We start from the raw sequence: 60948 nt of genomic DNA, 5'->3' as shown, positions 1-60948 counted from the left end.
CAGGTTTATACCAATTTAACAGTTTTTAGGTATTATCACTGATTATATGACCATGTGACAGATGTAGATTGGGGAAATAACGTTCAGTTACCATGTGCCCATACTGCATCACTCCTCCCCTATAGCCCAAATCCAGCATTCCCTGGTTATTTCACCAGTATTTATATAGCCCCTTTTTGGGGCTATATAATGTTTGCATACCAATTGCCCATACTGTGTCATTCTGTATAGCTTTACAGCCCATATCCAATATGAGCGTCTTAGCTTCAATCACACCATTATTCACGCCCACACCCTGTATCATACCAAGTATGGTACCCACTTCCAATATGGCCGACAGAGTCTCAGACCCCGTTCACATCCTCATAAATAGAGCCATCTGCTCTAGATCAGAGATGGGGAACCTTCAGCCCTCCAGCTGTTGTTGAATTACACATCCCTACATGCCCTGCAACAATTTTAGGATTTCCAAATAACAAAACTGTAGCAAGGCATGCTGCGATGTATAGTTCAACAACAGCTGGAGGGCTGAAGGTTCCCATCCCTGATCTAGATAGACATCACCACTCCCTGAAGAAGACTTTGAGCTGACACGCACTGGAGGATTACCTTACCACAGAGACAAAAGTCTCCCACCACACCTTATGGATGGGACATTGGAAGCCCACCATCAAATGATGACAGAACATTCGCCTGAGCAAGGTCGACGATCAAAAGGGGTTTTCAGTTTTTTGACTCGAATGCCAACACAGTTGACATGGACAATGAAACAATAGCACCACGCCCTAGTGGATGGCAGGGCATGAAATGCCGCCTGTCAGCACATGTCGGCTCAACAAACAGTGAAAAACCCCATGTCAGCCTTCTGACTGTCGACCTTGCCCATGTCGACCTAGACCCATGTCCACTTTTCTGCGTGTCGACCCAATGCTTGTCGACCTAATGACCGTATCGCCTCCAATGTCATTGAACTAATGTGGTAAAAGGCATGGGAGGCAGACAAAAAAAACCTCGGTACTTATGTAGTAACTGGGCTGCCGATTTTGAAATCGGGTCCATCGCATCGCACCCGACCATATCGCATGCGATGCGATGCGATGCGATGCGATGCGATGGACCCGATTTTTCCATAGGATTCAATGTTAAAATGGACTGAGTCCATTTTAACATGGAATTCAATGGGAAAAAGGGGTCCTTTTCATACCCCTACTATCCAAGTGGGCATGGAGTTGGATATAAACCTGTGGCGAGCGTAGCGAGCCACCGAGCCCGAAGCGTGGCGAGCGGACGCAGAATACCGTCCCCTCGCGGGGCTCGCTTCGCTCGCCACGCTTCGGGCTCGGTGGCTCGCTACGCTCGCCACAGGTTTATATCCAACTCCATGCCCACTTGGATAGTAGGGGTATGAAAAGGACCCCTTTTTCCCATTGAATTCCATGTTAAAATGGACTCAGTCCATTTTAACATTGAATCCTATGGAAAAATCGGGGCATCGCATCGCATCGTATGCGATGCGATGCGATATCGCATCGCATCTGATTGTATGCCTTAACTTAAGGCATACAATCAAAAAATCGGCAGCCCAGATACTACATAAGTACCAAAACCTCTAATTGATAGGTAAATGCCCCAAAAAACTTTTAATTTCTGTGTTTGGGCTCTTTTTTAGGTGCAATATTTAACTAAACTTCAATGAAGTGACTTGGCTGTATTTGTATTTATTTATACTAAAAGAACAGTTGCTGTGAGCAATGCTGGCATTTTTAGCTGATATTTTGAGGATTGCTCACAGCAAAGTTTGAACTCAAAGGGTTAAAGAACAAATTAGTCGGACCTATAAAAAGGCTTTTGTGTCACGGTTAAACCTAGAACTGCCAAAGATCAAAATAAGATAACAAAATAACCAGGTCCAAGTCTATCTATTGGAGGGGGGGGGGGGGGGGGTTAGGGAATACACCTGGAGATGTCTCAGGTAGGTGCCCACCTTTATATCATTCAAAGTCAGTCAGAAGTTTTCTCAACAGACAAATAAGTTACAAAAATGTACAAAGTTGAAATAGGAGACAGTCTTCTCGACTGTGATGTTATCATTGGAAGTTTTACAGTACCATGGGTTGGATTATCAATTGGAAACAAATCCCGGTTTATTTATGGTCAGCAGATTTTTTTTTTGTTTGGGGGGGGGGGGGGTTCTAAGATTCAAAAAAGTGGTCAAATTAGAAAAAAATATTCAGACACTGCCAGTGGCGGATTCAGGGGGGGGGGGCACCCGGGCACGTGCCCCCCTGTCATTTATTTTGTAGATGAGGACCAGAGCTTTCCAACGAGCCCAGCCCCATGTCTCTAGCCCCCCGGGAACCGGAGATATCGCCTGGCAAAGCTGTAACATTTTTTCCCCATAGGATAATATGGGACCCGTCAATTCCGACCCCCACCCGGTTCCGACGGCTGCCAGTTCCCCCCCTGGCATCACAGGAGCTTGTGAATGAAGTCATTAAATTCCAAATCGCTGGGCCTTCAATATGATACCAGGATGGTCCATATCGGTCAATCAGTTCCAGAGATATAGCATGTAAATCGATTTTTTTATTTTTTAAATATAATTTCATGGCTGTTCATGTTCTTTGAGGACAGATTACTCTGGAACCAAACGTTCCAGTTTCACTGGACCAAAATCATTCAAAGCCCACTCAAAAGTTCTTCAATATGATACTTGTCTCATGTAAATGGGTAAGTTAGTTCCGAAGATATAGCCGGTTAAATTAGATAACTGGTTAAAGGTGGTTTTCTCTCCCCCTCACACCAGAAAATGCAGGGACTAGGCTGGTGTAAAAGGGGCCAACCTGGGAACGCATTTTCTGGTGTGAAATGGGTATTATTTCAAATAGCTGGGACATGCAGTGCTCGGAATACAGCCAGGCTCTGCCACTGTCAGTGGCTATCACTTCTGCCTGGCGGTAGCTGTCCCCCATTTACCACGAGCATGTATTCCCCGTTGGCAATGAGCATGTAATCCCACATGGCAATGAGCATGGAACCTCTGGCAATGAGCATGGAACCCTTGGCAATGAGCATGTAGATAATCAGCACTTACTGTATGTAGCATAATTTTTAATAGGCATTATGGTGTTTGGCATAATACATAATGGACATCATGCCGTGTAACTTAACGTGCAATGGACATTATGGTGTAAATGTTTAATGCGTGCCTTTGGTGGACAATGTCCCTGTTTATGAAGCGTATTGTGAATTTTGTCTTAATCTGTGTGGCATTATGTGAATTCTGGCTCAATCCATGTGGCATTATGTGAATTTTGTCTCAATCCGTGTGGCATTATGTGAATTTTGGCTCAATCCATGTGGCATTATGTGAATTTTGGCTCAATCCATATGGCATCTTATGAATTTGGCTCAATCCGTGTGGCATTATGTGAATTTTGACACAATCCATGTGGCATTATGTGAATTTTGTCTCAATCCGTGTGGCATTATGTGAATTTTGGCTCAATCCGTGTGGCATTATGTGAATTTTGGCTCAATCCATGTGGCATTATGTGAATTTTGGCTCAATCCATATGGCATCTTATGAATTTGGCTCAATCCGTGTGGCATTATGTGAATTTTGACACAATCCATGTGGCATTATGTAAATTTTGGCTCAATCCATTTGGCATTATGTGAATTTTGGCTCAATACATTTGGCATTATGTGAATTTTGGCTCAATCCGTGTGTTATTATGTAAATTTTGGCTCAATCCATGTGGCATTATGTGAATTTTGACACAATCCATGTGGCATTGTTTGAATTTTGGCTCATTCCATTTGGCATCATGTGTAAGGGGCAAGTATAATGGGGTCTAGTATTTTGTTGCATAATGTGTAGAAGTTGTATATGGTGTTGTACACTACACTCAAGGACATGCCCCCTGTTGAGTGGCCACACCCCCTTTTCCAGAGCACAACTACATCCTCCACTTTTGTTGCCATGGTGGGCCTGCGTACTTTAAATGCCAGGGCCTATTTTTAATCCCATTGCCACCCTCTCTCTGCCGCTCTCTTAGCATGTACACTGGCACCACTAACACTGGCCCTCCCCCACCTAAACCCTCTTTTATCATGGTGCCCCCCCTGTCATTTTATCCTGGATCCGCCCCTGGACACTGGTCAAAAGAGTTCTAGGACTTGGAAGTGTGTCCATTGAACTTTGTATGAAACTACTAGGAAGGATTGTTTTATCTTGCACAAACTTATTCTAGTATGCAACAGTTAATATTTTTAAAGATTTGATCAAGATTCAGCCATCAATTGGTAAATTAGTTAATTGATATGGCACCAGAGACAAGACAGTCTTTCAGGTGGTATAGCAATGTAGAAAACCTAAGCAGGGGCAGAAGCCTTATCTTTCTGGACTGGACAACAATTACGACAGATGCAACACTCAGGGGCTGGGGGCTGTAACGGGAAATTACCGCTTTCAGAGGTTATTGGCTCAGGCAGAAGCAAAACTGTGTTGGAAAGAAGAGTAGGTTCTAAACACATTGATGGAGGAGGAGGAGGAGGACTGCCAATAATAAACCAGTCAAACCATGCTACAGCAGTACCATAAATCACCAAGGACGGAAGTCTCTTAGCCATGAAGAAAACTTTTCAATTCCTTTCCTGTGCAAAGTCAAATATTCCAGCAATATCAGCAGTCTTTATTGCAGTAATAGAGAAATGGGAGTGAGATCCACCAAACTATTCCTCCAGGGGAATGGTCTCCACACAAAACAATTTAGTCTGGTGAAGATACCAGATTTGCCAGAGATAGATTTGATGGTATGCGATGGGCGCCGTGATAATACACAAGTACCGATTTTTCTTTCATAGCCCTATAAAGTATACTTCAATTTAAAACAGAAAAGATAACTTCCCTGCCTAAAGATGCCCATACACTGTGCGATGATCTCTGTGCTTTTAGTACCAGATTGCATAGCATCTAGTACAAAAAGCATACAATGTGCTACTTTTTGTACTAGATATGATGCAATCTAGTACTAAAAGCACAGGCAGCACAGACTTTATATGCTGTGTGATGGGATATGCACGGGAGCGCGTATCTCATCGCGCTGCCCTGTCACACCATGTATGGCACTTTAGGTTGATACTGCCTATTGAAGTCACTTTCTTTTATGCACCCAAAAAATTATTGTGTGGCAAGTAAAGGATGTATAATGACTCTCAGAGTTTTTTTTTCCTGAAATTTCTGTGTTTTGAATGACAAAGGGTTTTAAAATCAAAGTGATATGTGAATTAGGGACAGAGATAGTTTCATTTTTACATACGGAGCAACAGGCGTGGAATTTCCAAGCAGTTTTTCAAAAGCTATGAGGCTTAGAGAAGTATTATTTTACATGTGTTAATAGCCATGTGGTAGTATCAAGGTGTAAAGAGTATCATAAAAATCTGGGTCAGTGAGTGTCATGCATGATTGAACCGACCTGGAAGGACCCTTTAGTAAGTTCTCCAACTTCCTGTCCGTTGGTTCCATAGTGTTAGTAAAGGTATGGTTGAGCTGAGAGCTCATAACAAGGCGAGCCACATGTGGGAGTGGGTAAAAGGTAGAAAAGTAATGACTGCTCCCAGTCTCTGCAGGGTGGGAGAAGGCGAGAACCTAGTCACTGGTGAATCTAGAAATATGGTAATGGGTGGTCCCAGATTCAACAACTCCTACAGTAGGGACCCTTGCACCCTTTCGGGTGTGACCTCATGGAAAAGGGGCATGGCTTAATGTGAGTGACGCTCCCGCAAGCCACTCCTCCCATTTCCGTTGCATTTTTGCTGCTGTGGGGGCATGCCCAGCGCTCTGTGGGCTTGCCCAGCGCTCTGTGGGCTTGCTGTCCATGCGCCCAGCCCCTCTCTCCTAGCAATAGACTGCTGTGCACATCAGTGGGGAGAGAAGGACTCCCACCAGCCCCCCACACTGCATACACACACAAAAAATAGGGACAGTGCGTGCTCCTTACACATTATGCCACACCACATAATGTCCATTACACATTATGCCTCCCACCGTAATGCCCATTACAAATTATGCCACACTCCGTAATGCCCATTACACATAATGCCTCACACTGTAATGCCCATTACACATTATGCCACACTGTAATGCCCATAACAAATTATGCCACACTCCGTAATGCCCATTACACTTATGCCTTGCACCGTAATGTAGACAGTAGGGCATGGTGGAGGGCGGAGCTGCTGCCTGTCTATCTTCCAGTATGACAACATAGGAACAGAGTAGAAGGTGCACCATACACCATTTACATATATATATGCATATATATATATATTAATTATATATATAAAACTAACACAGGCAGGAAAAGGTGCGCTGACACCTGTTAATTAGAATACCACAAATGCTAGGGATTTCAGTCCAAAAAGACACTTGTTCCAAAAATCTTTGAACCGCAACTCCCTTTTTCAGTCTCAGTCCCCGTGAGACAACGCCACTGCAGTCTACAACAAACAGGATGAAAAAGGTGCGCCCAATAGTGTATTGTCAAATCAACAATATATTTATTGCTTAAAAATGCGATATATCACTAGTACATTCAGCGTATCATAAAAGTCCTCAGTGGTGGACTTAAAACCACATGGTGTAAAACAATCCACACTGGCAATATTGCAGGAACAGTTTGTGCTTTTTAGCGGAACACTCACGGATACCACAGCAAGGTCTCCCCCGCTAGCGGCACTTCCAGAGGAATCCGGCGGTCAGCACAGCAGCTTTTTTTCCACTAGGACCCAGATCAAGATCTGGTCTACCTGGTATGTCTCAACAAAGTTTGTTGACTCTGACCCCAGGGGGGTGCTTTGTATACTAAAGTGTCAACGCTCTGGTGGTTGAATGACTAAATTGCTCAGCTTCAAAAGAAAGGTAAATTAGCCAGTCCCTGGGTATATCCTAAGGAAACCCCGTGACAGGGGGATTCCTGAGGTGGGGGCTGTGTTTGTGTGGGATTTGCAAATCTTAAAAGTGTGTGTCTCACAAGAAATTACGTTCATTTTCCTTGGAAAAAGAGAGGTCCGATACCTGTCTCTGAAATCCTGTCTCAGTATCCGGAGAGATTTCCACTCCAACCCCGTTTCAGGCTGTGTGTCCTTGAATCGGTTTGTTTCTTTATCCACATTTTGTTTTATTTTTAAACCGTTTTTTTACGTGTGACTTACCTATTAATCATATCTTGTAACTTATGTTTTCTGTAATATACTATAAGCCTTGTAGTGTTTTCACTTAAATTAAAAGTCATAATTTAGTTCCAGTCCAAGCCTCTGACGAATTCGCCAGAGTGCTACCATGTAACTCATAATTTGGTGTGTCGACAGAATCAAAGCTGTCGTGGACTAAGTCCAAAAAACGTACTTTGATGGTGGCAAGCGGAATCGTGGTGAAATACACACACGCTTGGGATACTCAGTAAAAGTGTCATGTGGCCGGGATTCTCAGATTGCCGTATCTGGGGAATGGCCGACTAGGGTCGTGACAATGTGGGTATCAATATGGGAACCGATGTTACACTTTCTGGATAGCAGAAGCTTCTGGCAGCAGATGAAATAACCAGGGAGCAGGTAAATAGCAGATCACAGGTATCAGGAATGCTGAAGACCAGCCTAGAGCCATGGGAGCTGACACTGGAATAACTCACAGAAGCAGACAATTGTTCAAAGCATTTGGGAAGCATCCTTATATTCCCCAAGCTAGTTGCCCATTGGCTACTGGCCACAGCAGCAACTTGAACAGAACCAAGAAGTGTCTTTACCTGGGTTTATCTGAGTCATGTCATCCTTGCTGAAGTCACTGGATAGGTATGCAAGAGTTATCTCACTAGAGGGGTCACCCATGTCCCTCAGGAACTGCAGGGAACACCAGTCGACACCGGCCACATGGGGAAATTTACACAGGAAAAGAAACAGGGACACCATGCCATACAGCAATGGCGGCCGTTCTGCAAGATACACCAGCGTGCCGGTAAGTGATGCAAATGAGCAATGAGATCACTGTGATTCCTGACAGTACCCCCCTCCCCCTTTAAGGGTGGGCAATGAACACCCATTAGACTTGGTGGAATTATCTTTATGAAAGGCTGCAACCAGCCAAGGGGCATGGACATTACTGGCAATTATCCAACTTTCTTCTGTAAAATAGCCTTTACAATCGATAGGGTACTGGAGACGACCATACCTCTGATGGGAATCCACAATGTTATTAACCCTTAAATTTCACTTCACGGTGGGTATATACTCTGGAGAGCACTCAGAAGAGGCTTGGAAATGACTGAGGACTAAGGCCGAAGTAAAGAAATGTGAAAAGAATTGGGAATTTCTAACATAATAGTTATCCCCAAACCCGACAGAGACCCCACAGAGTTGGGAAATTATCGTGCCATATCCTTGCTCAACTCAATCTAAAACTTTACGCCAAAGTTCTCGCTAATCGTCTTGATCCCCACCTTTCTACGCTAGTCCACCCAGACCAAGTTGGCTTTATCCCCAAGCCTCTGATAACACTAGACGCACAAAAAGAGAAAGACCCACACCCGCACCATACAGACAACACTAGACGCCTTATTGATCTTATACATGTGGCTAATAAGCGGGCAGAGGCAGCCCTGGTGGTGGCACTCGATGCCGAAAAGGCCTTCGACAGAGTGGCTTGGCCTTTTATTCGTAGCACACTCGAGCATATGGGATTTACTGGCCCTTTTCTAAACGGTATCCTAGCTCTCTACAACAACCCTTCAGCCTAAGTGCTGGTTAACGGCCTTAAATCATCCCAGTTTGAAATTAAAAATGGTACGCGTCAGGGCTCTCCATTCTCCCCCTTACTTTTTGCACTAATCATGGAATCATTGCCTCTCGTATACGCAACAACCCAAATATTAATGGCATCAATATAGGCTCCTCGAAGCATAAAATTGCTCTTTATGCCGATGACGTCATATTAACCCTCACTAATCCCCTTCCTTCACTGTCTTCTCTCTTCTCGGAAATCCAGTTATACAGTTCATTCTCAACTATAAAATTAATGCAACTAAATCTGAGGCCTTAGATATCAACATCGCTCCATCTGACCTCACCACCCTCCAGTCAATATTCCCGCTCCGGTGGCAATCAAACAAAATCAAATACCTTGGAATCTACCTAACCAAATCATACACAGATCTTTATGCGGCGAACGTTCCTAGAATATTTGCAGCTATTAGGTCTGACCTCTCCACCTGGAGACCGCAATTTATCTCCTGGGTGGGTCGGATGGCAGCGATAAAGATGATGATCTTACCCCGCCTGCTGTACCTCTGGCAAAATCTCCCCATTCATATTCCTACTACAATATTGAAACACCTCCAAAGGGACATTAGCACCTTCGTATGGGCGGGCAAAAAACCCAGAATTAAACTTCGCCTCTTGCAAAAATCTCACACTACAGGAGGTCTCAGTCTCCCTGACCTCCTCAAATATTACCGAGCCGTACATATTGCCCCTGTAATCCTCTGGCACACCCCCCCCTCTCAAAGAATTTGGACCCTCATTGAAGCCTCCTCCATCGCACACTACTCTCTATACTCTCTTCTGTGGATCCCGCCCTCGGCACGCCCCAATCTTTCATCCCTTCTTCCCTCTACCCGCCACTCACTTAAGATCTGGGACCTCTCCACTAATCTATACAAATTGCGCTCACACCACCCTTCACTCACTCCACTATGGATCAACCCTGCTTTCCCTCCAGGAACGAACAAAGATTTGTTCAAAGCCTAGACGAATCATAACATTATTTTTTCCATTGACATCACCCCTACGCCTCTCTTCCCGGACTTCAAATCCCTCAGATCTAAATTTTCTTTTCCAAACTCTATTTTCTATCAATACCTACAAATCCGCCACTTTTACAAATCTATTCCCCAGGCTCCTCCTTCACTTAAAAGATCGCCCCTCGAATCTCTTTGCAGACAATCCCAAAACATGAAAAAATTTATTTCAACGATTTACCAGATCCTCAATGCTGTCAACCATCCGCAAAAAGAGAAACATGAAATTGCATGGGAATCCGACATGGGAGAGGAACTCAGCATTAAAATGTGGTCCAATATCAGATTAGCTATCGCTAAAAGCTCTATATCGACACGAATCAAAGAAAATGCGTATAAAATCTATTTCCGCTGGTATTTGGTACCAACCAAGCTTCATGCTATCTATCCCTCTGCCTCTTCCCAGTGTTGGAGAGCTTGCTCTCAAGAAGGCAACCACCTTCACATATGGTGGAGCTGCCCAATTTTACAGCCCTTTTGGCTGGAAACCCATGAACTAATCAAAGAGAACCTAAACACTCAGATGCCCTCCTCCCTATCTTTCTCCCAGTCCTGCACGTCCAATCGGCTTCACAAAAATTAATTAACCATATCCCTAACACAGCCAAGTGTCTAATCGCTAGAGATTGGAAGAGCCTCTCCCCACCTTCCAAACCTACCTTGGTCAATGCTATCTGGTCCACCTACAAAGTTGAGAAGATCACAACGCTCTTAAATGATTCCACTCCCTCCTTCATAAAAACTTGGTCCCCTTGGACCTCCCACTTTCAAACCGAGGCCCCCTTGACTTATGTCTAAGTACTTGTTGTGTAACTAAAGCTGCCTGCCCTCCCGGCTCCACCCCACCCCCTATCAAAAGTCTCTCTCACACTTTCGGAGGTACACCTCTTCTATCTTTATCCCCATACCCACCTCCCCAAGTACTCTCACTCCCACCTGTTGCCATCTCACTTTCCCTTTTTACTCCTACTCCTTTCCTTCCGTTTATTATGTTCCGTACTGGTCCATTTACATTTCGCTGTAGTTACACCATTGCTCTATCCTGCTTATAACTGGACCCTTCTTCAATGAACAAAACACACTCAATCTGTTTGTTCCAAGTTAAATGCTTTATTGGTTTTGTTTATACTGTAAAATTTACTTGAAAAACTCAATAAAATTTCTAAAAAAAAAAAAGAATTGGGAATTTCTACGTAAGATGGTAATTACAATTTGTATGCCACAGTGTTGATCACCAGGAAATGGACTGATGAACCAAGGGGAAAACTTCATTGATGGCACTCGCAAACGTAGATTGCGGGTAGAAAGCCAGACTGTCCCCTGGTTTCAAAAGTGGGACAGCCTGCCATTTGCGATCAGCAAAAAACGTATAGCATCTCGAAGCCTTCCTTAGGCATACATGGCCATTTTTCCACACTCAAGAAGGCAGGTGCCTTTAAGGCGGGAAACTCCTCAAAGTTGGGAGGACAACGATGTTGGCCGTCACGGGTCCTTATTCAGATCATCGCAGTACAAATTTGTTCTCAAATGGGCAAAACCATGTGCATTGCAGGTGAGGCAGATGTAACGTGCACAGATAGTTACATTTGGGTGGGTTGTGTTGAAACTGAAATCTAAATTGCAGTACAAAAATTATGCAGCCAGTATTTACCCTGCACAGAAACAAAATAACTCACACAAATTTAACTCTCTCTATACATGTTACATCTGCCCCACCTGCAGTGCACATGGTTTTGGCCATTTTGAGAACAAATTTGGGTATTTGTGTAGTTTCATGGCAGCAGGCTACACTACATTTTTTAGGGTAGGCTACGCTACGTTGTCAGCGTAGTGACTCTGCGGCAGCCCTGCGTAGTCAGCTTAGTGTCCCCGTCAGGCAGCTTGTCACCGTAGTGTGCCCGGGAGCTGCAGCTCTGTCCCCAGCGTCCCTGGCAAGCCTAGTGAGCGACTCTTACACAGCCCCGGTAACCGCCAGATCCCCTGCGTTGGCGGACACTGGCGGAGAGGGGATCATGCGGGTGCCGTTGAGAGGCGATCAATCTTTCTCAGATGCTTGTGTGTCTCAGTAATTATTGCGGCAGGGTACGACAACCCTGCCTGTGTCCGCTTCAGGGAGATGGACAGGATTATGGGTTCGTAGCGCGTTCTACCCCCACTATCCACGCCAGCCCGAACCATGGCGAGCGGATGCTATACGCGTCCTCCCGACCTGTTCATACCCCCACTATCCATTTTGGCGTGGAGTTTATTTTATAAAGTGTGGCAAGCGCAGCGAGCCACCGTTCCCAAAGCGTGGTGAGCACAGCGGGCCCCGCGAGGGGAGGCTGATTACTGGACGTGTGTTCTGCATCTGCTCACCACACTTTATAAAATCAACTCCACACAAACATGGAAAGTGGGGGTATGAACAGGTCGGGAGGACGCGTACCACGTCCACTCGCCACACTTCTGGATGGCGTGGATAGTGGGGGTGTTTCAGGAACACATTCACACCTGTCATGTCTGGCAGGTTAAAATGGTTAATGGTTCCCACACAATGTACTGTAATAAGCACTGACTGACTATGCTAACTGCGTAATGCTGACTGACTACGCTAACTACGTAAGCTCCAGCTAGCATCGAACAGGCGGGAACACTACGAGGATACTGACAGGGACGCTGACTATGCTGCCTATGCTGGCCGCGGGAACACTACGCTGCTTCTGACAGGGACTCTACGCTAACTACGTAACTGCCGCCGTGAAACTACACAAGTACCCAAATTTGTACTACGATCAAATCTGAATAATGGCCACGGTGTTGAAGTGTAAATATCCAGATGCAGTATGGTATCTAAAGTTGTGGGCAAATTTTGCCCAGGGTAACCCAAACATCCTGTGAGAATGACACATACAACCTGAGGAATGCTTCAAGGTCTTTATTAACCCTCTCCTTTTGCCCATTGGACTGGGGATGGTACGCTGTAGATGAAGGTAAACGCTGGCTGCTTGAAAATAGAGCAGATTCTGATGATCCATGAAGATAGCGATATGAAATTTGGCACCTTCCAATAAATACCTCCACGCTAATTTAATAGCCAATAATTCTTGGTCACCAATTGAATAAATTTCTCGGTAGGGAGAAATATATGGGAAAAGATCCTGCATGGATGTTGCTTGTCATCTTCATTAGTTGGAGACAGACTGCCACCACACCTCCTTTCCTTGAGAACGATGAGACTGAATGTCTTGAGAAAAAATCAGAAGGTCATCTAGATAAACCACAAGAAACTTATATAAAACATCTTTGAATATCTTGTTGACAATGTTGGAAAAAAGCAGAAGCATTATATAACCCAAAGGTTATTACCAGATCATTATGCCCATCTCTGGTGTTGAAAGATGTCTTCCATTCAGCTCCCTGGTGCATTCTGATCAAATTATAGGCCCAAATGTCAAACTTGCGCCTTCACAGGCCATGGCAAGTCCTTGATGCTTTTGCATCCCAACTCATAAGACTGACAACACCGGAATATAGTGGACCATGCAAGGCACTGCTTTCCGTAAGCCACCTTCAGCCTGTGATATAGGGCCTTATTCTAGTTTACTCTGACAAAATCCTTCTTAGATGGACAAAACCATGTGCATGCCCGGGGGGCAGATGTAAAATGTGCAGAGAGAATTAGATTTGGGTGAGTTATTTTGGTTCTGTGCAGGGTAAATACCGGCAAAATGCTTTATTTTTACACTGCAATATAGATCTCACTTTGAAGTAAATCCCCTCCCAAATCATATTCTCTCTGCACAAGTAACATCTGCCCCACCTGCAGTGCACATGGTTTTGTCCATCTAAGAAAGATTTTGTCAGAATAAGTGAACTATAATAACCCCCATATTTCTGAAGCATTCTCATCTTTTGCATGAAGAAATTGATAACAGCTCTTAACATTGATCTGGAGGAATCCACCATGCATCTGACCAGGCAAAACAACTTTACAGGAATGAAGAAACTGAGACGAAGAAGTTCACTACACATGAACTGGGAAAAACACCAAACCAATCACGAAACACATTAACCCACTCAGATTAGATACAGCGCTGCTACAGCAAAAGTCTTCTTTTCATTTGGGCATCCTTTATACTTTTCCCCCATAGGAAATTCACCACCTAATTTTTTTGAAAATGGGCCATGGCTACATTGGCACTTTTAGGGGGTGTGGTATATTAGCCCGACAGTCATTAGTCAGATGTCGGAATCACGTGCGCTCACCACCTATTTTATTCTCCCTCTATGGGGGTCGTGGACCCCCACGAGGGAGCAGTCGGGATTCCGACGTCGGAGGAATAACTGTCGGAATCCCGACTGTCGGGGAGACGTCCGGCACCCCTTTTAGGTGCTAATCAGAATCAACTGCAAAATGATGAGAATGGTGACCTGCCTAAATTCATCACATTCCTGACCTCCAATGAGGTCAACAAATTGGCCTCCCCGATGTGGATCATTGATCAAAAAGATTATATTAAAATAAATCTACTAACCACCTGGTGTTGAAGGCACAAAGATCTAAGATTGATCATAATGATCCGTTAAACTTCTGAAAAAGGAATAATGCCATCCAGGCATGTGAAGCCAACTACATTTCGCAGTCATTGAACTGCCCTTCATCTTGCAACAGGACTAGGTGGAAAGGGACCTCTTAGGGACTAGGCTTCTGCCGAGTTCTGGCCCTCCGAGTGCTGAGTGGCAACAGAAAAACCTACATGTAGAAACTGAACTCCTTGTAATGGTGGTAGATGCTTAATCCTGGAAAGAGAACCCCCCCCCAAAAAATTGAAAGTGGCTTTTTTTGAGCCCCCAGAACAGTATGGTTTCCCATGGTAGCCAGGCCACTAATGCCATCCAGTTATGACCTCAATTTACCTGCACTATGAAGGTGTTTTACCAATTCCAGTAGGGAATTCTAAAGCTGGGTACAAACCTACAGATTTATTTGTCCAATCTGTCTGGTGAGAAAAAAAATCTGGTAATGTGTGGGAGCATATGGCAATCAGCCATTCGCTCCTAAATGCAGAGATATGGATACAAACTATTGTTTGTATACATTTGCTAAATAAAATGGATTTAACCAATTTATCTGCCTATTGTTGGGTTTTCAGTGTTTGGGAGTAAATGGTTAAGTCTCATATGCTCCCATACATTTCCAGACTTTTATTCTCACCAGATAAATCTGTAGGTGTGTACCCAGCTTTAGACCTGTGAAGACACTGAAGGGGTTTGTTTCCCAATATTATATAGCTCAAGCCATCCATGGTGAGGTTATTGAAGCCATATGACAGGAGCCTATAAAATGTTTTTAATTTAGTGGAGTGTTTTTAATGTAGTGGATAAATAGCTAAATACGCTACTGTAGCATCAACTGAGGGAGGCAGGATACCTACTCTAAACATAGTTTTTAATACTGTGCCTTCCAGACTTCCTAGATTAGAAAGACCTGAAGAAGGGAAAGGAAAACTTGTCATGTGGCGATACAAATGGACTCGGAGCATCGTAGACTGCTGCATGTGGATTCATGAGTGGCACACCACAGAAATGAAGTCTATCCAAGACTGGAGGTTTTGGGTCCTTAAGCTTCAGGATGACGCCAGTGTCCATAAATTTATCCTACTCATTTTTTAATTTGTCCGACAGAGTCCTGGGAGGACTCCCTATAAGAATTAATTTTAGAACCCTCACGGTGTACACTTAATGGTCTGGAGCATGGGCAGACATTGCCGTTTTGCAGCCTTTTGCCTAACACCACTCAGACTTCACCTCTCCGCATGCCAAGGAAAGATTACAGTGGTCACAATTGAAATCGCACATAGAGCTTTCTTTCCTCCCCCCCCCCCCCCCTCTCTCTTAAACATGGCTGGATTGTCCTAGATCCCATACAGCAAATGCCAGGCAGACAAAATGCTGGACAGCTAATAACACTACAGAATACTGAGCAAATTACACCTGTCCCTGTGAAATTACACAGAACAGTAGAGGCAATAATAGAATAATAATGATAATAAAGGTCAAATATTTAAGTCTTCTTGTAGTAAGCAGAGGCGGTTTATGGTATAAAACATCTACAGTAGGCATGTCCAACCTGCAGCCCTCCAGATGTTGTGAAACTACACATCCCATCATGCCTTGCCATAGTATTGCTATTAGGGAATGCCAAAAGTATTGCAAGGCATGCTGGGATGTGCAGTTTCACAACAGCTGGAGGGCCGCAGGTTGCACATGCCTGATCTACAGTGTCTAGGTCATTGATGGCTAACCTTGACACCCCAGCTGTTGTTGAACTACACATCCCAGCATGTCCTGCTACAGGTTTATTATTTGGCCATGCGAAAACTGATGCAGGGCATGCTGGGATGTGTAGTTCAACAACAGTGTCAAGGTTAGCCATCACTGGTTTAGGTCTACAATCATATGGTCAACAGTCAAAGGGCCGACATTGGAAAGGTCGACAACATGTTTTTAGGGTGTCTATGTCAACATAGGGTAATATGGACACTGTCAAGTATACCGCGTCCCTTCACATGGCTCGCTGAGCTTGCCATGCTTTGGGCTCGGTGCCTCGCTGCGCTATGCACACTATTTTATTCTCCCTCCACAACCTAGTGGATGGTAGGGCATGAAAAACCGGCTGACGGTACATGTCGGCTGAAAATTTTGTACAAAAAAAAAATGCATATCGACTTTTTGACCATGTCAACCTATTGTCTGTCAACCTTTAAACCCCGTCGACCTATTGTCTTTCAACCTTTTGACTGTCGAGCATTAGTGGTGGACCATATGACTGTCTATCTTGAGTCATTCTATGACCAGTCTGGATACCGCTGAGGAGAAAAGTCACACCCATGAACACAGTTTGCAGTGTAGAAAAGCCAATTTCACTGTCCCCAGTCAGTGTTGCTTTCATACCTTTGAAGGAAGAGCAGGGAGACCGGCAGCAGTAGGTCCTGTCCTCCGACTGCATGGCTAAAGTGTAGTTTTGTGCTACTGTGCCGAGGGAAAAGATGACCCAAAAGCTGACTGCCTGTGTTTGTGGCACTGGTATGGAACCATCTTGAGGTTGACCAGCAAGAAGACTAATCAGGGGAACTTAAAAAAGGAGAAGAATGCACAGTTTCTTTCACCCTCCCGCTAGCCTTGCAGATTAAGAAATCTGCTTAAGGACTGGCATTCTGTGGGAGGTATCTGCTACACCTCACCTACTACAGACTATTGTACTTCCCCCTACTACCAGGAAAAACACTCTTTGCCCAATACAGGACTCTAGTGTACACTCTCCCTAGGGAAAGCTGGCATACAACCCACCAGCATCATAGAAGGGACAGTACTGCACTCTTTAAAAGTAGAGATGGGCAAAGCGACTCACTAAAAAGAGAATTACTCATTTGATCACTCAGTGAGCAGTTCACTAGCTCACTTATTTCTGTTTTGAGCGTAGAATCTGTTATGAATCTGATGCTGTAAAATGAAAGTTAAAAGTAGTGTGTGTGTGTGAGTGTGAGAGTGTGTGCATGTGTGCTCATAGGGCTCACCTTTCTGTGATACTATCACATTGCTATAAGTCCAGGTGTCCAAACACTTGCTGCTTCTGGTACTGGGTCCTGACCAGTCTCTGCAGATATGAAGTCTGATAACTCGAGTCCTTGTAAGTAGTTCACTGACACAGCCTAATGATTCCGTACAGTTCCTCTAAGCTACCATGTGTGACACTGCTGTGCTCAGGCAAATACATAGTATGAAACCAAAACAGAACATATCACAATAGGCCTCCAAAAATAACTACTTTTCAATAGCACTGTTTAAACGAACTAGTTCACTCGTGAATGACACATCTCTATTTAAAAGAGGTTAGATAGCGTAACAGGCTCCAGGTCCTCTGAGGAGGCCAGAGGGGTGTTATGTTAATGGAAAGCAACACTGTATCTAAAGTATGCTTTACTCCTTAAGGCACCTAAAGAACACTGGATTTATTTGGTTGCAGGGTGGAGAAGCTCAGATTTTAAAGTTACAGTAGTTTAAATGCTAAGCTCCAACCCAAACTGCAATCCCATGGTCCAGTGTCCAAGGCCCTGCTGCAAGAGATGTGAGGAACTAAATCAAACTTCAAATACAACAAATAAGTTATTGTTGTGGAGTAAATTTTAACGAGCTGCATCAACATTAGAGAAACATGGGGAACAAACATGGAAAACTTTTTTGCTTATTTCTCCTTAGGAAACACTGAATGAGTACAGCTTTTCTCTATTTGCAATGCATTTGTAAGACAGCTGTACTATCCAAAGTAAACAGAACACTGTTTATTAGATGTCTTTATTCATTGTCTATTTACAAAGTGAGAGGAAGGGTGAGGTGGGAGTGTAGATAGAGTGGTGTAAGAACACCTTAATACATTCAAGATGCAGAATATAGAGCTTGGTGTTTGTAATAGACAGGTGTAAAAGTAATTCAAGACAGAAGAGGGCAGCAATTCAAACATATTTACATTCAAGAATAATGATAAAGAATATGAAAAAGTAGTAGAAGCTCTATTTTCTTTAAAAAAAAATAATAATAATTTTGGCATGGAGATTTCATTATTGCAGAAGCCCTAATGGAATTTGAGGTATAGCAGAGAAGGTTGTAAATAAAGCGTGATAATTCTAAAGAAGTGCTCCTCTATGTGCAATAATGTCAGGTGTCCAGCTACCAAAATCTGAACACAAGCCACTGACTGACCAGAGGTCATTGTACAGGACAAGTTGTATACTGCCAGATGTATAGATTAAATGTAAGCATGGGCCACATTCTTTCTGTTCTTCTAATATAATAATGCCATTATTTGTACCCTAACTCTTGAAGGAAAATGCAATACAAAAGCAGAAAATTCTGTAGTGGTTTGGTTAGCCCAACTATTGGCTACCTAGTAAGGTCTGCAATGCATTCTGTGTCTGCTGCCAACATATTGTTGATAGAAGAAAGTGATCATGGAGACACACACAAAACAAACGTAGCCGCAGTATTGAGGGAAAAAAGCCACATGCCTCGCTGGTCCTCCCCAACGCCTTCCTACCTGTTTTTTCTCATTAGAGAGGCAATACAATTTCAAGAATAGGATACACTTAGGATATGGAAATATTATTTATGGTTACAGGATATCTCAACTTAAAAACAATAAAAGGACGAAGACAGAGATGTGAGACTACAGGCAGAATCCAATTACAAGCGAATGGTGCAGTGTGCCATTGCTGCAGCACTTCTCGCCTGAACCGCCAGACCAGATGGCACAAAATTACTTGAAGCCATATGTGGCAGCAAGCATTTGTGTGAGAGTTCAGGCAGCCTGCATCACCTGCATGATCAAAGCATATAACTGGATTGAGCCCGACGTGTGAAAGACCCTTATGAACTTACAATAAGGTCCTCTCTAACAATTGGCATGGGTTGCCCCACTATACAATGTCCTGATCGTACAATGGTCTCCTTAGCAACCTATTTAATTTGAAATAACAGCACTTTCTTAAAAGGTGCATATACACAGGGCGATTTTGCCCATTTTGTATGAACAGGGATGATGGGGAAAATTGCTCAATGCATACACACACTGAATGATTTTTGCCCATTTAAGTGATTTTCCCCAGAGCTGGATAACTTTCCATAGCAGGATGCTATGTGAAGCTGTCCACCCAGTCGTTAATCTGCTGGTAATACCAGCAAATGAGTGGCTGGGCTAGCGATGATGCGGGAGCACACATCAGCCCTCATCACTGCCCCGTACACACTGGGCAGATTCCGAGCTGAAAGCAGCTCAAACAGCAAACTGAGCTGCTTTCAACTCAGTCGCACAGTGTGTATGGGCCTTAACTTTGCCAAATCAATTCCTATTTCCTAAAAATAGCTGGTCAGTTTCATACTTAAGCAAATAGAAAAAAAAAAAAAAAGAGACATGAGAACCCAAATAGAGACCCTAAAGCTCAAATGTGGAACATGTGTAAAAATGGATAGCTTGAAGTGGTGTGCTCTGCTGCTTTACCAATACAAACCTATACAATACTTTTATTTTTTGTATGGAACAAACAGACAGAAATCACTGTAGGAGACAGCATGTGACCGCTGCACTCATAAGAATTTTAAACACAAAGTGACCAAAGTGCTGATTTATAAGTAACTGAAATGTTGATGACAATTTAAGAAAAGGTCAGTCACAGATGCAGGAAAGGACAGATTAATAAAACCATTTTGAGAATATTTACATTGGTATATAGTGGAATGCATCCTGCTGCAAGGCCAGACGGAGAAAGAAACGTGAAACAATTATTGGTGGCAAAGTGCTTAGTGCTATACAGCACGAAATATGCTGAGTTGGTGAAAGTGAAAATGGGTGATGCAATTGTAAAATGTGTAAGCAATAAAGATGATAAATTATTAGTGGGTAAATGAAATGATAGGTGGAAAAGGACCAGTTGAGAAAATGGCTGACTGGCATATGCAGCATTAGCAGAGCAGGAAGAATGAGGGGGAAGAGTAAATGTAACAACTGCTGATGATGCAGCAACAATAAATTAGCAGTAGTGACCATTATAACTGCAAGCTACATTGGAAGTCTGTTGTCTCTTGCTGAAGGGAGAGACGCCTAAGTGCATAAAATTGTAGATTGTCCCAATTTAAACAAAAATGGCTTCTATATCCCAGGGGGCCTGTAACACTGCCTCTTATGTGATATGGCCACAAGGTGGAGCAATATGGATGGAGAGCAAACCCCCCCCCTCCACACACACACACACACACACACACACACACACTGCCTTGCCAAAATGTACCCCAAGTCATCCATCTCTTCGTAAGATTGCATGGGCCATCAGGAACATTGTCAAAAAGACCAACTGCCCAATCAGAGCACTACACCATAATCAATTATAGACAGAAAAATATTCTATATTTATATATATATATTTTTTGTATTGATATTTTCTATTTTTCTCCAAATAAACAACAATTTTAAAGACAATTGTTTACTCACCCCCTGCCTCTCCTCCTAACATGTAAAGGCTAGATACAACACTAGCACTGATGGCTGCAGGATTACTACTTACATGGAGCATCATTGACTCAGGTGGAACAGAAGGCTTAAGATCAGTTTTTTGGCTTTGTACAGGTCCCTGACTGAGATTAGGAACAGGCAAATGGTAATGTTTAGTAGCCATGCCAAAAAGCTGATGACTTGCTAAGTGTGGGATAGATGGCAGCACTAGAGGGGCGCAGTACCCAATGAAAATGTTATGCCAGTTCTCCCCATCCCCACTGAAAAGTGCCCTATACTAGGCACATTAATCGGCCTCCTGAAACCAGCCAAATCTTTTCCCTCTGCTGTAGTCACAGGGAAGGACAGCAGGCCTTCGGTCATTTCCATAGAAGCTTCTATCCAGCCTATGTATAGAAGATTATCTCAGGAATCTGTCCATCCTCAACTGAGGTTCCATTGTTATTGCCTGCAGCGTAACAAAATGTGAAGCAAGTCTTGGCGCCAGTAGTTGGAGATTCGTGTATAACTTTGCGCAGTCCTTTAGTACCATAGTGAGAATCCGGACCCTGAAATACAGAAGCAGCAAGTAGTTTACTAAAGCCCAAAACTGAACTGAGGGGTAAATGTACTAAGATGGGAGTTCTATTGAAAATGGGATGTTGCCCATAGCAACCAATCAGATTCTACTTCTTTAGCACTTTCAGGAAGAGAAGACAGAATCTGATTGGTTGCTATGGACAACATCCCATCTTCAATAGAACTCCAATCTTAGTATATTTAGTATGCTATGCATGTAAAATATATACACATGCAGTATGTTATGCTAATTCCTTTGATTCTGGCAACACTTAACAACTAGCTCAGTGATTTTCAACTTGCGGCACACTAAATAATATTTAAAAAGTTGCCAAGGCACACCATGAGATCCCCACAGGAAAAAAAAAAAAACCTATTGGCTCCCATATAAAAAACAATCACACTGGTCCTCACAGGTAACAAAAATAGAATACTCTTTACATGAAAAGAAGAGCTCTCGAGGACTGGAGTTGGCAACCCCAGGTCTAGAAGATAATAGAAAGTGTGTCTGAGAGGTTGCCCATAGCAACATCCCATGTGAAATAGAACTTCCATCTTAGTAAATTTCCCCTGAAGAAATTGAAAATAACTTATAATAATATAGGCCTTTCACAGTGGCTAAAGTAAAGAGCACAATTTTATCTAGACAATGTATTTTGTTCCAACTGCTTCTCTGAGGGAACAGTTAAGGGGATGTCAAAATATTCTGGGAATTAATATTTTGTACATACAGTCCTACCATACCCTCATCTTCACCTCTGTTTAGAGTGGCAATTTTCTTTGATCTTTTTCAGTTCCTGGTTATTTTCTCTTTAATCATATTTTATTTATGCCACAATCAGATCTATTGTCTGCAACTGTACTGCAAACTGTTTACTTGACAAGTATACATCACTTCCACCAACTCTTTTGCCTTTAAATTAGTATGCCTAGTACTGCTTTGGGACAGCTGAAGTGGCCCTTACCTTTAGTGTGGCACAAGCAGTGTAGTTAACGTTGGGAAGTATTTCCACCGGTTCTTTAAACATCACCCTAAATGTGCTGGAAGAGCCATCACAGCTGAAACCGGTGTCATTCTGGCCTAAGACAGTGTTACTGTCCGTGTGAATAATCTTGGAGAAAGAAGAGACAGATTGATGCAGTGGAAAGAACAATTATGGGAACAGAAAGACTGGTGTGGGTACGGGAACTGAATTTATTCTTTACACATGCAGGCAAAATTGCATCACAGTATGTATATTACAAAGGTCGACAATGTGTAGGTCAACCCCATAATGTCAAGTGGGAAAAGGTCAACAGACAAAATGTCAACACAAAAAGGTGGACATGAGTTTTTCATGGTTTTTTTTGGTGTGAATTTGTAGATTTCATGACATGGACACCAAATTAATGAACTCTGCACACTTTACTATCCACTCGGACTCCGATTGGGAATGGTAAAATATGACATTTTAAAAAAAAACTTTGGGCAAGTAATGTGGAGCGGATGTAATGCGGAGTGAATCCGGCAGCCTTGCAGGAAGCAGGCCATACTTGGAAGTTGTTTAAAGGTGCAGTCATTTACAAGGCATGGTTTTGACTTGTAAATGACTGCCCCTTTAATAAAACCTGTATGTGAACACCGGCATCCTGCACGTACACTGTACTCACACTGTATTACATGGGTCCTCAAACTGCGGCCCTCCAGATGTTGTGAAACTACAAATCCCAGCATGCCTTGCCACAGTTTTAACACTCCCTTTTAGCAAAACGGTGGCAAGGCATGCTGGGATTTGTAGTTTCACAACATCTGGAGGGCCGCAGTTTGAGGACCCATGCTGTATTACATCTGGCCCTTCATGTTTCATGTCAACCTTTTGAACATGTCAACCATCTGGTATCAACCGGATTTAAAAAAAAAAAAATACATTTACACACACCATCTAATAAATGCTTTTAGCCTTTTTAGTTCCATTTCAATTAATCTATTTATTATTGTTTTACTGCTCAAAGTCGCATTATAATTTAGAATTAGAAGTCATTTTAAAAATATTGTAGTTACACATGTTTTGAAAACTGGGCAAACTAATTAGTCCTACCAATCAAGTTATTTCAGGAGATTGCTAGCAAAAAAAAAAGGGGTGGGGGGGGGGGGGGGAAACATTAAAAAGGTGCCAATACACAGTACAATTATTGTATGCAATTTGGACTAGATTGCATCGCATATGTTTTGCAATGCAATCTAGGACAAAGTATGTGCACCGCATACTTTTTGAGCGGTGAGATGGGATGTGTGCGGGAGCGTGCATCTCATCGCACCTGCCAATTGTACCTTGTGTGGGCACCTTTAGAGGGCAATGCACACACGCATTTCAGTAGAAGACTTGTGGTTGGCTGCATATCTGGATATGGGGCTGAACTTTAAACATTTGTGCTCATACCTCAGTGATTTATTGCTTCAAAAAGTGGTTCAGGTTTTAAAAGTGTTGTTTCACTACAGCTGTTCAAGCTCAGCGTTTGATATGGCTAGAAGTTCCATTATATCCACGTTTTACAGAAATAAAAAAAAAAATTCTTCATTGGCTTTTTTTTTTTAAATCTCCTTGCCAAACTATAGGTGCATACCCTCCAACATGACCCATTGCATTCGGTACACAATGCTCGGTTCCTGGACTTCCCTCTTAATGTATGATTGCCATCACCTGTGTGGAACTAGGTAATTGACGAGAAGGGTGTTTCAACTCCGGTGACGGCACTCATACATTAAGAGGGAAGCAGCCCATACACGCTGCTTTGTGGGCGTGCTGTACTAGCACGGATCACATTGCATTGCATGTGCGTCCGTTGTGCATGCAATGCGATGCAATGTGATGAAACCCAAGTACAAAAAGTATGTGCAAGCACATACTTTTTGTACTAAGGTTTCATCACATTGCATCGCATTGCATGCACAACGGATGCACATGCAATGCAATGTGATCCGTGCTAGTACAGCACGGAAAGCACGCCCTCATAGCAGCGTGTATGGGCTGCTGAAGTCCAGGAGCAGAGCATTGTGTACCGAATGCAATGGGTCATGTTGGAGGGTATGTAGGTGCACACTAAACTAAGGAATTTATTTTTAAATTACTGTAATTGAACAGTCTATTAAAAAAGACAAAAGCAATTTTTAGGTTTTTTTTTTTTTTAAGTATTTTTCCATAAAAGTGTTGTAAAAAGCTAGAATCTTGAGTGAAGTTCCTGACCAGTACCAAAAATACACATAATCGGAATAAATACAAAATCCATACCTGTATGTTTACTTGATAATCTGTGGGACCATGTATTGACCCATACAGTGCAAAGCCCACAACAAATATTCTCCTATTAACTGAAAATCTGAAAGGTATACAAAGAGACATATTAGCAAAATAATAACATGGAGTCTGAGTGAAGCAAGTAGACTTTTCATGATGTGCACAAAAACAAAATATAAATTACATTTAAAAATAGGAATTTAATACCTACCGGTAATTCCTTTTCACGTAGTCCTTATGGGATACTGGGAATGGTCTTAAGACATTGGGTATTAGAGGGTATCCGCAGGAGACAGGCACATCTATAACTTTGAAGCTGGGTGCGCTGGCTCCTCCCCTCTGATTCCCCACCCAGGAACCAGTTAATGAAAAACTGTGCCCGAAGGAGAATGTACATATGAGAGGAATAACTTGTGTCACCTATGTAAACATAAGTGTGAATAGTGTGGTGAGATTTATGCCAGCACACCCGCATTCATACAAAATAAAAAACAACTATAATACCACCAACTGGATGGATTTTCTTTAACAAGGTCACTGAACTAGACCTTAGAACCAGAAGACCCTAGGTTAACTTCTGAACTTTATAAGCAGAATAAAGCTGCAGCCAGACCCCCGCACAGGGCGGGCGCCCAGTATCCCATAAGGACTACGTGAAAAGGAATTACCGGTAGGTATTAAATTCCTATTTTCACTAACGTCCTTGATGGGATACTGGGAATGGTCTTAAGACATTGGGGATGTCCCAAAGCTTCCAGAACGGGAGGGTACGTGCGGAGACTGCTGCAGTACTGCCTGCCCAAACTGGGTATCTTCTTTGGCTAAGGCATCAAACTTGTAAAATTTTACAAAGGTGTGTTGCCCTGACCATGTAGCAGCTCTACAAAGCTGCAGAGCTGACACACCCCGAGCAGCCGCCCAGGATGCGCCCACCGATCTGGTGGAATGAGCCTTTAAAACCGGAGGTGTCGGCATGCCTGCCGTCACATAGGCTTGTTGGATTGTGGTCCTAATCCATCTAGCAATGGATTGCTTAGATGCAGGGTGTCCTTTCTTTTGTGCGTCATACAGAATGAATAGACAATCTGTCTTCCTGATTCTTGACGTCCTCTGGACATACACACGCAAGACACGCACAACATCCAGGGATACCGGAATATCCGGTGAACTAGATGCAGACGGGACTACAATTGGCTGATTAAGGTGAAAGGAAGAGATCACCTTAGGAAGAAATCGCGGGTTAGTTCTCAACTCCGCTCTGTCTGAGTGAAAAATTAGATAGGGGCTCTTACAGGAGAGAGCTCCCAATTCGGACACTCTTCTAGCCGAGGCTAGGGCCAAAAGGACCACCGCCTTCCAGGTGATATACCGCAATTCTATCGACTCCAACGGTTCAAACCAGGAGGATTGAAGAAAATTAAGAACAACATCCAAACTCCAAGGAGGTGTAGGAGGTACAAAAGGGAGGCTGGATGTGAAGCACTCCCTGAAGGAATGTTTGTACTTCCGGGATGGTAGCCAATTTCTTTTGGAAGAATATGGACAGGGCCGAGATCTGGACTTTTAGTGAGCCCAGACGGAGACCCAAATCCAATCCCGCTTGTAAGAAGCACAATAACCTGTTTAGGTTAAACTTCGCTGGGGGGACCTTCAGCTCCTCGCACCAACCCACGTACTTCCTCCAGATCTTGTAGTAGTGGGTGTTTGTTACCGGCTTTCTGGCCTGAATCATCGTGGTGAGAACTGATGAATGCAGACCCTTCTGAGCTAAGATTTTCCGCTCAGCCTCCACGCCGACAAACGTAGCCGCCCTAAATCTTGGAAGACGCAAGGGCCTTGTGTGAGATCTCTCCTTAGAGGCAGGGGCCAAGGATCCTCGATCAGCAGGCTCTGTAGATCCGAGAACCAAGCCCTTCTTGGCCAGTCCGGAGCCACCAGAATGGCTTCCACTCCCTGACTTCGAACCCTTTTTAGAACTCTTGTCAGAAGCGGTATGGGTGGAAACAGATACACCAAGGGAAACACCCATGGAATTGTCAGGGCGTCTATTGCCACTGCGCAGGGATCCCTGGTCCTTGTGCAATACATGGGGACCTTGTGGTTTAACCGGGATGCCATCAGATCTATCGATGGCTGGCCCCAACGGTCCACAATTGGCTGCAAACACCTGTGAATTCAGGCTCCATTCCCCGGGGTGGAGGGCGTGACGACTTAGGAAGTCCGCCTCCCAATTGTCCACACCCGGGATAAAGATGGCCGACAGAGCCACCACGTACGTTTCCGCCCAGGTCAGGATCTTGGAAGCTTCTTTCATGCAAGTCCTGCTTTTTGTGCCTCCCTGGCGATTTATGTAGGCCACAGTTGTGGCATTGTCGGACTGTATCTGGAGCGCCCGACCTTGGAGGAGATCCTGGGCTTGTAATACTGCATAGTATACAGCTCTCAGCTCCAGGATATTGATGTGGAGTCTCGCTTCCCACCGAGTCCACTGACCTTGAAAGGTTCTGTCCATGGTCACAGCACCCCATCCCTGCAGGCTCGCATCTGTCGTGAGTCGCACCCAATCCTGGATGCCAAATCTCCGACCTGCAAGCAGGTTCGACTCCTGAGTCCACCATAGAAGGGACTGCCGGGACTGATGCGACAGAGAAATCCTCTTGTACATCAAGAGATGAGAGCCCGACCATTTTGCCAACAGATCCAGTTGGAACACCCTGGTGTGAAAACGTCCGAACTGAATGGCCTCGAATGTGGCCACCATCCTGCCCAATAGCTGGATGCATTGGTGAACCGACACCTGAGGCTTTGCCAAAATCACCATCACTAGGGATTGTATGGCTTCCATCTTCTCCCGAGGGAGGAAAATCCTTTTCAACTCTGTATCCAGGAACATTCCTAGAAAGAGGATACGACGTGATGGCGTCAGGGAGGACTTGGGGATATTTAGGATCCACCCATGCTCGGATAAAATCTGCCTGGTCTTTGCTATATCCTGCAGCAGGACCTGTTCCGACCTTGCTTTGATCAGCAAGTCGTCCAGGTAAGGGATAATGTTGACACCCGACCTCCTGAGCAGTACCATCATTTCTGCCATCACCTTCGTGAACACACGCGGCGCTGATGACAGGCCGAATGGCAGCGCTCTGAATTGAAAGTGCAGATCTTTCAGCGCAAACCTCAGGAAAGCCTGATGTGGACCCCAAATTGGTATGTGGAGGTAGGCGTCCTTTACATCCAGCGATGCTAAGAACTCTCCCTCCTCCAGGGTTGCTATTACTGCCCGGAGGGACTCCATCTTGAATTTGTAAACCCTTAAAAAAGGGTTTAGTGACTTTAAGTTTAAAATGGGGCGCACCGAGCCGTCCGGCTTCGGCACGAGGAACAGATTGGAGTAGTAACCCCTTCCTTGTTCCTGCAATGGGACAGGTGTGATTACCTGTGACGTCAGCAGGCGTTGTATTGCCTGCTGCAGGTTCACTCGGTCTGCTTGTAGAGCCGGCAGACCTGATTTGAAGAACCTGTGAGGGGGAGGCTTTTCGAATTCCAACCTGTAGCCGTTGGTAATAAGATCTCTCACCCAGGAATCCAGGTGAGAGACTGACCATACTTGGCTGAAAGCTGACAGGCGACCCCCCACCTCGCAAGCGACTCCAGGGTCGGAACCCGAGTCATGCTGCCGGCTTAGAGGCGGAGGCATTAGCGGCACGATCCTGAGATCCTGTGCTGGCGGGCTTCCTGAACCTGCCACGGCCCCCTCTGGTGGCCGAGCTGGAGCCTCTCGCCCTCTGCCTGGGCCTGGAAGGCCGAAAGGACTGAGAAGCCTGAAAGGACTGGGACGTATGGCCCTGAAAGGGACGTTTAGCGTGAGTGGAAGCCGTCGGCAGAAAAGTCGACTTGCCGGCTGTAGCCTTGGATATAAGGTCGTCAAGTTCGCTACCAAATAACTTTTCTCCCTTAAAAGGCAAACTTTCCACGCTACGTTTGGACTCTGGATCAGCTACCCACTGTCTTAACCAGAGGGCCCTGCGGCCTGAAACCGCCATTGCGGAAGAGCGAGCATTTATAGCTCCAAGCTCCTTCTGCGTGTCACACAGGATCTTTGCAGTATCCTGGATATGGCGAAGTCTCTCTCCGACCTGCGCCATTGACATATCGGCCAGCATGCCTTCCTGGATTTGAGAAGCCTATGTATAAATGGACTTAGCCATCCAACAACTGGCGAGGACAGGTCTCTGAGACGCCCCACTCGCAGTGTACATGGACTTAAGGGTAGTATCCAGTTTTTTGTCTGTACTATCCTTGAGTGTTGCTGCCCCTGGGACGGGGAGAACCACCTTCTTGGACAGTCTGGACACTGATGCATCCACAACCGGAGGCTCTTCCCACACCGCTCTAGTGGCGGGATCAAAGGGAAAATTGGACTTAAACCTTTTAGACAGTTGGAAACGCTTTTCAGGTTGTTTCCAAGCCTCCTTAAACGTCTCATCCAGGTCAACTTGCTCAGGATAAACAATTTGCTGTTTCCTTTGGGACCCAAAGAACGGGTCACCTTCCTGCATGTCTGCTAAAGGAAGGTCTAACACTTCTCTTATTGCTGTAATAAGAGGTTCTGGGCCTCTAAGAGATGACTGTGAATCAGGGATCAGAGCCCCGTCGTCCACATTATCATCTGTGTCGTCACCCGCCTGCAGATCATCATCTGAATCAGGCAACATGGCGGTCGCAGCACGCTTCCGTGACTGGCCCGTGGTGGTGCTTATATTATCCACCCGTGCGGCTAAAACTGTTAAGTCCTGCTGCACCTGTTTGGTCTGCATTGTATTTGCAGCCAATTGTGTTGACACTGCCTGCAGCATGGTTTTAATGCCTGCCGCCCATTCAGGCTCCTGTGAGTCTGATTGAGGAGTAATCTGGGATGAACCCCCTGTCCCACTCGTTTGAGTGGACATGCATTCCTCACAAGTAATCTGTGAGGTGGATTTAGGCACAAACTTGCTGCTGCAAATGAGACAGGTTAACTTCCTCACCATGTTGAAGGAATAAGAAACCTTTCTTCCACAAACACACCAAAATCACAATGAAATAAATATATATATATATTCAGTGTGCAGTGTATAGCAGCTATATATGTGTGAGCTCTATCACTGGAAGTGTGTAGCTTAACAAGCACGTGGGGGAGCGCTCAGATTACACTGAGGAGACCAGCACACCCTGTACAACCTTAACTCCTATTTAGGAGTTGGTAACACGCATAAACACAGAACAGTGTGATCAATTAAGCGATCTTAGCGCTAAATACACTTGCTGTTTTCTGCAGATTTCCTCTGTCCAACACCTCACCGCTGAGGAGTGTATCTGGAGACAGTAATGGCGCCCAGGGAGAAGCAGGAAGTAGTGTATGCGCGCTCAGAGCTCTGGCCTCGCTCCGCTGAAGCCCCGCCCCCCTGTGATGGCGCAGGGGCTTCACTGATCTTTATACTGGCGCTGGCTGTCAGTTTTAATGGCGCCCTCACACTGAACAGCGTTTTATAGTGGGATCTGCCCTGGTAGCCCAGGGACTGTCACCCGCAGCCAGTTTGTGACAGGGGGTCTGCGCAGCCCCTGTGCAGGGTACCGCGTCTGCCGCCGCCGCCATCTTGCCGCACAATGAGCCGGGGTACCCCACTGTGGGGACCCCGGTTTCTACTCACCACAGACGTCTTCGGACTGTGTCAGGAGTGTGCGGCATGCTGGGGGTGAGTATCACTGCAGCGCAATGCCCGTGAGTACAAACACCCTCTCAGGACAGTGGTCCTGCAGCAGGGACAGCTCGGTACCTTAAGAGGCCTGCAGCTGAACCCTCCTCAACTGACTCCCTCGAAGCAGGGATACTGTGAAGTCCAACACAGTAACCCCAAAATAATAAAAGAAAATAAACTGAAGACAAACTCTCTGGAGCTCCAGCAGTGTGCATCCTCTCCTGAGGGCACATTTTTCTAAACTGGTTCCTGGGTGGGGAATCAGAGGGGAGGAGCCAGCGCACCCAGCTTCAAAGTTATAGATGTGCCTGTCTCCTGCGGATACCCTCTAATACCCAATGTCTTAAGACCATTCCCAGTATCCCATCAAGGACGTTAGTGAAAAGGGAGTCTTTTTGCTTGCTTTCTTTAAATCAACCTCAGGTTCAACCTAATTTCCCACAATTCCTATATTCTCCCAACATCATGAGGATGAGAATCTAAAGAGATGCTACATCTTTAAAAAGGTGTATAGGGCAATGAACGCTTATTCAATCAGGTCCCTGTTTGCACATGGGAATTTTCCGTCCAATTGCCAACATTTTATCATTTAATCCAATTGTAAAGCGCAACTGAATATGATGCGCTATATAGGAAACTGTAATTAAATAATAAAATAAATCATAGCCAAAAAGTCTTTCTTTTAATGGACACGATCATACAGGTATACACCAAGTAAATAATGGTTTAGGGGGTATGCAATGTGCCGCCGCTATTTCCGTTATGGGAAATAGCGGCGGCTCCCTATTCAATGCTGTCATTAACGACAGCATTGATGCAGGATCACGGCAGAACGGGCCCAACTTCAGAAGCTGTTGGGCCGGTTCTGCTGATAATGGCCATGGATTGTCGTTATTCGGGCCGCAGATGGACAATCCACTGCCGTTTACGCGGCCACGCCCCCTTTGCGCGCATCGGCAGGTGAGACATTGAATCCTGTCTGTTGTTATGCTGTCGATCTGACCGCAAGCGGGCCAGGATCACGGCTGTCAGCGGGGAACGACAGCCGTGATCCCAGATTGCATATCCCTCATAGTATTATACATTATACCTTATTCGGTCACTGGTTCCGCTGTAACCCCAACGGCTTTCCACTTGCTGAAAACGATTAATATTACACTCTTTTCCCCGCAGGCAACACCTTGGCCTATCTATGAACTCCACTCGAGGTTTTGGGTTCACTGTGAAGTGCAGGAACAGGCTCACTACCTCCCGATCCGTAAGAATGCCCGACTGAGCAGGGCCTGGGGAGGAACATACAAAAACAAAACAACACATTTATAGTAGACTATACTTCAAATAAAACAATGTGTCTTCAAAATGGAAAATAACTGCTTACATGATACAGCCTATAGAGCATTATACTAACTGGGCTAAAATCTGTACAGTTTGTAGTTAAAAACAGACTCCTTTAAGGATACCTGCAGCAAACTCTTCAATAGTCATAAGTGGGAAACGGATAAGAGACAATGCCTTGCCAAGTGATTTCCGTTTGTTTTCGGAGGTAATTGGTTGTTGCTGCCTCTGGCACTCAGCCTCAGACCAGCGTACCACTGCATTAAACAGTCTAATCTCACGGATCCCCAATGTGTCCCGTTCCAACACTGCAACCAAGGTATCTGTAAGAAAATCAGGGGGCAGTGCTGCAGACAATTAAACAGAAATTAACCAAAGCAAAGCAATCTATGCTATTATGTATATTGAAATATATGTGTAACTGAAGACATTAATATTTTAAAGTTTTTTTTTAATAAATGCCCACAACTAGTCCTGGTTCATGTCCTCACCAGGCCATGTAGCATCCCCAAATACAGATACACCAATTTTCCACACTCTGACTGATCAGATGCCCCCCAATCATTCCTTCTCCCAAAATGATGGCTTATTTGCGAGAAGGCACTGGCAGAAGCAGCAACATTGTTTTTGCTTTGCCAGGATTCAGGGATGCTACATGGACCATCTGTTGTTAAAATAAGACAATTTCATGTTGTGCGTGTTTTGTTTAACATTTTTTGCACAGGTGGATTGCAAGAGCCAGTTGTCTGGGCAGCCTCTGAAGTCCATCTGCAAAGAACAGAATTGAACCACTTATTTACATTATTACCTCCGCACACATAGCCCAGGGGGTGCAGAGATGGCCATTTTTTGGGGTGTCCCTGCTTCCCTAGAGATTGCAACCCAGGGCTGACCATTTGGGAGTTTGTTGTGGTTATGGGAGGAAAACCCACCGTTTGTCCTCCTGCTATTGCATCAGCTGACCCGGCTGGTTTAGCCTAGTGCAGGTTATTGGTGAATAAAACAATGATGCAGTATTCTCCAATACCAGCCTAGGTTCAGGGGCTGATTAATTATTTGGAGAAGGGGCCTTCATATTTTATTTACACCTTTTAAAGCTTAATAAGCCTGTTAATAGTTAATAATAAATAGGTCTATTTAGAAGGGTTTACATTTGGCTTTGCAGCAGTTTACAAACCCAGCGCTTCATAAAGCCAGGGATTATATTATTCAAACAAACCAAACACGGATGGTCCAATGTTCTATGGCTATCGAAGTTGGAATTTCAATCAGATTTTTCTTTAGTAAATATGGGATATCCAAAATCGGATGGTAACACACAACGCTTTGTAGATTTATCTTCAAAACTAATCTATTCAATCCACTGCTAGCATAAAAAAATGTATGTTAATTGTCCCTATTACAAACAATACTTAAATGGCCTCAGCGGCTATCGGTGTACAAGCAAAATGGGATGCATCTTAATAGGATTTAACAGAGAATTCATAATAATAATTAAGGAGGAAAGAATAACTACTTGAGAATATTCTAGAAAAAGTACACTGCTTTAAGGTGCCCCATAACACAGGAATATTCCCACCACAATACTGGAAAAACATAGAAAAAGCAGCCTCTACCAAGACAAACATCTTATATTGTGAAAACATATTCCCAGAATAATATGTCAATGCTGGACATGTTTTATATAAGATGCATTAATTCACCATGTCCCAGCAATCAACTTTAAATGCACTGTGAGAACAACTCAGATAATAAGGAGATCGTAGTCACATAGTGAATGGAAACATCTTCTATAGAAGGGATTGCGTTGAAATCCCGGTGGTCAAAATTCCTACAGCTGAAATCCCGACGAGTGTGTGTGTGTGTGGGGGGGCAGGCTCGCTGCGCTTACCCGGTGCCTCGCTACACAAAGTGCTAGGATTCCCCCCCCAGGGATTTCAACTGCATCCCCTATAGAAACAGCAGCCAGCTTTGACATAGTATTCTGGGAACTCCCACTATGATGAAAATCCTCCATCTGAAGTATTGATTTACACTTATGTACCTGTACAAAAGGAAAATGTATGGCTAGTCTGGTAAACTACAAGCATATTACCCAAATCAATGTCAGTGAATCCTTCTGCATTTAGGGCATCAGAAGTGTTTTTATCTATATTTTCCAAGCAGAGACTGGCAAGCTGAGGTTCATCAAAGAGGCGAGCCTGGATAAAGCGTGAAAGACAAGTATTAGGAGTAAAAATAAATAAATATGATAAATGGTGGGTTGGAATCTAGAATAAAGAAATTACAAATTTGTACGTAGGAAGTACACTTTTCCATTTTAGAGTAACTTTCTGACACCAGTGGTTAGAGATTCTCCACTGAACTCATATGTCTTCAGGGTTGTCAATGAGGAATTCCATTAAAATAAGCATGCACAGACTCAAACATCTCATTGTTAACCAATGCACTGCATTCCACATACCTGAGTAAGTAACATGAATGCATTATCAGCCCTTAGGTTCTTCTTAAGAAACTCCACACAATGTGCTTCCAAGGCTGGCACTGCATACTTCTTCGCTGTGTACAGAGTAGTCATGACTGTCTCTGGTCCAATCTGTACCTCGTCAGAATACAGGAACCTCAAATAATATTAATACTAATTAGTTTGGATTCAAACTTATTTAATCACACACCAAACCAAGTGATATTGAAGTTATACAACATTATATTAATAATAAATTACATAAAATGTAAATTTACAACATAAAAAATTCTATCATTAGAATTAATGAAACTACCAAACAGAGAATGCATCCAATTTGTATTATGCCTCAGAATAATGTAAACATGAAAAATATTGTTGGACCCCAAAAAAATAGAGTAACCACACATAAAAGTCAGACAATCAAACTGTATCACAAGCCAGACCAGCTCTGGCGGTGGATAAAATCAGATCCACAATATTCGTGTTAGGACTGGTGATTAATAATTGGGAAAAAAAATTACAAATTGGAAGACAGTCACTCAAGAAGTGATATTGCTCTGCCAATGAGGAGCCTTAAAATGTGACCATTTTAGATTACTTGTCAGGCATCCTTATTGGAGGAAAGAAACAAAAAGAAGAATCCTTAAGACTCACTTCCTGTTAAAACACTTCCAGGACCTGTTAGCTAACTAGTTTGGATCAAAGACTGGATTCTTAAAAAGGAGACAATGACAGTATGTAAGAAAAGACATAATGAGCTCAGTCTGTTGCTTTCTTTTATACATTGATGTCTACCCAATGGAATTACTTAGATCTTCTGTTACAAATAGGTTACCAATAGTGAAAGAATGTCCTCACTCTAATACAGAGGCCATATTTAGAGAAATTGCAAAAGAAAGCACTGAGCAGATCATAGGGTGTCAAAAGTGTCAATGGTGTGCCAATGGAGGAGTGGCCAAAATCACTCAAATACAACAAGGGTGAGTATAGTGGTCAAGTGGCGCAATTCAAGAGCTGCCGAGTGGTACTAGTTTCTATGGGTCCCTCATAAACCCTTCACCATCACCAAAAAAACATGAATATTGAAACATAACCTCTCAGGCGCTCCACCTCAGGATGCTACAGGACTTTCTCCCATAGGTTAATCACATGAAAGAAAGAGAATAAGGATACAATAGTGAAGCAAGTTTTCCAAATCTCTCCCTATGGACTATTCAAAGGACGAAACGCGTTGGTGAACTTTGGCAAAGTATGCACGGGGAGCATATGCCAGGAGGAGCAAAGCACTTTGTTTTTAATCGATGTATCATTGAACTAAGTTGTTTATTAAAAGGGGAGGGAGAGATTTGGAAAACTTGCTTCACTATTGTATCCTTATTCTCTGTCTTTCATGTGATTAACCTATGGGTGAAAGTCCTGTAGCATCCTGAGGTGGAGCGCCTGAGAGGTTATGTTTCAATATTTGTGTTTTTGAAAATCACTCAGTTGCGCTGTTCACAGAAAATGAAAGTTGATGTTTCAGCACTTGCTGTCGCATGCTGGCGGGGAAGGCTAACATTAGAATTTGCATATTTTTCTGTTCCGATGGCAACCATAGTTGTGGACGCAGCTGCATCCACCTCTTAATTAGGCCCACAAATAACAATATGGAATCCATAAGGCGGAGAGTGTTTTTAGTGCACTGTAAATGCTCAGAAAATTAGGGTTCATTACATTCTTGAACAAGCGCAGGTAGAGGCTTAAGATGCAAAATGTAACACTGCATTTAGAAGTATTATGTGTTGCAGCAATCTTAATATATCCAAATTAACAACAATTTGCACAGTACCACATCCTTAAGGTGCCCATACACGCTGCGATTATCGCATGAGTTTTGTACTTTTAAAGTACAAAACGCATTGCATGTGCGAAAATCGCACCGTGTACCTGCGGGGATGCAATGCACGTCCCCGCAGGTACAATATTGTAAAGCACAAAAAGTATCTGCCGGCAGTACTTTTTGTGCTTCATTAAATCACATCAGTACAGGAGTACATGCAGTGCGATGTCCATTAGGACCTATTAACTTAAAAAAAAAGGCTAAAATCGCATCCACAAAGTACAGAACATCGCATCCACTTCAAGTGCCAAAATTGCATGGCAGCTTGGAGTACAAAACGCACAGCACACAAAATCTGTGCATGTATGGGCACCTTTACATATATCCATTGTTGTAATTATTACCATGTCATTTTTAAAATAATTAGATTAATTTGGTACAGTGGATTTTCACTACCAGCTGAGTGCCTGGCAGCTATTCAAATGAATTCCGCGACCAGCACCGAGGCTGTAGGTTTCTGGGGCTGGTTGCTGTAACAGTTTTGAATCCAGCAGTTAGCACAGAAGCGGCTTTACATTGCTATTCTGGAAATGGAAATCAGAACTCAACACCACTTACTATACTTTAACCTTTATGTACGTACGGTTTTATATTTGTGAACACCGTTTTTTCCTAAAGGTGGTTTTCATTATTTTCCCTTTATACAATACACTTATTAAGTTCATAGTGCAATCAAAGTTATATGAGGAAGTATACAAAGAATACAGCAATAACAAGAAGTGACTTTTGTTGGCAGTAGGTAAAGCACGCTTGATGCCGCAAGCCTTCCCGTTAGAGCAAAACTTAGAGCAGCCCCCCCCCCCCCCTTATGGCCCATACACACTAGGCAATTTTGAGCTGAAAGCAACTCAGTTTAGCAGTTTGAGCTGCTTTCAGGTTGAAAGTGAATGGCTAAGTGCTGCCCCAAAACGAGATGGCACCTTGCAGCCAGTAATATATATAAATATATATATATCCAGCGGTGGATGTCACTCAGATAGAAAGGAATGAAACAGACAACTGTCTTAAAGCCAACGTTTCAGGGCTGTGGCCCTTTTATCCCTTATTAGTCTTGATAAAAGGGCCACAGCCCTGAAATGTTGGCTTTAAGACAGTTGTCTGTTTCATTCCTTTCTATCTATCTGAGTGACATCCACCGCTGGATATATATGTTAATCTTTTGGATGAGCTCCAGAACAGTTGTGAACCTTATAGCAGAGTGCCGGTCGTTTGGGAATATATATATATATATATATATATATATATATATATATATATATATATATATATATTTGGAGAGATACACTGCACAAACAGACAAGTTCAGCCACTGAGTGCCCGGCTCAGATAAAAATGTTGTATAGAGAGATAAGACTGATAGCCAGCAACATCAGATTTTTTTCAAGAAAAACGTTTTTATGGCATATTTTGTTTAAAGTGCAAAGTGACAAGTACAAAAAGAGGAGTCCAGCTGAAAGCATATAAGATACTTAACGGTAACAGCATGATGTAAATAAGAGCCAGTCCTCCTCCACCAAAGACCTTAACACTCGTGTATACACATACATACATACATACATACATACATACATACATACATACATAATGTCTTAAATATAAAATTACTTTTGAAAAATGTACAAAAAAAAAAGAAATACTTACTTTAGCAAAGCAAGAAAAGCAGCAGGTTCAACATCTGGCAATTCAATTTCTGTGGAGGTTGTGGCCATGCCACCATTAAACATGGCATCGAAGACTGCACTTCCAACTGCCAAAACAAACCTAGCAAACACAAACAGGAATATTTAAAACACATTCAAATCAAACCAAGAATTAGAAGACAAACTTGTATGATCAAAATATAGCCCTCAAACCACACATTTAATATGCATCCCAAATATACTTGTACCAAATAATGTCAGAGACAAAACAGGCAACAAAGGCAAAAGTTTCAAATGGTCAGCAATAACCATATATAATTTAATAAAAACCCTGATGCACAAAATGGCCTGTGGGATGCCTAAAAGATATTGGGAGACCAAGAATTAAAGGTATTCTTTCACAAGTCCAACTGTATCTGTCCTACATGGTATCAGGACAACCCCACAGGCATCTGATCATTCCTCAATGAGCGTCAACTCTAATTTGATAGCAGACTCTCAGTAATACTGTGACAAATGCAGTGCTCATTCTCCTCTTGCTTCCTAGACAAAGTGGTACTGCACTTAATACACAAATGGGGGGTGGGGGGGTCAGATATGTTCCTGTATTAATTTATTTTTTCAAAAAAAAAAAAAAAAAAAGAGGGGGGGGGGGGGGTGTTAGATTACACATGTGAAGTAGGCCAAATGGGTTACAAAGGAACATCTGTAAGTTGGACAAATATACATTTTGTGTTAAAATTCTAAGCATACATACAGAATAAATTTAGAGATTATCCAGGCATGCTGCAAATAGATATATTACCATCAAGGGATGGGTTAACACAGAGGCATTGAAGTAAAGTTCTGCATATATTCTAATGGTCCCTTCAGTGTGGCGTATTTCATTGTTGCAATTATGAACAACATATTCTTCATAGCAATGAGACAACTTACATCACATTTTCAAACAAAGAGCTTGGCTATTCCAGCCGAGATATTAAATCCTTATTAAAAGAATTATTAATACTTCTTAAACCTATACTGCTCCATATCACAGCTTTCCAAGTGGCTCCACTATTCCTCTAATGCCCCTTTCAGACCGCACTTTGTAAACAGTATATTGCCGTTTTTTTACCGTTTTAAAAACGGTAATCTGTGCGGTCTGAAAGGTGCAGGACCACTTAACCGGTTAGAAAATGCAGGGTCCTACCCGTTTCAGAACCGGTATTTTAGGCTCAAAATCGGGTCTGAAACGGTATTTAGGACCCAGCCAATGAGCTGGGTCCTAAATTCAGCGCAGTGAATATTTAATGAGCGCTCATTAAATATTCACAGCACTGGAGCCGCCCCGCGCGCGTCGACACCCCTCCCCCCGCGCGTGTATAAGAAAAGTGACTTTTGGAAAATGGCTGCCCCCATACGAAAGACAGTTTTTTTAAACAGGTTTTCCTATGGGGCAGCCATTTTCTGAAAGACACTTTTTTTCATAAGTGCTTCCGACCATACTGAACTGCAGTGCCGGGATCCACAACGGAGGTACCGGCTGCACGGGGGGGGGGGGGGTAGGTCGACACGGGGGCGCGGGGGGGAGCTGCACGGAGGGGAGGGCTGAAGGCTGCACTGGCTTTGACCCTGTATTTGGAAAGTTTCCAAAAACGGGTCTGCCAGTGTCAATAATACACCGTTTAAGAGCTGCGGTGTGAAAGGGGTTTTATCTGGCAGACCCGTTTTTGGAAACGTTTTCAAATACAGGGTCAAAGCCAGTTATGCGGTCTGAAAGCAGCATTACACATGGGCTTTAAGTAGCTTCCCAACTCACTGACCTCTACAAAATGAGCTTTTTCTTTCGTGGTGCCTAAACCTACTACTCCGTCCAGCACCCTAACCCTTTGTTCCAGCACCTGGGTAAATAGCTGGATGTAGCAAGCCCCTAGCAAACTATGGACTTTAAACCCATTTAGTTCTTGCACCTCTGGAGACAAATGTGACTGCCAAAGTGCAACTGACCAGAGCAACAACTGAATGGCTCCAACAGAAGCATAGAACTAAAAAGGCCAGCAGGGCGTAAGGAGTGATTGAATCAGACCCTTAGATCTGTATGGAGCGTTTAAGCGAACATGTACACAGCCACGCACACAGGGGGCAAATCATTCACCATCAAATGTTTTTCCCCCTGCTCGCAGCACTAATACCCCTTTCACACCAGAAATGCAGAGACAAACCCAGGAATTACATTCCCGGGACAAGCAGGGACATTCCCGGGTTGGGACCCATTCACACATGCTTTTGAAGCAGGGACAACCCGGGTCGGCACCTTTCACACTGAACCCGGGATGACCCTGCATTTCTATGAGAATAGCATTGAAAATGGACTTTAGGCTCACATTAGATTTTTGATTATTAATAATTAAGACACAAAACATTTGTAGTGTTTCAGCCTTTGTTTACTTGTATAAAACAAATTAAGAAGGCATATGAAAGCATCTTCCCCTCTAATGATTAATAGCTCTCTCACCTCATTTGTCCAAGACATGGCACACATTGCAGGCTTTCAGGGGTTAAAACACACTTCTGGGGTCTGTGGTGCTACAGAACACGGACACTGTCTCCCTGCACACTGTATGCTGTCTCTGGGCGTGTCTGTGAGTGTCTACCACAACAGGAAGTTGCCCTGCTAGCAAATCAGCACTAGCAGAGGCAACACGGGAAGCAGGGACATGTTCACACCAGTCAGTAACCCTGGAAGGACCTGGGATCAACCCTGCTATCTAGCAGGGTTGAATTGCCGGCAAATTAACCCGGGAATTTGTCCCTGGAACCTTTCACACCAGAGCTAGTCCCGGGTTGTTCCCGGACTCAACCCGGGAATTTAGGCTGGTGTGAAAGGGGTATAAGTAAGACTAGACTCACTTGGTGCTGCAAAGGCCATGGGGAGGAGGCCGCTGATGACCTCAGCAGCCCTCCCTCCCAACAGCAAGGGAACACCCTCAAAGCGCCAGTGGTATGCCTCCAAACGCCCGCTGAGCATCAACCTCCCTGCAAGCAGCGAGCAAAGGCTAGCTTCACTCAATGCTCATGCATACATAGTCGTTCGATAATTGCTCGGGCTGTGAACTTGTAGCCCGACGAGTGGGTCTGAAACCCACCTACTGTGGAATGCGTCACCCTTGACTTTCCTGAAACTGGTCTTCAAACAAGCTTTTTCTACTTTCTGAACGGGTATGGGTTATAGGGACGACAGTAATTAGGTGAACAGTCAATAGGTTAAAACATGAAAAAGGTCAACATGGGCAAAAGGTCGACATGAAAAATGTCCATGAGTTTTTATGTTTTTTGTTGTCTGTTGACATTACGCTTCCAGCACATTATTATTTCCTCAGAGGGCACTGGTCACAGTATGTATGTATGTATGTATGTATGTATGTATGTATGTATGTATGTATGTATGTATGTATGTATGTATGACCTTTGGTATTAAATGTTCCGACTGTTGAAAAGTCTGTGGATCAGGGAAAATGGATGCAGATTGGACATTTCAAGGCCGTTTCCGAGAAATTTATCACCCCCCCCCCCCCCTAACCTCAACTAGGTCAACAAGCATTGGGTCAACACCACTAGGTCAACAGGAAGCAAGGTCGACATGTGGCAATGTCGACACAAACATTATGTCCACATGGGCAAGGTCAAAAGGTTGACATGGGTTTTTTTAGTTTTTTGACCCGAGTGTCACAGTCGACATGGACACAGTTTGAAGTGCACCTCTTTGCTCGCTATGCTATGCTCGGCACACTATTATATTCTCCCACCACGCCCTAGTGGATGGTAGGGCATGAAATACCGCCTGTCGGCACATTTCGGCTAAAAAAACAGGGAAAACCCGTTATCGACCTTTTGACAGTTGACTTTGGCCATGTTGACCTAATTCTTGTGTCAACCTAATGACCTGTCGACCTAGTTGCTGTAGACCTAATGACCGTATCCCACCTCATGTATCAAACTCCTACTTCTTTACAGACTGTAAGCTTGCAAGCAAGGCCCTCTAACGTCTGACTATGCAGGGTTACCTAACCAGTCTCTATTTGTTAATAAATAATACTGCTTACTATATGTAGCTGGGGCTTACACTTAAATATAGCTGCAACCTCTGCCGATTGCTCATTGCTTACTACCCTCCACAGCTTTGGTGATCTGACAGAGCTACTCCAATAATTTTAGGCCTTAGGAGGTGCCCATACACGTTACAATTATTGTATACAATATTGCATCTCATCGCATCTCGGTTTTGCGATGAGATCAGATGGGATGAGATCTAGTACAAAAAGTATGTGCTGCACATACTTTTTTTTACTAGATCTCATCTTATTGCAAAACCAAGATGCGATGATATGCAATATTGTATACAATAATTGTAACGTGTATGGCCACCTTAAGGGATACTTTGTCATAAATCTCAAACAACCCAGGGTGTATCTAAACCGCAGCGTTAGACTGCAACAGATACTGGAGAAAGCTGCTACAGCCCTGTGTTACTAAAGGCAATGGTTTCTATTGGGGCTACTAAAATGTGCTATTTAGCAAGCTTTGAAGTCTTGGGCTTGGTTGCCAATGCCATCATAGGTCAACGTTAGCAATTATTGCCTAGGAGCTTCATTAAGCATTGTTTACAACAGGGCTGGGCAACACCTGCCCTCCAGATGTTGATGAACTACACATTCCAGCATGCCTTGCATCAGTTTCAGCATGGCCACATAGCAAAACTAATGCAAAGCATCCTGGGATGTGTAGTTCATTAATATCTGGAGGGCCGGTGTTGCCCAGCTGTTTACAAGGATTTATTTATTTTTAAGTGCCAGTGACCCTTAAGTGTAATATTGCAGTGCCAGATGTCCAGACCTAAAACCATCCAAGTTGATAGTATCATTGGCAAGGGATCTTACTTACTAAAATGTATTAAAAGTAAAGAAAAACATTTTTTTTAACCTTGTTATCACTTGTAAGCATTTGCAGATGTCACTATCCTGCTTAGCAGCAATGCATTATACAGCATTTTTAACCCTCTTCCCTGATAACAATAACTGGATTACACAATACATGCATTTTGCTTGTTTTCTTTGACCTGTGTAGTAAAACATAACAAAGGATATTACAAGAGCCTTTATTTATTTTATTTTTTAAAGGCAGCTATCCACAAATTTAGAGCCGAGTCTATTCTGAGACCCAACTTGTGTTTAGACACTGCACAAACATTTGTACTTGCTATTCAGATGAATTGACACTGTTGTTCTGCTATTTTTCAAGCTAAAAAAAAGGCGACTTTACTGCAACGGAATAGAATTACTAACCATAAGTCAGATGAAGGAACACATATTCCTGGAAAATTGAACACATGCACTGTTAATGTTATTAGTAGCTTTAAATAAAGACACAACTACTTGGATTTTAAGTTTACTGGCGCTTTTTGGGTCAATTCAGTTGTATGCAATGTTCTCATCCACACGAGTAGGTCTAGCTACCAGTATATGCAGCATGTATGGTACCACTGGATTATTGGATTTTTTTTTTGTAGCTCCTCAGGGTTGATATTAGGGATGGCCATGGTTGCCATTGATGGCAATTCTGCAACTCTCCATCGATAGTGCTAAACTACGCAATGGATGACCATCGATATTTTTTCATATCGGTGGTCATCCATTGTTTTTGATTGAGTGGCCAGTGGGTCAATCAAAAAACAGCGGGGGGCTTCACGGGTGTCGGTGGCAGAGCACAGCTCCGCCACTTTACAAAACAGGAAAACATAGTTTTGCTGTTTCATCGATGGAGGGAAGCCATCTGGTTGTCCCCCATCGATGGCAAAAGTATTTGACATCGCCCATGAACCATCGATGACTTCGAATCATCGATGGCCATCCCTAGTCGATATTGGGCCGTGAGGAGAGTACTGCTGTTGCCAGTGTTTACGTGCCATTGCAATAGCAAATTGCTCCTAATTGTACTGAACCACATTTCTACAGTAGACAAACGTGGGAGAAAAAAAAATCTACCATTTGGTTGATTTAATACAGGGGCTGTGAATAGCGAAGATAGGGGAGCTACTGAAACTATTATAATCAGCACGCTGCTAAGCCTGACTAGTGGATCTCTTGCCAGGAATACATAACAGACTTGGAATACAACATGTAATGACTATCTTTGGTACTTGTTTCCTAGCACGGCCACAATCGCGGGCATCACGGGTCATTTATAATGGTATGCGATGCGACCGATGCGATGCCCGCGATTTGCCATTGAAATGCATTGAAAATGTGAAAATCGCGTCGGTCGCATCGCATGCGGCCAAAAAAAGCATGCAATGGTACCGATGCCCGCGATTTTCCATAGGGAACAATGTAAAATGCCTCAATTTACCCAAATAAACATAGGGAACAATGTTAAATGGCCCATAAACCCCCCAAAAAAACCCTGAACAGTGAAATGGCCCCCCCAAAAATTGTTAACGCCACCTCACGATCAACGTGAACCCGAAGCGTGGCGAGCGCAGCAAGCCCGCGAGGGGCGGCGGTACGCGTCCTCCGACCTTTTCATACCCCCCACTATCCACGTCGGCGTGGAGTTGAGAATTGAAAGTGTGGCGAGCACAGCGAGCCCGAAGCGTGGCGAGGGGACGCGGATACCTTCACAGGTATCCGCGTCCGCTCACCGGCTTCACAGGTAGCCGCGTCCGCTTGCCACACTTTCTATTCTCAACTCCACGCCGACGTGAAAAGGTCGGAGGACGCGTACCGCCGCCCCTCACGGGCTCGCTGCACTTGCCGCGCTTCGGGTTCACGTTGATCGTGGGGTGGCGTTAACAATTTTTTGGGGGCCATTTCACTGTTCAGGGGTGTTTTCTGGGGTCTCTGGCCCATTTAACATTGTTCCCTATGTTTATTTGGGTAAATTGAGGCATTTAACATTGTTCCCTATGGAAAATCGCGGGCATCGCATGCGATTTTTTTGACCGCATGCGATGCGACCGACGCGATTTTTTTACCTGCGATGCCCGAGATCCAAATCGTTGTGGCCGTGCTAGGAAACAAGTACCCTATCTTTTACCATATTTATGGGTCATTGACATAATTTTTCAGTTTTATAGGGTACTGCCAAATATTGATCTAACAATAACTTAAATATATTTTGTAGAAACTTAATATAAAAGTGGTTTCAAGAATTATATAAACTTTTTTTGTGGTCGGTACTTGGAGTGCTGTTTATGAATTTAAGGACTGTAACTTGAGGAGATTGTTTTCTAATATATCCTTTCACACTTATCAAATACCTCCCAAACAAAGTAGTTTATAAGTGGTATGTAACGAGAATTTATTTTCTTATAGGGGATAAAAATGCAACAACATGTTTCAAGCAAATGCACAGAAACTTAAACAATCCAAGAAAGGCGGTTAAATGGAAAGGACTTACAAACATCTCAAGAATGGATCTCAAACCGAAATCCTGAACTCAGGTGTCTTAAGCCTTGTACACATGGGGCGACCTGGCTTTTTGTACTGAGCGACGAGCTGCAACACGAACGCTCAGCACATAGAGGGACAATATATAATAGGCAAAGCCCTGTGATCCGGAGAAAGCCAGTGCAAGCAACTTTGATGTTGCCTTAAGCTGGCCACACAGCACTGCGATTTGGCCACTTTTCATCTCATTTTGATGGATCGGGCAGAGAAACTGGATGAAAAGTGGTAAATCGTATGTTTGTTGTCTACGATTTTGATCCTATGCGTAGTCCTGTGCCCATGCTAGGTGCAAATTCTCCAACAGAGTATGCCTTTCAATGTGAATAATTCAGAGTGTGCAATCACATCAACAACATACCAGAAACACTCACTTATCACACACACACAAATCTCCATATGTCTGCTTAGCCACCTGCCTGTCACCACGCAGAGGAATTCCCAATTTTGTAAATATTTGTAAAACAATTTGGTACAGAGCATCTTCGTCACAATGGTGACTCTGCATACAACTTGGATGCATGTACGGATGCCGCTCCCAGGCCATTTTTCCAATCCTGGGATTGAAAAATGATCAGTCCGGGATCCCAGAATTTAAGTATGGATTGTGGTTGGGAGTATTTGAAATGCTGCTGGCCTTGTCTGTGCCTCTATGGCTATCCACCTAAAGCCCCGTACACACGGAGCAACACCTGCCTCTGGACTGAGCGATGGGGTTTAGCACGATTGCTCAGCACATCGAACGGCACTAGCAAAGCACCCGGGACCACACATCGCCATTGCCTGGCACTGTACACACGGCGTGATCTGTGCTCCATTTCTAAGTGATCTAGTCAGAACACTGAGAAATGGGGCTGAAATCACCCCGTGTGTATGCCCCTTGTCAGACACAGATACCACACAGCCTTGGTGACCACTGTGCCGTCACATTTCTAACACCCCCAAGACCCCTGTGCATTCACACTCACTTGGCACCATCCACATTCTCCCCACGGCTGTTGTAGTCGACTGATGGCGATCCCCCCTTTATGACCTGCAACCAGTGTCCTGCAGATTGGGTAGGGGCCTTTAAATCCGCATCGTGGCATACAGTGACTGGGATCTGTCTGAGTCTGGGCATGCTGGAGTAGTCTGAGCAGGAGATGCCGAGAGGGGGCAGCCATAAAGAAAAATACAGCGCCAGCAGGATTTTAAATGTAGTGCTGGCCGCCAGCCAATTGGAGCTAGCGGTCCTGCACCCAATCAAGAGCCACAGTGGCAATTTGAGCTAGCGGTCTGGCACTCTAGGATTTTTTTTAGCAGCCACACCCCCCCCCCCCCCCCCCCCTCCTCCCATCATCACCAGGCAGGCACTTTCCTCCCACCCCATAACTTATGGCAGGGTGAGGGTGTCCGCGGCCACGAGCTAACACACCACTCTCAGTAGGTGAGCTGGAACAGCCGCTCTCTTTAGAGGAGGTGAGCAGCCTGTCAGTGCGACGCAGGATGTGGCTGGAAGAGCTTACACACTGCTCTGAGTTTTAGCAGCGTGTCAGCTCTTCCAGCCACGTCCTGCCCTGACAAGCCGCTCAGCGTTGACCTCCTCTAGTATAGGTGTGCGCAGCCTATTTTATTAGGTGGTGCACCATTGAAGGGATGTGTCTATCACCACCTACTGGGCATCAATGCAAACTAAATAGGTATATATTAAATGGAGCATAGGGTGTTGCCTGGCTCTCACTCAGATGGCAAAAGCTTTAAGTCTAGGAGCTTACTGGCACCTAGAAGCTGACCCCATTAAATCCAGCCATGTATATTGTATTTCCTGTTTAGTGAATGGCTGTCTAAGAACAGGTGGCACATACTCAGCTTCCTTCCCCAAGACCCATAATGCCACATTATAATAGCCTCCTTCCCCCAACATGGCACATTATGCCAACCTCCTTCTCCCAACCCCCAGCATGGCTCATACCAAGCCTCCTTCCAGCATGGTACATACCCAGCCTCTTTCCCCATGCCACATTAAACCAGCCTTTTTTTCCCCCTAGAATGCACATGCCTCAGTCTGGCACATACACATACCCCCAACCCCTAGCGTTGCACATTATTCCCAGCAGCACCCTCACACTGCACATACCCAGCTCCATACGGGATTGGTACGAAATCTCGCCAGGGGGGGGGGTCGTGAACACCCATAGAGGGACAAAGTGCCGGGATTCCGGCATCAGGATTTTGACCGCCGGGACTTCAACTGCACCCCCCCCCCCCATACATGCCCAACCAGCCCACATCAGACAAAATGACTAGTGCCCAGCAGCCAATGGCCAAACAATATACAGAGCAGCAGGGAGAAAGTCACCCCAGTGCACATAATCATTACTATCCTGACAGACTCATATAATGATCGCTGCCATAATCGGACAGACTCAGAGTCTTTTAGCTGGTTAGGCAGCGATCTTCTCCTCATGGCAGTCCATGCAGCGCAGTACAGGGGCCCAGGGAGAGAGAGCACAGGTGCGCATGCAATGACATTGACATATAACGCCACATGCACCGCAGTTATAAGGAGGAGTCGGAGCATCAGTCTCCCTCTACTCCGCTTCAGACTGAGTCTCAGCTCCATTCCCAGCTGTGGATGAGAAGCAGCATCCTCATATATATGCTGCAGCAGACAGGAGCTGACGGTCATGGTGCGGCAGGGGGCATGGTTATGAGTAGTGCTGGGCGTGACGCAGCATCCTCATATGAGTGACAGTGCTGCGGCAGCCAGGAGCTGACTGTCATGGTGCAGCGGGGAGCATGGTTATGGGCAGTGCTGGGCGTGTGTCTGTGCAGACCTGGCACACCCTGTGCGCTCACCTATGTCCTCTAGCGAGAGCGGCCATCAGCACAGCTCTGACAGCTGCATCCCGCCCCTCCGCTGCTCACAGTGTATCAGCGGCAGGACAAGGGCACACCATAATGTTTAAAAAAAAAAGGGGGCAGGGTGCGGCGCCCCGCAAAATCGACCTAGTGGGAACTCTACCAAAAATGCTCAATATAATCTGCGCCTCCAATACCAGGATTCAAATCCAAGCATTTTTGGGCCAAAATCCCGCCAATCCCAATCCCAGAATCCTGAGATTGGCTTCCCTAGATGCATGAACAAAGAAAAAGAAATAATCGCACAACTGCCTCTGACAAAAGCAGCGTGTCCAACCCAGAATAATCCTGTTAATGCCGAGTGAAGTACAATAGAAGACCAACAAGCAATGTTCATAAAGCACATATTACATTAGACTGCAGGGAAGTTGACAGTTGTGTAGAGCAAAGTACAAGTAATTGTCTACACTGGCCTTGCATTTCCATATACACTTAAATGACTCAAATTAATATTTTTGCCTTCATATAATATGCGGTGCTAGACAGAATATAATCACATACATTCATACCTGCTCCAGCAGAGTTTACATTAGATGGCAGATCAGGCCAATCTGTGACTTTCCAGCTGTTGTGAAACTACAAGTTCCATCATGCCCTGTTACAGTTTTACGATAAGGAAATGCCAAAACAGTGGCAAGGTATGCTATGGTTGGCTTATGCTGTGTGCACACGGTCCGATTTCCTTTCCGATGTTGACGATATAGTCAACATCGGATGCAGATCGCAAGGGTTTTAACCCTTGCGATCCCGATGCGCATTCACGTATCGGAAGCCAGAAAGTCTTGGCTGCCTTGTCTATATAGTGCAGATCTGCACTATATAGTCAAGATAGGATCTTAAGGCACATCCGATTTGCATCCTATCTGATCAGATCGTGGATAGGATCTTAAGGTACATCTAACGTGTGTACACACCATTAGCCTGATCTATGAACTAATGCCCCATACACACTATACAATATGCATCACTACGGAAAAAACTATTTGCGTGTTAAACACTGTACAATAGCACTAACAATATAATTCAGAGAAGTCAACAGGAACCCACCGAACATGCATTCACTGACGTTATCATCAGATTTGACTGTACGTTCAGAAGATAGGGGTTATCGTTAATCTGCGGGGGCATGCATTGTTAGCGATATAGTTCGTATACCCTGAATGATATATCAAGCATATCATTAGTGAAAATTGTATACAGTTTTAGCCCTGGAGAAAGTACTAACCAACCATCTACTATGTTGCAGGTTGTGTCGTTTGAAAAACGACAGGAGCTGGTTGATGGTACTTCCTCTCTTTCCAAGGCCCCTCTATATATGACATACCACAAAAAACTCAAATATACACAGTAGGCTATGGATTTCAACACATACACAAAAAAGTAAACAGCCCATAATGTGATTATATTATGGGTTATTGACAAAACTATTTACATTTCCCATTCTTCTGTAAGGCACATTTAGTTATAGAAGGAATTATTCGCTATCGTGTAACTTTCAGTTCAATTACATGCACATTTTGTGAGCTATGAAAATATCACAGAGCGGGCAACCACGGGATCTGTATATAAGTGCAAGTGGGCATCTCTGTAGGCCGGGGTGCCTGCAAGTTGGAAACGGGCTCGAGCTATTTATGTGAGCTACCCGCGTACACTCACCATGGCAATCCGCAAGCAGGTACGGAGCAAGGTTACACACTACACAGAGAGGATGAGCCTGCAGCACACACACGCACTGCTCTGCTGCGGTGTGTGTGCTGCAATGTGTCAGTGTCAGCTGGCGGGGGTGTGACATCACGCTGTGTAACGATGCGCCGCTGTGTCGTGCACAACACATGATGATGTAGTAGCAGCAGCAGCGCCGAGTATAATACCTGTGTGCGGGGATCCGCTGGCTGCCCAGCCCCTTCCCCACCAGGAAGTGCACGTCGCTCAGCACCTCGTTGTTGAAGAGGAAGGTGAAGCGCTCCCGCACCGTGGTCTTGGTGGCCTGCCAGTTATACACGGGCTCCCGGTGCAGGAGGCCAGCGCCCGCAGGGGGGGGCGGAGGCGGGGCCGCTGGGGGGGAGGCCCCGGCCGAGGAGACCACGGACGCTGCCTGGTTCCCGGGAGATGAGGCCGCGGCTCCGCCGCTATAGTTGTAGGACGTAGCCGACGATCCGCTGCGGTTGCTGGGAGCGGTGCTGCCCACTACCCCGGGGAACGACAAGCCGCCGCTCCCACCTGCCGCCATCTTGGATGGGGGAGGCTCCGGTGGGCGGGAGCAGGATAAGGCGGACGGGGGTGGAGGTTCCCCGGCGCTGTTTACAAATAGTACCGGGCAGCAGCGGCGCATGAGACGGGGAGGCCCCAATCCCCGCAGTAACCGCAGGGCGCCAGGGAAAGGCAGACATCAGAGAGACAGCGGCGGGGGGCGGGGCTAGAGACCCTGACTACGAGAGATGTGTAAGGCCCTGCGCTGATTGGATGATTTCCGTAATAAGGCCCTGAGTGAAGATGGAGGACCCTGTTTAGTTCCCGCCCTGTCCTCTGATTTGGTCACATGTCCAACATAGCGTCCCTGTTATTGGTCTTCCCCACGACCTATGTATGGCGTTACTTTTACAGCAAGACGCAGCAGCAGGTATTACATGCAGCTGCTAGAGGTCAAACTGTGCGCTTTCATTTGTCTCTTGGTTTCATATTGTTAAGGAAAAAACAACAGTAATATCACAGCGTTAGTTTGATGAAGAGTTGTTAATAATAGTGATATCCATGTGAATAAATTAATCAGGGTTGCCTACCTAGCCCTCTCCTTCTGGGAGAAAATGCTCTGTCCCTGGACTTTCCTGGTAATATATGATTGACATCACCTAAGCCACGGGTGTCAAACACAAGGCCCGCGGGCCAAATCCGGCCCGCCAGACCTCGTCATGTGGCCCGCGCGAGGAGATAGCACGCAGGGCAGTGTGTCCCAGCTCCTGCCTTTGCCACCTCCTCTCACCCACCCCACCGCCGCCTTACTTGTTCCTCCACTGTCGGCGGCCATGTTCCTGTAGGCACATATGTATGCAGCTACAGAAACATGGCCGCCGGCCTCCACGGCTACGTGGAGGAGGGCCCGGCCGTCTGTTCCCTCTGATGCCCGGCAGTGACAGACACTGGGTGGGGACGTCATGACGATGACGCCGCCCGCCCATGCGTCTGTAGAGAAGTAGGAGCAGGCAGGCAAGCTGGATCCGGAGTCGGGGACAGTGTGGCCGCAGCAAGCAGTGAAGAAAAGCTGGAAGCCACAGCAGCTGCAGGACAGACAGAGAAACAGTAAGTGAGGATGAGGATCACACTCACAATAAAAAAAAAATATATCTGCTGTTTCCTGAGGTGTCCCCGTGTATAATAATAATAATAATAATGCCATGACATCACAGGCTGCTCCTCCTGTATAATCATTTATGTGTCATGGCATTACTTTTATTATATTATACAGGGGGAGCAGTCTGTGGTGTCATGGCATTATTATTATACAGGGGGAGCAGCCTGTGGTGTCATGGCATTCATTTTATATTATACAGGGGAGCAGCCTGTGGTGTCATGGCATTATAATTATACAGGGGGACCTACAGATACAACCGGCCCTTTGAGGGTGACCAAACTGCTGATGCGGCCCCCGATGAATTTGAGTTTGACACCCCTGACCTAAGCCAATCATGCATTACCAGGGAAGTCCAGGGACAGAGCATTTTCTCCCTGAAGTAGAGGGTGAGGTAGGCAACCCTGAAATTAATAGAACTTAAAAACACATAAATAAAACTGTGAGCTCAATATAAATATAATAATAATAATAGTAGAAAAAGTGTTCAAATGCAGTCTCTCTTTCATACCACACAGTCATTAATATCCCTTTTCCACAAGAGACCAGGGTCGGACCCGGGAATTTGTTCCCAGGTCCGACTGGGGTTGAGATGCATTTTCAATCCACTGCTACCCTGAATATTGCCGGGTCAGCCACCATTCACACTGAATCTTGGCAAGCCCTGTTGATTCCTATGGATTACATTAGAAATGGCCTTTTTAAAGGGCTATGAAAAGGGGGAGATCACAAAAGAGGGCCACCATTACCCAAAAAAGGCCAAAATTAAAGAAAACGGTACTTATGTATTAGCCAGGAGCCCCTTGTGGTGTATTGAGAATACCAATACACCACTATGCTGGCTACGTAACATACGTAACTTAGGCAAATTACGTAACTTACGCAAATGACGTAACTTAACGCAATTACCGTAGTGCCGCTGGGGGAGCTGGGAAACCATCTGATGCTCCCCCAGCAGACACTACGCTAAATGACGGCCATTGCTGCCATCCGGCTCAGCAGCGCCGCCGCCTGGATCTCCCTACCCCCTCAGGAAGCTGCCACTGTAGCCCCGCCACATTGGCCGCCGCCCGTCCTTCCTCCCCCTGCCGCACCTCCTTCAGCCCGCTGGCAGCCCGACCCACCGTTCATAAGTCCCCAAATATTAGCAGGGCGCCAGGCAATGGCTATGCTGACAACGTAGCCAAAGCTCCGTTGTCAGCGTAGCGTAGCCGGGAACCCTGCTAATACAGAAGTACCAAGAAAACATTTCCAGATTGATGAAGAGACCACAAATATTACTTTGAAAAAGTTTGTGTTTTTATTCTAGTCCCAAATTATATATATATATCCAGTTTTCTGGTCTTGTTTATTGTTTGAACGAGTGCCGCCGTCACCCAGTCACTACTATCCCTGGGGTTCTCCCAGGTTATTGCCACGGGGGGCACCGCATCATCATCTATTTTGGACGCAGCAGCATCACGGGGTGCCACTCTCCAAATTATATATATATATATATATATATATATATATATATATATATATATATATATATATACAGTGCTATTTTTGTAAGAAAATAGGTTCAGGAACTGTGGGCGGGTGCAGAAATTGGGTGGTGATGTGGGAGGAGCTACAAACGGGGCGGGGCATTACGTTTAAAAAAAAACAAAAAAACATATAATTCCTCCCAACAGTGGCAGTAACATAACAATCCCCAGCAGCAAACTGGAGAATATTATACGCCAAAGGCGCGCGCCCAAAAAACAGGGGTGTAGCCTCACTGCAAGGGGCACAGCATTACAGGAAAAGACTACTTTATAATGCGGTTTTGCAACATATATATACATATGCCACACACCGTAACGCTTATTATACATATGCCACACACCATAATGCTCCATTATACATATGCCACACACCATAATGCTCCATTATACATATGCCACACACCGCGATGCCCATTATACATATTCCACACATCATGATGCCCATTATACATATGTCACACACTGTGATGGCCATTATACATATGCCACACACAGTGATGGCCATTATACATATGCCACAAACAGAGATGCCCATTATACATACGCCACACACCGTGATGCTCCATTATACATACGCCACACACCGTGATGCTCCATTATACATATGCCACACACCGTGATGGCCATTATTCATATGCAGCACACAGAGATGCCCATTATACATATGCCACACACCGTGATGCTCCATTATACATATGCCACACACCATAATGCTCCATTATACATATGCCACACCGTGATGCGCATTACACAAATGTCCCACACCGTGATGGCCATTAGACATATGCAGCACACAGAGATGCCCATTATACATATGCCACACACCATAATGCTCCATTATACATATGCCACACACTGTGATGCGCATTACACATATGTCCCACACCGTGATGGCCATTATACATATGCCGCACACCATGATGGCCATTATACATATGCCGCACACCTTGATGCCCATTACACATATGTCCCACACCGTGATGGCCATTATACATATGCCACACACAGTGATGGCCATTATACATATGCCACACACAGAGATGCCCATTATACATATGCCACACACCGTGATGCTCCATTATACATATTCCACACACCGTGATGCTCCATTATACATATGCCACACACAGAGATGCCCATTATACATATGCCACACACCGTGATGCCCATTATACATATGCCACACACCGTGATGCCCATTATACATATGCCACACACGGTGATGGCCATTATACATACGCCACACACCGTGATGCTCCATTATACATATGCCACACACCGTAACGCTTATTATACATATGCCACACACCGTGATGCTCCATTATACATATGCCACACACCATAATGCTCCATTATACATATGCCACACACCGCGATGCCCATTACACATATGTCCCACACCGTGATGGCCATTATACACATGCCACACACAGTGATGCCCATTATACATATGCCACACACAGTGATGCCCATTATACATATGCCACACACAGAGATGCCCATTATACATATGCCACACACCGTGATGCTCCATTATACATATGCCACACACCGTGATGCTCCATTATACATATGCCACACACCGTGATGCCCATTACACATATGTCCCACACCGTGATGGCCATTATACATATGCCACACACAGTGATGGCCATTATACATATGGCACACACAGAGATGCCCATTATACATATGCCACACACCGTGATGGCCATTATACATATGCCACACACAGAGATGCCCATTATACATATGCCCCACACAGAGATGCCCATTATACATATGCCCCACACCGTAAAATAATCCCAGTGGTACAGCTGTAATTACACGCCATCCCTGAACCCCACTCCCTGGCCGGGCCTCCTGCTGCCCCATCTCTTACCGCAATCACGTTCACAAAGGTGGTCTTACCGGAGTACTGCAGCCCCACCAGGGTCAGCTCCATCTCCTCCTTCCAGAACAGGGGTTGCCAGGGGTTCTTGCTCGTTGCCAAGGGGGGTTAATGCTCATTGCCAGGGGTTCTTGCTTGTTGCCAAGGGGGGGGCGGGTTAATGTCCATTGCCATGGGTTGCTTATTCATTCAAGGGGTTAATATTTTTTGCTCGTTGCCAAGGGGGGTTATATTCCATTGCCAGGGGTTCCAGCTCGTTGCCAAGGGGTTAATATGTGCCCACCCGCCCGTCAGCTGCTGCTTCTGCCCCTGCCTTACCCTGTCTTCCCCTGCGCACAGAGAGACAGACACTAGGGGTGAGATTTAATAGGATGAGAGATTCAAAAAGTGAGAGATTTGGTAAGAAATCTCCAGTTTTTTTAAAGCGGAAATCATTTACACTGCAAAACCAGTTTGATTTTGCAGTGTAAATGATTGCCACCTTAAAAAAACTGGAGATTTCTTACCAAATCTCTAACTTTCTGAATCTCTCACCCTATTAAATCTCACCCTAGAAGTAATTTTTCACATCCAGCGTCTGACAGGAAGCACAGCTCTGCAGCGTTACCAGGAAGTCGCAGAGCTGTGCTACCTGTCAGACGCTAGAGGTGAACTATGACTTCTAGCGTCTGTCTCTCTGTGTGCAGGGGAAGGAAATCAAGGGCAGCCGGAGCTGACGGGCGGGTGTCCTGATACATGGGGCGGGCGGACACTGACAGGGAGCAGGGAGCGGGCAGGCTATGCCGGGCGGCCTGGAGCAGGTTCCGGAACGCCGTTCCTGATGACATCATTTTTAAGTTTTGGAGCATTGTGCCCCTTCCTCAGGACAACTGACTAAGTAACAAGACAAACGTGCAGTGCAGAACTAACAAGTGTTAGACAATGCTCCGAAACTTGTCGACACCAACATGCTGACTTTTTGTTTCACATTTGTTATGGATTAAATACAATTGATTACTTATTTGAGAGTGCCGCCTCCTGTCTCTCTTATCTGGAAACCTGCTTTTCCTGTATCTGGAGATACGCTCCTATATTATCATTGTGGAAGGCACCCTGTTCAACTTAACCCTTGCTGTACCAAGTGCCAGTCCTTTGTCTACATATATATATATATATATATATATATATATATGTCTAGTGTCCGTGAGTCTCCAAACACTGCCATCTGCTGGCAGATAGAGAAACTACATCTCTTTCTTACACATGCACAAACACAGAAGGTAGGAGACTAGCTTTCAAAGCTTTTGCTTCGATCGGCCTTATTAGTATTCAATATGAAACCTTTCAAAAGTGCCTTTACATGGTAAACGTTCACTAGGTTGACAGCTATAAGGTTGACAAGCATTAGATCGACCACTAAAGGTCAACAGGCCTTAGGTCGACACATGAAGAAGGTCAACCTGGCTTTAGGTCCTCAGGGTCATTAGGTTGACACAAGCATTAGGGGGCAGCACAGATGGTGTAAGAGTTAGCATCACTGCCTCACAGCACTGAGGTCATGGCTTTCATTCCCACCATGGCCCTAACTGTGCAGAGTTTGTATATTCTCTGCGTACTTGCATAGGTTTACTCCGTGTGTTTCGGTTTCCTCCCACAATACAAAAATACCGTCAGGTTAATTGACTTCCAACAAAATTATCCCCAAGAGTGAATGTGTGCGCCTATACATGCCGTAGGGAATATAGATTGTAAGCTCCACTGGGGCTGTGACTGATGTGAATGTTCAAATATTCTCTGAAATGCTCTGTGGAATATGTATGCGCTATATAAGAAACTGTTAATAATAATTAGATCAACATTGGGAAGGTCAACAGTCAAATGGTTGACATGGGTTTTTCAACTTTTTTCTAAACCGACACGCGCTGATAGGCGGTATTTCATGCTCTATGTTCACTAGGGCGTGGAGGGAGAATACAATAGTGTGCCAAGCATAGCGACGCACCGAGCCTGGAGAATGGCGAGCATAGCAAGGCGAGGGTAGAGTATGCAGTGCACCTTTTCAATGTCCATGTCGACTGTGTCGAAATGTGGGGCATTTTTTAAAACCCATGTCGACCTTTTGAATGTCGACCTTCCTAATGTCGACCTAATGCTTGTTTCCACCGAATGAGCCTGTCGACCTAAAGCCATGTCAACCTTTTCTTTGTGTTGACCTAAGACCTTAGTTTGGTCGACCCAATGACCCATACCCCTTTACACAATACATGTAATTCTTTTTTGTAAACCGCTTGCCGTATACCTGAGCCATTGGTGTACCAAAACATGTAGAAAGTGCAAACAGACATGTGCAAAGTGCCCACAGTTTGAGAATCGCTGCTCTAGGGGATTGGGTGTGCTGCGTGTATCCGAAGCTTTGCTATACCCTGGATTCAGCATAAGGCCTCACACTCTCCTTTTAAGCCCACCTCCAAACTCCCAATGTCTAGTTTGGGCTTAGGAGTGTGTAAAACCTTATACCACTTTCTGACAGAAAAATCCCTAAATCCCAGGTTTTTTCGGGATTTAGGGATTCCAATCTCTTACCCCCCCCCCCCCCTTCACAAAGCACATTTAACACTGGTTATTCCCGGGTTGACCCTTTTCACACAGTACCCTGGTCAGCCCTGCAATATTCTGCGTGTCATAAGAAATATACTTTTTTTGACACACAGAGATGTCAAGAAATAGGGTATGACTGCTCAGTGCATTGCATTAACCATGGCTGATGAATTACTACTGAGTACCCTGGAGTTCCTGAGTTCTTGCTGTTTTACACAGTAAATGAAAGCCTGATGCAGCTGCTTACATTGTGCAACCTGGCAGAGTCTTATGCCAAGTGGAGAAGGGCACAATTTCTGGTGTAGAGGGCTAATACTTGACGCTGGCATTTGCGCAGTAGGAGAGCCCTCGTTTTGGGTAGTATTACATCCATATTGAGATTTTCCAGCAGGACAAATCAATTGGTGTGGACAAAAGACCACAGGCATGGAGAAGCTTTCTGCGCGACTGTGGAAGCTTTTCAGCCAGAGCAGTGGATGGCACACTTTCGGATGCCCCTTCCCACATTCTATTACCCCTTGGAACTTCTCACCCCAGCATTTACCAGGGGAACCACTAACTACCACAAGACCATTCAGCCGTGCAGGAGACTGGCAATTGTGTTGTGGTGGTATGCATCTCCTGATTGTTTGGTGTAGGCATATCGATGGTGTGTATGCTGGCATATGAAGTGATCCAGGCATTGGTGCAAAACCTGTACAACCATTTGATCTTAACGTACGGTGACTGGCTGGATGACACTATAAAACGTTTCCTGCACATAGGCATTATTTCCCAAGGCTGGCACTCCATTATCCTGCAGGCTGTAGTGGACCATAATTATCGGTAAGTAGCATGTTGTATTTAATGTGAGTGATATGCTGTTCCCATGATGTATATTGTTCAACACAGCTATTCTTTGCAGAATCATAGATATCTTTATTGGCTGGCCTGGTCATGCTCATTCAGACTCATTCCAGATTGCAGAGAAAAACCACCCTGCACAGGTATATATATATATATATATATATATATATATATATATATATATATATATATATGTAACTGACAAAAATAGAAGGCATTGAGATGCGGGGTTGGTTGGCACAGGCTTAGAGGTAATTATTTTTAATGCAAATTCAATGGTAATAATTAATTAATATAAACCAACATGAGAAAAGGCTGTTCAGGGGAACCCTGATTAGCGATTGCTGGTTGGTGGTGCTCCCAAAGAAAGTTCAGCGTATATACTGAAAAAAGGGTAGTCTGTGAAAGAAGACTGAAGAAGAACCAATAGGTTTTTGGGGCACGCTTTATATAGTAATATTAGAGATTAATAAATGTATAGATGATGTTGAATAAAACGTAACTTTTAATATTAAGCTTTTTAAAATAAATTGCTTATATATACTTATGTCGACACACCTTGTGTATATCTTTTGGAGTCTAGAAATAGTGGAGAACTCCTGCCGATGACTCGGTCAATTTCTGACAAGTAATGCAAAAAAGCGAAAATGTTTTAAGATATTTTTTGCCTAATAACAATTTTATATATAATATAGTACTGGCAAACAAATGAGACACTGGACACAGCCCACCACCACTAGGTTTTCTACTGCAGTGTCGGCATCGGTGGGTAACAGATGCTAAATGCGGAGAGGGAAAAGGAAAGGGAGGGGTCAAAGTTGTTGTGGCTACACCTCAGCGGTACCGACAGGCGTACTGTTCCAGCAGTTGAATACAGCACCGGATATTCCCTATAGGTCTCCCATACAGGTACTAATCCAGCCTATCACTGCTTAGCTGCTGTGTTCGGATGGGTTACAGGCGGTCCAGTGAAGTATGGCTGTATATCCCTGCCCGGTTAATTCCGATGTCAATAAGGTGGATGAGCCAAGGTGAGCTTCTGCTGTTCAGACAGTTAAGAGCAGAGCAACCCTTTTACCGTTGAGCATTGCAGGGGTGGTCGCACAGACTGGGTGAATGAGAGAGCCACGAGATGAATAGTTTTAGCAATTGAAGGAGGTGCTAACAAACATAATCCTCATCTCTGCTGTCAACCATCATGCTTGCATTGGATGGTGTGATGAGAGTCAGAGGGTCATGCGATAGCTTCCTCTAAGGTGAAAGGACAGGGGGATGGGGGATATACAAAAATAATTATTTTGAAAAAAATGAATAAATGTACCCGCGGTCCCAAAATGGGGGAAGGAATTGTTCCTGGTGTCCGTGTATTATTACTCTGAACACCAAAAGCACACCGGGGAATCCGAATACTGAATGGGATAATAGGACTCTGAACAATTGTGATACGGTCCTTTTAGTGTTATATGTAGCACTTATTGAAAAGGGCACAAACTAGTGGTATGCATACAAGTCTCCCAAATGACCTCACTGAGGCCCTTATTCTGGTTGGTGCGGTCAGAGCCGCACACGGGGCTCCGACCGCACAAACCAAGGGCCGCCCACCGGACGGATCGCCACGGCCGTCCGTACACGGACGGCTGGCGATCCGCACAAAAATGGTGGAGGCTACGCCTCCACCATGGTGGGAGCTGCCCCCTGCCTTCGATGGTCGACGACCATCGAAGGCAGGCCCGCACGCCGCGGCAGCTCCCGCAAGCTCAGACCACACGGACAATCGTCCGTGTGGGAGCTTGTAAGGGGGCTGAAAGCTGACATCCGGCGACGTCAGCTTTCCGCCCCCATGTCATGGTAATGAGGGCGTCATGCCCTCATTACCATGCATACGCCCCGCGTTTTCATGGGAACGCCCATGAAACGCGGGGCGTACACATAGGGAAATGAGGGGCTGAAGCCCCTCACGCCCCTATACGCCCCCTTTGCGGCGGACGAAATCCGTCTGCGGCGAAGGGGGCTGCACATGCGCAGAATGACCTCTGCGCATGTGCAGACCACAAACATCGGCGGTACGGCCGCACGCGGGCCGTACCGTGCCGATCTGAATAAGGGCCTGAGTGTTATGGGTGCTGTATGACAATTTTTATGGCACATTGGGCCTTAAACCAATATTCGCACAGATGTATAGTAGACACATTAATTAAACAAATCCGTATCCAAATCGCAGGGAGCATACACATAGACAGATCAAACAATTTAATTGTTATCCTTTGATAACAGATATGCCTCAAACTGGGAGTACAGGGTTAAGTATCTAGATATTTTTCAAGGTGAAAAAACATTTCTATACAGATATAGATAAGCAAACAAATGTGGCAAAGATATAATGATGATGCCTTGCAAACATAGATTGTTAGACGTCTGTTACCTAGCTGACTGAGGGTTAACTGGATCATGTGATGGTAATTAGCTTAATCACCCTCTAAAGGTGCCCATACACTAGTAAGATTTATCTTCAGATCTGGCTGGTTGGAACAAAAACATGGTTATGGATGAGTGACAGTTTTTGTCAGTTTTCCAGCATTTCCAA

General features: G+C 44.7%; 1 protein-coding gene and 1 pseudogene across 2 annotated transcripts; both read right to left on the bottom strand.

Moving 5' to 3' along the window:
- Nucleotides 1–18175: 18175 nt before the first annotated feature.
- On the bottom strand, nt 18176–50661 carry BTBD2 (BTB domain containing 2). 2 transcript variants are annotated; one of them, XM_083179422.1, is made up of 9 exons: nt 50047–50661; nt 37792–37911; nt 34269–34425; nt 33900–34005; nt 31930–32127; nt 31560–31764; nt 24726–24813; nt 22422–22568; nt 18176–21446 (listed from the first exon to the last, which is right to left on the bottom strand). In XM_083179422.1, exons 1-9 carry the CDS (start codon nt 50505–50507, stop codon nt 21285–21287), a joined length of 1644 nt encoding a protein of 547 aa, XP_083035548.1. In that variant the 5' UTR covers nt 50508–50661; the 3' UTR covers nt 18176–21284. The 2 variants fall into 2 exon arrangements, with proteins under 2 accessions (XP_083035548.1, XP_083035549.1); XM_083179423.1 differs by having other exon boundaries at nt 31560–31752; nt 50047–50660.
- An 8571-nt stretch (nt 50662–59232) lies between these two features.
- Nucleotides 59233–59351, bottom strand: LOC146039480 (5S ribosomal RNA; annotated as a pseudogene).
- Nucleotides 59352–60948: the final 1597 nt, after the last annotated feature.

The sequence above is a fragment of the Crinia signifera genome, chromosome 1, assembly GCF_055691185.1.
Source record: "Crinia signifera chromosome 1, ASM5569118v1, whole genome shotgun sequence".
Taxonomy (NCBI): domain Eukaryota; kingdom Metazoa; phylum Chordata; class Amphibia; order Anura; family Myobatrachidae; genus Crinia; species Crinia signifera.
The sequence above is the reverse complement of the archived record's forward strand: the minus strand, read 5'-3'. Positions and strand labels throughout refer to the sequence as shown.

What these genes read in the sequence shown, in the direction of transcription:
- BTBD2 (XM_083179422.1), bottom strand. Translation starts at nt 50,507, where the DNA reads ATGCGCCGCTGCTGCCCGGTACTATTTGTAAACAGCGCCGGGGAACCT. An exon ending in CATTCATGTTACTTACTCAG is followed by an intron (nt 34,006 to 34,268) that starts GTATGTGGAATG and finishes CGCTTTATCCAG; the next exon opens with GCTCGCCTCTTTGATGAACC. An exon ending in ATTCACTGACATTGATTTGG is followed by an intron (nt 32,128 to 33,899) that starts GTAATATGCTTG and finishes ATTTTCTTACAG; the next exon opens with ATACCTTGGTTGCAGTGTTG.